The sequence below is a fragment of the Arachis hypogaea genome, chromosome 15, assembly GCF_003086295.3.
Source record: "Arachis hypogaea cultivar Tifrunner chromosome 15, arahy.Tifrunner.gnm2.J5K5, whole genome shotgun sequence".
Lineage (NCBI taxonomy): Eukaryota > Viridiplantae > Streptophyta > Magnoliopsida > Fabales > Fabaceae > Arachis > Arachis hypogaea.
Genome location: NC_092050.1, coordinates 44,279,451 through 44,351,539, shown reverse-complemented (window position 1 = coordinate 44,351,539; position 72,089 = coordinate 44,279,451). Strand labels below are relative to the sequence as shown.

The 72,089-nt window shown below is 37.8% G+C and overlaps 1 long non-coding RNA gene and 1 other non-coding gene across 5 annotated transcripts; one reads left to right on the top strand and one right to left on the bottom strand.

Annotated features, from left to right (window-relative positions):
* The first annotated feature begins 45,162 nt into the window (after positions 1 to 45,162).
* LOC112747009 (uncharacterized) lies at positions 45,163 to 52,312 on the top strand. 4 transcript variants are annotated; one of them, XR_003814534.2, is made up of 11 exons: positions 45,163 to 45,300; positions 45,826 to 45,876; positions 46,282 to 46,332; positions 46,646 to 46,724; positions 46,808 to 46,912; positions 47,698 to 49,176; positions 49,330 to 49,399; positions 49,943 to 50,032; positions 51,173 to 51,262; positions 51,791 to 51,906; positions 52,047 to 52,312. It is a non-coding gene; the product is annotated as an uncharacterized lncRNA (long non-coding RNA). The 4 variants fall into 4 exon arrangements; XR_011871958.1 differs by having other exon boundaries at positions 46,808 to 48,863; positions 49,079 to 49,176; XR_011871957.1 differs by having other exon boundaries at positions 46,808 to 49,176.
* Positions 52,313 to 65,445: 13,133 nt separating this feature from the next.
* LOC112753050 (small nucleolar RNA R71) lies at positions 65,446 to 65,553 on the bottom strand. Its single transcript, XR_003177452.1, has one exon. It is a non-coding gene; the product is annotated as a small nucleolar RNA R71 (small nucleolar RNA).
* Between the last annotated feature and the right edge of the window lie 6,536 nt (positions 65,554 to 72,089).

Below are 72,089 nucleotides of genomic sequence, written 5' to 3'. Positions count from 1 at the left end.
ACAGCTTCTTTATGAGTCTTGGCCGTGGCCCTAAGCACTTTGTTTTCCAGTATTACTACCGGATACATAAATGCCACAGACACATAACTGGGTGAACCTTTTCAGATTGTGACTCAGCTTTGCTAAAGTCCCCAATTAGAGGTGTCCAGAGTTCTTAAGCACACTCTTCTTTTTGCTTTGGACCTTGACTTTAACCGCTCAGTCTCAAGTTTTCACTTGACACCTTCACGCCACAAGCACATGGTTAGGGACAGCTTGGTTTAGCCGCTTAGACCAGGATTTCTGTCCTTTAGGCCCTCCTATCCACTGATGCTCAAAGCCTTGGGATCCTTTTTAATTGCCCTTGCCTTTTGGTTTTAAGGGTTATTGGCTTTTCCTGCTTGCTTTTTTTTTTTTTTCTGCAAGCTTTGTTCTTTGCTGCTTTTTCTTGCTTCAAGAATCATTTTTATGATTTTTCAGATTATCAATAACATGTCTCATGTTCATTATTCTTTCAAGAGCCAACATATTTAACAGTCTTAAACAACAAATTCAAAAGACATATGCACTGTTCAAGCATTCATTCAGAAGACAGAAAGCATTGCCACCACATTTAACCAATTAGAATTTGTTTTATTTAAACTCGAGATTTTATTGCTTCTTATTCAAAAGATCTACTATTTTATTCATGTTTACTGATGATGAGAAAAATAGACTATAACTTAATTGGGGATAAAATCAAACTAGACACTAATTACTACTAATGATCATGTAATGAAGACACAGACATAGATAAGCACTTATCATAGAGAAAACGAAAAACAGAGAAAGCAAGAACAAGGAATGAGTCCACCTTAGTGATGATGGCATTTCCTTCTTGAGGCACCAATGATGTTCTTGAGCTCTTTTATGTCTCTTCCTTGCCTTTGTGGCTTGATTCCTAGTGATTTTTGGTATTTCTATCCTCAGTTGCCTCCAATAATTATGTGGAGGGAAGTGCATCCCCTGAGGTATCTCTTGATTTGCAGCCACATGTTCTACCACTGAGCTATAGATCCTTTACATAATTGTTTTACCACACCAAAATTAGAATGTTGCTCGCCCTCGAGCAAAAGAAGAGGGAATTGCACACAACTCTGGGCGTTCAGCGCCAGGTTGGTGCCCATTTTGGGCGTTCAACGCCCATTTACTAGCCATTTCTGGCGTTGAACGCCAGAACCATGCTCTGTTCTGGCGTTGAACGCCAGACAGGTGCTTCCTCCAGGGTGTGATTTTTCTTCTGCTGTTTTTGATTCCGTTTTCAATTTTTAATATTTATTTTGTGACTCCACATGATCATGAACCTAATAAAACATGAAAAATCATGAGAATAAATAAAAATTGGGTTGCCTCCCAACAAGCGCTTCTTTACTGTCCTTAGCTGGACTTTGCTGAGCTTTTAATCTAGCTTCAGCCTTGAGCATTCTTGCTCAGTGTTGCCTTCAAGATAATGCTTGATTCTCTGTCCATTGACAATGAACTTCTTATCAGAATCAATATCTTGAAGCTCCACATAACCATATGGTGATACACTTGTAATCATGTATGGTCCCCTCCACCGGGATTTCAGTTTCCCAGGGAATAGCCTGAGTCTAGAGTTAAACAACAGGACCTTCTGTCCTGGTTCAAAGATTCTAGATGACAGCTTTTTGTCATGCCATTTTTTTTATTTTTCTTTATAAAGTTTGGCATTTTCGAAAGCTCTGAATCTGAATTCCTCTAGCTCATTTAGCTGGAGCAATCGTTTTTCTCCTGCTAATTTGGCATCTAAATTTAGGAATCTGGTTGCCCAATAAGCTTTATGTTCCAGTTCCACGGGCAGGTGACATGCCTTACCATACACAAGTTGGTATGGGGAGGTCCCTATAGGGGTCTTGAATGCTGTTCTGTAAGCCCACAGAGCATCATCCAAGCTCCTTGCCCAATCCTTTCTACGGGTATTTACTGTCCGTTCCAGGATTCTCTTTAATTCTCTGTTGGAGACTTCAGCTTGCCCGTTGGTTTGTGGATGATATGGAGTGGCCACTTTGTGGCGAATTCCATACCGAACCATGGCAGAGTAAAGCTGTTTATTGCAGAAGTGAGTGCCCCCATCACTGATTAACACTCTAGGGACACCAAACCTGCTAAAGATATGTTTCTGGAGGAACTTCAGCACTGTTTTAGTATCATTGGTGGGTGTGGCAATAGCCTCAACCCATTTTGATACATAGTCAACTGCCACCAGAATATAAGTGTTTGAGTATGATGGTGGGAAAGGTCCCATGAAGTCAATTCCCCATACATCAAACAACTCTATTTCCAAGATTCCTTGTTGAGGCATGGCGTAACCATGAGGCAGATTACCAGCTCTTTGGCAACTGTCACAATTACGTACAAACTCTCGGGAATCTTTATAGAGTGTGGGCCAATAGAAGCCACATTGGAGGACCTTGGTGGCTGTTCGCTCACCTCCGAAATGGCCTCCATATTGAGATCCATGGCAATGCCATAGGATTCTCTGTGCTTCCTCTCTGGGGACACACCTACGGATAATTCCGTCTGCACATCTCTTAAAGAGATAGGGCTCATCCCACAAGTAGTACTTTGCATCAGTAATTAGTTTCTTTTTTTGTATTCTATTGTACTCCTTGGGTATGAACCTTGCAGCTTTATAGTTTGCAATATCGGCAAACCATGGTGCTTCCTGAATGGCAAATAGATGCTCATCAGGGAACGTCTCAGAGATCTCAAGAAAGGGGAGGGACGTCCCTTCCACTGGCTCTATCCGGGACAGATGATCAGCCACTTGGTTCTCTGTCCCTTTTCTGTCTCTTATTTCTATATCAAACTCTTGCAGAAGCAATACCCATCTGATGAGCCTGGGTTTTGAATCCTGCTTTGTGAGTAGATACTTAAGAGCAGCATGGTCAGTATACACAATCACTTTTGATCCTACTAAGTATGATCTGAACTTGTCAATGGTGTAAACCACTGCAAGTAGTTCTTTTTCTGTGGTTGTGTAATTTTTCTGGGCATCATTTAGAACGCGACTGGCATAATAAATGACATGCAGAAGCTTGTCATGCCTCTGTCCCAATACTGCACCAATGACATGATCACTGGCATCACACATTAACTCAAATGGCAATGTCCAGTCTGGTGCAGAAATGACTGGTGCTGTGACCAGCTTAGCTTTCAGCGTTTCAAACGCCTGCAGGCATGCTGTGTCAAACACAAATGGCGTGTCAGCAGCTAGCAGATTGCTTAGGGGTTTTGCGATTTTTGAAAAATCCTTTATAAACCTCCTATAGAATCCTGCATGCCCCAGAAAGCTTCTGATTGCCTTAACATTGGCAGGTGGTGGTAATTTTTCAATTACCTCTATTTTTGCTTGATCCACCTCTATTCCCTTGTTTGAGATTTTATGCCCAAGAACAATTCCTTCAGTCACCATGAAGTGACACTTTTCCCAGTTTAAGACTAGGTTGGTTTCTTGGCATCTTTTCAGAACAAGTTTCAGGTGATCAAGACAGGAGCTGAATGAGTCTCCATATACTGAGAAGTCATCCATGAAGACTTCCAGAAATTTTTCCACCATATCAGAGAAAATAGAGAGCATGCATCTCTGGAAGGTTGCAGGTGCATTGCATAGCCCAAAGGGCATCCTTCTATAAGCAAACACTCCGGATGGACATGTGAATGCTGTTTTCTCTTGATCCTGGGGATCTACTGCAATCTGGTTATAGCCTGAGTAGCCATCCAAAAAGCAGTAGTAATCATGACCTGCTAGTCTCTCTAGCATCTGGTCTATGAATGGTAAAGGAAAATGATCCTTTCTGGTGGCTGTATTGAGTCTTCTGTAGTCAATACACATGCGCCACCCTGTAACTGTTCTTGTAGGAACCAGTTCATTTTTTTCATTATGAATCACTGTCATGCCTCCCTTTTTTGGGACGACTTGAACAGGGCTCACCCAGGGGCTATCAGAAATGGGATAAATAATCCCAGCCTCTAGTAATTTGGTGACCTCTTTCTGCACCACTTCCTTCATGGCTGGATTTAGCCGCCTCTGTGGTTGAACCACTGGTTTGGCATTATCCTCCAATAGGATTTTGTGCATGCATCTAGCTGGGCTTATGCCCTTAAGGTCACCTATGGACCACCCAAGAGCTGTCTTGTGTGTCCTTAGCACTTGAATAAGTGCTTCCTCTTCCTGTGAATTTAAAGCAGAGCTTATGATCACTGGAAAAGTGTCACCTTCTCCTAGAAATGCATATTTCAAGGATGGTGGCAGTGGCTTGAGCTCTGGTTTAGGAGGTTTTTCCTCTTTCAGAAGAAAGTTCAGAGGCTCTTTCATCTCCTCTGAATCCTCCAAATCAGGCTGAACATCTTTAAAGATGTTTTCCAACTCTGATTCGAGACTCTCAGCCATGTTGATCTCTTCTACCAAAGAGTCAATAAGGTCAACTTTCATGCAGTCTGTTGATGTGTCTGGATGCTGCATGGCTTTGACAGCGTTCAACTTGAACTCGTCATCGTTGACTCTCAGGGTTATTTCTCCCTGCTGGACGTCAATGAGGGATCGTCCAGTTGCTAGGAAGGGTCTTCCTAGAATGAGAGTAGCACTCTTGTGCTCCTCCATTTCCAGCACAACAAAGTCAGTGGGAAAGGCGAATGGCCCAACTCTGACAATCATGTCCTCAATCACGCCTGATGGGTATTTAGTGGAACCATCAGCAAGTTGGAGACATATCCGGGTTGGTTTAACTTCTTCAGTTAAGCCAAGCTTCCTGATAGTGGATGCAGGTATCAGGTTGATGCTTGCCCCAAGATCGCATAAAGCTGTCTTGGTGCAATCACCTTCTAATATGCATGGTATCAGAAAGCTCCCAGGGTCTTTAAGCTTTTCAGGAAAGCTTTTCAGAATGACTGCACTGCATTCTTCAGTGAGGAGAACTCTTTCTGTTTCTCTCCACTCCTTTTTATGACTCAAGATCTCTTTCATGAACTTGGCATAAGAAGGTATTTGCTCAAGTGCCTCTGCAAATGGAATCTTTATTTCAAGAGTCCTCAGATAATCTGCAAAGCGAGCAAATTGCTTATCCTGCTCCTCTTTCCAGAGTTTTTGAGGATAAGGTATCTTGGCTTTATATTCCTCAACCTTAGTGGTTAAAGAAGCCTTTTTAGAGGGGTTGTTATCAGCACTTGTGTGTGTCTGATCCCTCACTGGCAATTGAATACCAGAGTCAGAAGCTGGAGTGACGTTAGACGCCAACTCACTGTCTGTTCCTGGCGCCTGAACGCCAGAAATGTGCCCCTGTTGGGCGTTCAACGCTGGATTCTGCCCCATTTGTGGCGTTGAACGCCAATCCTGCCTTGTTTCTGGCGCTGAACGCCAGTTTTGGGCATGGTCTGGGCGTTCAGCGCCAGCCTTCCACCCCTTTTCTGGCATTTTAGTGCCAGAATTATTTTTCCCTGGGCTCTTACTGTCCTCATGGGAATCTTTGGTGGGGTGCTCATTTCTTGAATTTTTGATGCCTTGAGGTGGGGTATTTAATGTTTTCCCACTTCTTAATTGAACTGCTTGGCATTCTTCTGCTATTTGCTTTGATAGCTGCTGCTTTGTTTGCTTAAACTGTTCTTCTATATGTATATTAGCTATCCTTGTCTCCTGTAACCTGTCTTTGAATTCAGCTAGCTATTTTGTTAGAAAATCTAATTGCTGATTGAATTCAGCAGCTTGTTTTACAGTACTGAATTCAGCAGTTACTGTTTTAACCTCTTCATTCATGGAAGGGTTGCTGCTTAGATACAGATGCTGATTCCTGGCAACTGTATCAATGAGCTCTTGAGCTTCTTCAATTGTCTTTCTCATATGGATAGATCCACCAGCTGAGTAATCTAAAGACATCTGAGCTCCTTCTGCAAGCCCATAGTAGAAGATGTCTAACTGAACCCACTCTGAAAACATTTCAGAGGGGCATTTTCGTAGCATCTCTCTGTATCTCTCCCAGGCATCATAAAGAGATTCATTATCTCCTTGTTTAAAGCCTTGGATGTCCAACCTTAGCTGTGTCATCCTTTTTGGAGGGAAATATTGATTCAGGAATTTTTCTGTCAGCTGTTTCCATGTTCTTATGCTGGCCTTAGGTTGGTTATTTAACCACCTCTTAGCTTGATCTTTTACAGCAAATGGAAACAGTAATAGTCTGTAGACATCCTGATCTATTTCCTTATCATGTACTGTGTCAGCAATTTGTAAAAATTGTGCCAGAAACTCTGTAGGTTCTTCCTGTGGAAGACCGGAATACTGGCAACTTTGCTGCACCATGATAATGAGCTGAGGATTCAACTCAAAGCTACTAACTCCAATGGAGGGTATGCAGATGCTACTCCCATATGAAGCAGTAGAGGGGTTAGAATATGACCCCAAAGTCCTCCTGGACTATCCATCTCCACTTATGTCCATGATGGATATGTGGATATAACTTGGACTGATTTATCTTTTTATTTATTTTATTTTATAAGAAGTAAATACTTAAATAAAATAAAATAACTAAAAAGAATTTGAATTTTGAAAATTTTTTTTTTGTAAAAAAAATAAAAATTAATTAGTTAAAAAAAAAAAAGAAATTTTTGGAAAAGAAGGAAGCTATTTTCGAAAATTAGGGAGAGAGAGAGTTAGTTCGGTAGTTTTGAAAAAGTTAAGAAACAAACAAAAAGTTAGTTAGTTAGTTGAAACAAATTTTGAAAAGATAAGAAGTTAGGAAGTTAGAAAAGATATTTTAAAAAGATATTTTTGAATTTAGTGAGGAGAGAGAAAAACAATAAGATAGTACTAGATTTAAAATTTTTAGATCTAATGCTCCTTGTTTTTCGAAAATTTTGGAGGGAAAACACCAAGGAACACCAAACTTAAAAATTTTAAGATCAAGACACAAGGAAAACTCAAGAACACTTTGAAGACTCACAAGAACACAAGAACATGAAGGAAGAACACCAAACTTAAAATTTTTTTTTTTGAAAACCAAACAAAATTTTCGAAAATCAAAGGGAAATCAACAAGAAAACACCAAACTTAAAGTTTGGCACAAGATTTAATAGAAAAAAATATTTTTGAAAAAGAATGTTTTGAAAAGAGTATAAAAGATTCTAACCCAATCAAATTAATGTTCTAGCCAAATGAGTTATGGGACCTTATTTTAAGAAAGATTATTTTTGAAAACACCAAACTTAAAGTTTGGCACAGGATTTAATAGAAAAATTATTTTTGAAAAAGGTTTTAAAAAATATGATAGCCAATTATCATGAACATAAACACCACGCTCTAACTAACTGAGTTATAAATTTAAAGTGTTTTAACAAGGGATAAATAATAAAAGACTCTAAACCAAAAAGAAAGATTTTTTTTTTCTAATCTAAGCAACAAAATAATCCGTCAGTTGTTCAAACACGAACAATCCCCAGCAACGGCGCCAAAAACTTGGTAGCACAAATTGCGAATCACACTTTTCACAACGCGTACCACTAACCAGCAAGTGCACTGGGTCGTCCAAGTAATACCTTACGTGAGTAAGGGTCGAATCCCACGGAGATTGTTGGTTTGAAGCAATCTATGGTTATCTTGTAAATCTTAGTCAGGAAGTCAATTATGTTTATCAATTGAATTGTGAGTAACCAGTAGAGCATAAATTAAAAGTTACTTGTTGTGCAGTAATGGAGAATATGTTGGAGTTTTGGAGATGCTTTGTCTTCTGAATCTCTGCTTTCCTCTGTCTTCTTGTTCACGCACGCACGTCCTCCTATGGCAAGCTGTGTGTTGGTGGATCACCGTTGTCAATGGCTACCTTCCATCCTTCCAGTGAAAACTACGCTCACGCGCTCTGTCACAGCACGGCTAATCACCGGTTGGTTCTCGATCCGGTTGGAATAGGATTTACTATCCTTTTGCGTCTGTCACTAACGCCCAGCCTTCAGGAGTTTGAAGCTCGTCACAGTCATTCGATCCTTGAATCCTACTCGGAATACCACAGACAAGGTTTAGACTTTCCGGATTCTCATGAATGCCGCCATCAGTTCTAGCTTATACCACGGAGATTCTGATTAAGAGATCTCAGAGATACTCATTCAATCGGATATAGAACGGAGGTGGTTGTCAGGCACACGTTCATGGTTTGAGGAAGGTGATGAATGTCACGGATCATCACCTTCATCACAGTTAAGCGCGAATGAACATCTTAGATAGGAACAAGCGTGTTTGAATGGAAAACAGAAATACTTGCATTAATTCATCGAGACACAGCAGAGCTCCTCACCCCCAACAATGGGGTTTAGAGACTCATGCCGTCAGAGAATACAAAGTTTAGATCTGAAATGTCATGAGATACAAAATAAGTCTCTAAAAGTTGTTTAAATACTAAACTAGTAGCCTAGGGTTACAAAATATGAGTGGACTATGATGGATGATGCAGAGGTCCACTTCTGGGGCCCACTTGGTGTGTGCTGGGGCTGAGATTTGAGTGAGTCACGTGCAGAGGCCATTTGTGGAGTTGAACGCCAGTTTTTATGCCAGTTTGGGCGTTCAACTCCAGTTTTTGATCCTTTTCTGGCGCTGGACGCCAGAATTGGGCAGAGAACTGGCGTTGAACGCCAGTTTACGTCGTCTATCCTTGTGCAAAGTATGGACTATTATATATTGCTGGAAAGCCCTGGATGTCTACTTTCCAATGCAATTGGAAGCATGCCATTTCGAGTTCTGTAGCTCCAGAAAATCCACTTTGAGTGCAGGGAGGTCAGAATCCGACAACATCAGCAGTCCTTTTTCAGCTTGAATCAGATTTTTGCTCAGCTCCTTCAATTTCAGCCAGAAAAATACCTGAAATTACAGAAAAAACACACAACTCATAGTAAAGTCCAGAAATATGAATTTTTCCTAAGAACTACTAGAAATAGACTAAAAACTAACTAAAACATACTCTAAACTATATGAAATTATCCCCAAAAAGCGTATAAAATATCCGCTCATCACACCCGTCTTTGTGATGATCATCATTGTTCCAATCGGGTGGTAAGCAATCCGAATTCTCACTGAGGAATCCAAACAGCTTCCTAGACCCATACAATTTAGTATTCTTCCAACCATGATAATTCAGCCGTGAGCTTCCTACCACAATGAAACTAGGATTGTGTTGCCAACCACTAACCATCTCCCTCTTACTCTTATAGCCACAAAGAGCTCTAAGTTGCCCATCCGTCTCAAGCAAAGCATATTCAAGTGAGCTAATTAAGCTTAGAGATGAGAGATTTACCCACTTGAAGGGATGGATGGTGATGGCTTTGGGGGAGAGGTCTCCAACAACCTTGGCAAGGTGATCTCCAGCTCCATTCCCTTGGGCTCTTCTTTGACAACTTCCACCTTTTTGCAAGCTTCTTCAATATCAACCTCTTCCTCTTGGTAGCTTTCTTCCAATTCGATTTCTTCTTCATTGTTCACCAAGGGAATGGGAGGTTGTGCATCTTCTTCTTTAATCTCCATGTCAAGTCCAATGGGAGAGGATTCAAATGTAGATAAGAATTCATCAATGATTGAATCCATCTCTTGATCATCCCCTTCAAAGTCTTCAACCATGATATGCCTTGGAGGTTGTACACCCTCATCAACATCAAATTCAAACTCCTTAGAAGGGGGCTCTATGACTGGGCTTTCCCATGGACGTTCCGCATCTCCTAAGTCTTCAACCAATTCTTCTTCTTCGATAATTCCGGCTTCCTCCACTTGTTCCAATATAAAGTCATGCTCCTTACTGTCCACCGGAGCTTCTAGTGTCTCCTTCATGCTACGTTCTTCATTAGATTCTCCACATGAAGCCATGGAGTTCCTTGAGTGTCCGAATGTCGGGAAGCTAATTGATTTATCGCTTGCTCCAGTTGATGAAGGGTTGCATGAAATTGATCTACTGTTTCCTTGAGGCGAGCCTATGATTCTTGGGTCGATGGATATGGACATGGTGCATATGGAAGTGGTGGTTCTTGGGGGTAATTGGATTGAAATTGGGGTGGATAAGAGTTAGGGTCATATAGAGGTGAATGGTTGTAGGTGGCTTGTGAGTATGGTGGTTCATTGGCATATGATGGAGCTTGTTGGTAACTACAATGGGGTCCACCACATCTATCATCTTGGTACGCACCTCGGAATGGCTCTTGACCATAGTAAACTGGTGAAGGTGGTTTGTCACAAAAGGGTCCACCATAACTATTGTCTTGGCATGCATTGTAAGATGGTCGTTGTCCATGGTACCTTGGAAGGTGTTGTTGCCGAAAGGGTTGATCAGATCCTCATGGCTCCTTCCATCTTTGATTGTTTTGACCTTGATGCATGTTCCTGTTATAGCTTCCATTCATTACAACAACATTGGAACCAAACTTAAAGCCAGAGGGGTGAGAATTTATAGTAGCTAAAAAAAATAAAAACTAATAAAAATTAATGAAAATAAACTCCTAAAACTAAAAACACTAACAAATAAACGAAAAAGCAAATATTTACAATAACCAATAATAAGGCACACGTTTGCAATTTCCCGGCAACGGCGCCATTTTGACGAACGGATTTTTTGCTAGTAAAGAATTTTGCAAATAAAGTCTCGTTGCTAGTATAGCTTCTAAACCAACAGAAAATCCTTTCGTACAAAATTTTGGTTGTCACAAGTAACAAAACCCAATAAAATTTATAACCAAAGTATTTAAACCTCGGGTTGTCTCTCAAGGAATTGCAGGGAGGTGTGATTTATTATTGGTTATGGAAGGGTATATTTTGGGGTTCTTTTTTCTAGATAAAAAGCAAGAATAGTAAATGGCAAGAAAGTAAATTAATAATTAAGAAAAGCTCTTGGCAAGGTATGAGAACTGGAAATTCCATCCTAGTTATCCTTATTAGTTGTGATGAGAATTGGCTTTTGCTCCCACTTAGTTAACCCTTACTAAATAAAAGAAAGTCAAGTGGACTAATAAATTTGATTCCTCAAGTCCTAGTCAACTCATATGGAAAGACTAGCTTTAGAGAGATCCAAACCAATCAGCAAATTCCAATTTTCAATCAACAAGGAGTTTGATAACTCAAGTGTCACCAATTACTCAACCAAAGCCAAGAGGAGAAAATCTATTCAAATAAAAATGCCTTGACCAGGAGAAGATTAATTGGAAGCATCAATAACATAAATGAAAGAAAGTAATCATAAATCTGAAATACCTCAAATTGTATTAAATAAAGAAAACCAATTTTAAACATGAGAATTCATAAATCAATTTTAAACATGAAATACCTCAATATTAAACTCTTTGTTTGTCTCGAGATGTGTGCCAAAATAACATACGACGCGTGGGCATCATTGACGCATATGCGTGATTGGTCAGAATCTAAAAATGACGCGCACGCATCAGGGACGCGTACGCGTGAGTGACTTTGTGCCATGGGCATAATTCCCGCGTCAGGCCAGCACAACTTTCTACCTGACACCTCTTTACGTCGATTTTTCTAGGCACGCGTGCGCGTCATTGACGTGACGCGTGAAATGCCAAATATTCAAAATGACGCGCACGCGTGAGGGACGCGTGCGCGTGGTGATGCTTGTGCGATTGGCATACTTTTTGCATTGCTCCCACGCAACTTTCTACCACTTTTTTTTATGCAGAATGCATATGCAAATGCAGACTATATGTATGAACATTAAGAAAAATAGAATGAAATAAAACTAAGAATAAAACAAAATGAAATAAAATCGAGATTGAAAAAGAACGATCATACCATGGTGGGTTGTCTCCCACCTAGCACTTTTAGTTATAGTCCTTAAGTTGGACATTCGGTGAGCTTCTTGTCATAGAAGCTTGTGCTTGAACTCATCCAGGAATCCCCACCAGTGTTTGTAATTCCAATAGCCTTCGGTATCCCATACTAGTTGCATAAAGCCTTCAAGAAAGTTAAAGCAAGTGACAAGGCCCCAATAGTGTTGATTGCTAGAATGAATTCCGGGGTCCCAAACCTTGCCTTTGCACCTGTCTTCTTGTTAATCATCATGATTCCATCCGGGTGGTAAGCAATCTGAATTCTCACTAAGGCATCCAAACAGCTTTCTAGACCCATTCATTCGAGCTTTACACCAACCCTTGCATTTAGATTTTGAGCTCCCAACCACAATGAGCCTAGGATTGTGTTGCCAACCACTAACCATATCCCTCTTGCTCTTAAAGCCACAAACAGCTCTAAGCTGGATATCTGTCTCAAGTAACCCATATTCAAGCAGGAAGGTAAAGGTTAAGGATAAGTATCTTACCCAATTGAATGTTGTATTGGATGGTAATGGCTTTGGGGGAGAGGTCTCCAACAACTTTGGCAAGGTGATTTCAAGCTCCATTCCCTTGTGCTCTTCCTTGATAACTTCCACCTCTTTGCAAGCTTCTTCAGTTTCAACCTCTTCCTCTTGGTAGCTTTCTTCTAATTCAATCTCTTCTTCATTACTCACCAAGGGCATGGGAGGTTGTGCTTCTTCTTCTTTAATCTCCATCTCTTGATCAACCTCTTCAAAGTCTTTAGCCATGATATGCCTTGAAGGTTGTACACCCTCTTCAACATCAAATCCAAACGTCTTGGAAGGAGGTTTTATGGCTGGACTTTCCCATAGAGGTTTTGCATCTCCCAAGTCTTCAACCACTTCTTCCTCTTCAATAATTCCATCTTCTTCCACTTGTTTCAATACAAAGTCATGCTCCTTACTATCCACCAGAGCTTCTAGTGTCTCCTTCGTGCTAGGGGCTAATCGATTTATCGCTTGCTCCAATTGATGAAGGGTTGCATGAAATTTATCTACTGTTTTCTTGAGGCGAGCCTGTGATTCTTGGGTCGATAGATATGGACATGGTGCATATGGAAGTGGTGGTTCTTGGGGGTAATTGGATTGAAATTAGGGTGGATAAGGGTTAGGGTCATATGGAGGTGAATATTTGTAGGTGGCTTGTGAGTATGGTGCTTCAAAGGTATGTTGGGGAGGTGGTTCATAAGCATATAGTGGGGCTTGTTGGTAACTACAAGGGGGTCCACCATATTCATCATCTTGGTACGCTCCCTGGAATGGCTCTTGACCATAGTAATTTGGTGGAGGTGGTTTGTCACGAAAGGATCCACCATAACTATTGTCTTGGTATGCATCACAGAATGGTTGTTGGTTATAGCGCATTGGAGGGGGTTATTGCCAAGAGGGTTGATCAAATCCTTGTGGCTCCTCCCATCTTTGATTCTTCCAACCTTGATGCCTATTTTCATTTTAGTTTCCATTCCTTACAACAACATTGGAACCAAACTTAAAGCCAGAGGGGTGAGAATTCATAGTAGCTAATAAAAAAATTAAAAATAAAAACTAATAAAAATTAATGAAAATATACTCCTAAAACTAAAAATACTAACAAAGAAACGAAAAAGCAAAATTATTTACATTAACCAATAATAAGGCACACGTTTGCAATTCCTCGGCAACGGCGCCATTTTGACGAACGGATTTTTGCTAGTAAAGAAATTCACAAATATATTCTCGTTGTAAGTATAGTTTCTAAACTAACAATAATCTTTTCGTACAAAAACTTGTTTGTCACTAAAGCAAACCCAATAAAAATAATAAACCGAAGTATTTAAACCTCGGGTCGTCTCTCAAGGAATTGCAGGGAGGTGTACTTATTATTGATTATGGAAGATTATTTTTTTTTGGGTTTTTGAATAATTAACAAGAAAAGTAAATTGCAAGAATTAAAATAATAACTAATAAAGTTCTTAGCAAGGTATGAAAACTGGAAATCCCATCCTAGTTACCCTTATCAGTTGTGATGAGAATTGTTCATTACTCCCACTTAGTTAACCCTTACTAAGAAAAGGAAAGTCAAGTGGACTAATTAATTTGATTCCTCAAGTCCTAGTCAACTCCTAAGAAAAGACTAGCTTAAGAGGAATCCAAATTAACCAGCAAATTCCAATTATCAATTAACAAAGAGTTTGATAACTCAAGTGTCGCCAATTAACCAATTCAAGCTAAGAATGTAAAAAGCTAAATTAAAATCATAAATCTGAAATACCTCAAATTGCATTAAATAGAAATTCAAATCTAACATGAAGAGTTCATAAGCCAATTTGGCAACATAAGTAATTAGCAAGTGAAATAGAGAAACCAAAGTATTAGAACAAATAAAAGTAGAAGAGAAATTAAATTAAAGGAATATTGATCCTGGAATAGAGAAGAAGTAATCCTTAAAATAAGAGGTATCCTAAATCCTAAAACCTAAGAGAGAGGAGAGAGCCTCTTTCTCTAAAAACTACATCTATAACCTAAAATTATGAATATGAAAGTTGTATGAATGAATGAATGGATTCCCCCACTTTATAGCCTCTAATCTGTGTTTTCTGGACAGAAAACTGGGTCAGAAACAGCCCAAAAATCGCCCCCCAGTGATTTCTGATACGTCCAGCACGCGGCAAAGTCACGCGTACGCGTCGTCCACGCGTACGCGTGGATTGAATTTTCTTCAGGTCACGCATGCACGTGATCCACGCATGTGCATCACCTATCTTCAAAGAAGATATATGAAATTATATATCGTTGTGAAGCTTCGGATGTTAGCTTTCAAACACAACTAGAACCGCCTCATTTGGACTTCTGTAGCTCAAGTTATAGTCGATTTAGTACTAAGAGGTTAGGCTGGACAACTTTAGCAGTTCCTTTAACTTCTTGTATTCCTTCCACTTTTGCATGCTTCCTTTCCATCCTCTAAGCCATTCCTGCCCTATTGACCCTGAAATCACTTAACACACATATCAAGGCATCGAATGGTAATAAGAGCGGATTAAACATAGCAATTTAAAGGCCCAGGAAACATGTTTTCAATCATAGCACAAAATCAGGAAGGAAATTGTAAAACCATGCATTTTGTATGAATAAGTGTGCAAAGCCTTGATAAAAACCACTCTATTGAGTACAAGATAAACCATAAAATAGTGGTTTATCACCCAACATTCGTGAGTTTGAAGCTTGTCACAGTCATCCCATTCCAGATCCTACTCGGAATACCACAGACAAGGTTTAGACTTTTCGGATCTCAGAAATGCCGCCAATTGGTTCTAGCCTCTACCACGAAGGTTCTAATCCCACGGACTCGGTCCGTGGATTAGAGAGCCAAGAGATACGCACTCAAGCTGTCGCCCAATGACTACGTTGAGCTCAGGTAAAACGGGAGTGGTTGTCAAGCACGCGTTCATAAGTTTGAAAATGATGATGAGTGTCACGGATCATCATATTCTCTATATTGAAGTACGAGTGAGTATCATATAACAAAATCAGGCGTGATTGAATAAAAAACAATAGTAATTGCATTAATCCATTGAGACACAGCAGAGGTCCTCACCCCCACCTATGGGGTTTAAAGACTCATGCCGTAGAAAATACAATATGAGATGTAAAATGTCATGAGCTACAAAATGAATCTCTAAAAGTAGTTTTTATACTAAATTAGTAACTTAGGTTTACAGAAAATGAGTAACTAAGTGCAGATAGTGCAGAAATCCACTTCTGGGGCCTACTAGGTGTGTGCTAGGGCTGAGCATTGAAGCTTTCATGTGCATAGGCCATTCTTGGAGTTAAACGCTAGCTTGGGTGCCAGTTTGGGCATTTAACTCCAGTTCTGGTGCCAGTTCTGGCGTTTTACGCCAGAAAAGGGTCTCTGGCTGGCGTTTAATGCCAGAAAAGGGTCTTTGGCTGGCGTTTAACGCCAGTTTGGGCCATCAAATCTCGGGCAAAGTATGGACTATTATATATTGCTAGAAAGCCCAAGATGTCTACTTTCCAACGAAATTGAGAGCGTGCCAATGGGGCTTCTTTAGCTCCAGAAAATCCACTTCGAGTGCAGGAGTGTCAGAATCCAACAGTATCCGCAGTCCTTTCTCAACCTCTGAATCAGATTTTTGCTCAGGTCCCTCAATTTTAGCCAGAAAATACTTGAAATTACAAAAAAACACACAAACTCATAGTAAAGTCCAAAAATGTGATTTTTGCCTAAAAACTAATAAAATTATAATAAAAAGTAACTAAAACATACTAAAAACTACCTAAAAATAATGCCAAAAAGGGTATAAATTATCCGCTCATCAGTTGCTTTGATGGAAGGTTGATCTTTGTGGATAGGAATTAGCTACTGCTAATGTATTATCCTCTTGGAGTTGTGGACATTCATAGTGTAATGACTACTATAACCACAAATGCTACATGGTCGAGAGGGTCCTTTAATTCGAGGCAGCTGTGGCTGAGCTAGGAGCATTGGAGGAACTTGTTGACTTTGATGGATTTGTATCAACAAAATAGTCATTTCACCAAGTGTCTTAGTTAAAATGGCATCACCAGAAGGAGAAATATCCTCAATAGACCTTAGTTGGGAATTCCTTGTCCTCAAGTATTGCATTGAATCTGCTAAATCCGAAATAACTTCCCATGTTTCTTCTGCAGTTTTATGCTTAGTAAGAGATCCTCCACTCGAGGCATCAATAAGGAGCTTGTCTTGTGGAACTAAGCCTTGACAAAAGTAACTTATAAGCACCAAGTCATCAATGCGGTGGTGAGGGCAAGACTCAAGCAACTTCTTAAAATGTTTCCAATATTTGTAGAGTGTCTTTCCATCTCTTTGCATGATAGAAGAAATTTCCTTCCTCAAACGATCAGTCTTTTGAGGTGGAAAGAACTTCTCTAGGAATTCTTTTCTCATTAAGTCCCAATTGGTAGGTTGAGTATAAAATCACTCATTTGCCTTTTCCTCTAAAGAGAAAGAGAAAGCAAAAACCATCACAGCTATCTCATTTGATCCATGACTCATTGCGGTTGAGCACACTACTTGAAAGTCCTTCAAGTGTTTAAATAGATCTTCACCCAGCAACCCATGATACTTAAGAAGCAAGTTGATTAACCCACACGACAAGAAAATACCGGAATAGCGACCGATTTTAGCGACCGAAAAAATTGGTTGCTAATAGCGACCGATTTAGCGACCAATACAGAATTTCCAAGACCAAATTAATATTGGTCGCTAAAACGGTCGCTAAATTACATTCATCGACCGATAAGTTTTTAACACAAACAAAATAAAATTGGTCACTAAAATCGGTTGCTATTTTTTTATTTAGCGACCGATTTAGCAACCAAAACCGAAATAATGTCTTTGGAACTGTTGATCACAAAAGCGGTCACTATTTTTTATTTTAGCGACCAATTTTGCAACTGATAGTGAAATAGGGTAAACAACTATTTGGTCGCTATTCAGTCGCTAAATTACTGGTCACTAAATCGGTTGCTAATGGTTAATTTAGCGACTGATTTTAGTGACTAACATAATCAGTCACTAATAGCCACTGAATTAGCGACCGACTAGTTTTGTACTACTAGAGCATAAATGGTCGCTAAAATCGGTTTCTATTTTTTAATTTAGCGACCGAATTAACAACAAAAACAAAGGAAGGAATGTCCTTGGGGCGCTTGGTCACAAAATTGGTCGCTATTTTTAAATTTAACGACCGATTTTGCAACCGATCTATAGGTAAATAGAATTACGTAGTTGGTTGCTAACTTGGTGTTGCTAATTTTTTAAATTAGCAACCGATTTTATAAACAATCAATTGCAAAAACGGTCACTAAGTTAAAAAAAATTATCTAAATTACCCTCACTAAATCTAACTCACCCACACCATTCACATCTTTTCTAATCAGATACCATAGACGTCTCCGAGCACCGTTGTCGTCTTCTTCGCCGCCGTCACCTGAGGATCCATCGACGTCATCTTCTTCGGTCTCGGCGCCATCTCCTGAGGTCTCCTCACCATCTTCTTCTGTAGTCTCGGTGTCGTCGCCCACGTTGTTTAGATCTCAACGTCGTCTTCATTGTCTTTAAGCAGGCAACTTCCAAATCGCCGATTCCGATCCATGTTGTTAGGTTTGGTTCTTCCCCCTCTTATTAGGGGTTTTAGCGATGTGCTCCCACCAATGTTAGTTTCGTCTTTGATAGATCAAACAACCATGGCTGTGCCAATTCTGAACAGGATGATCATCGCTTGGAGATATTCTCACTACCAGTGATCACTCTGAGCTCAGCATTCCTCCCTCTGAATCGCCATGGTTGATAGTTTCAATGATGTTCTAATAATGACTTTGATATTAAATAGTTAAAATGTAATTCATGATTCCTAACAGAGGTCTTTGTCTTTGCTTAAGGTAGTTATGGATTAGACAGATATATTTGGGCTCTAAAGAATGCATATAGGAATTGTTTTAGTGTCAGTTTTTCTTTAACCATTCAATAGCTTTCAGGTTTATTTCATGTCAGTTTTATATCCCATTTCAGTTTATTTACTAGATAAATCCAATGAGGATATGTGTCTAGAAACAATAGGAACTTTCTTTGTAGTTTCACATGATCTTTAAATCTCTTAAAACTTAAATGTGTGAGAAAACAATCTAATCATGAGTATTATATTTCCTAACTTAGTTGAATAAATTTCTCAAGCAATTCAGAATCTATTAGAGTCAGCAAATTTTCATTTTTTAAGTGCTAGAATCTTTTTGGTGCTCTCTTAATGGTTTGTTCTGTCAAAAATACAATTAACAAAAAATCTCAGTTGCAGATATTTAATTTCAAGCTTCTTAACTATTTCATTGTTTTGTCAATTTTCTTTGCCCGACATTCTTTCTGGCAAGCTGTAATATTTACTTACACACACACACACACACACACACATATATATAAAGTGAGTGTGTTTGGAGGAATAAAAATTTAAAAGAGAGAAAGGACAAGAGAAGAAAATTGAAAATGCTTCGTCCCTGTCATTTTTTGACCTTGTAGCTCCATTTATCTCTTTTAGTTGGACCACATTGGTGAGCCTAACAAGTGAGCCAAAAGCTGCTACCTTAAGCAAAGACAAGGACCTCTGTTAAAAATAAGGTTATGACATGATTTACATGCATTACATTTTTCCAATTTGATTTGCCATGCTTGTTTTTAAGAATCATGTTATTTGACCAAACAAAGATGGTTTCCATGTTAACTAATTAATTCAATTTTTGTGTTTAAATTTCCTCTTTTTATATAGATGTTGTTGATAAACCACTATTTTATGGTTTATCTTGTGCTGATTTGAGTGGCTTTTATCAAGTCTTCACACACTTAATCATACTATTTGCATGATTTTACAATACCTTCCTAGTTTTGTTCTATGATTGAAAACTTGCTTCCTAAGCCTTTAATTTGTGTATTTTAATTCCCTTTATACCATTCGATGCCGTGTTCCATGTGTTAAGTGTTTCAAGCTTTATAGGGCAAGAATGGCTTAGAGGATGGAGAGAAAGCTTTCAAAAATGGAAGGAACACAAGAAACTAAAGAGATAACCAGCGAGCATCGACGCGCACGCATGGCTCACGCGTGCGCGCGATTTGGAGAAATTTACAGCGACGCGTGAGCGTACCGGACGCGTACGCATTGATTGGAGTTTGCACGGAGACGCATGCGCGTGCCTGACGTGTACGCGTGACACACGAAGATGACCAGCGACGCGTGCGCATGACTGACACGTACGTGTGACATGCGCGATCTGCAGAAGTTGCAGAAAATGCTGGGGGCAATTTTGGGCCGAGTTTGGACCCAGTTTCCAGCCCAGAAACACAGACTAGAGCCATGGGACAGCAGAGACTCAACACACATACACATTACGCATAGTTTTAGTTTTAGTTGGGGAATCTGAGAGAGAGAATACTACTCCTTCCTCTAGGGTTCTTCACATTCATAGTTTTAGAATTTATTGCTTTTGCTTTGGATATTGAGAAGAGTCATTACCTCCATTGAAGTTTCACTATTCTAGTTTGTTTTCTTATTCCTTTACTCTCTTATTGCCCATTAACCCTGTTCGGATAAGTATGTTTATGATTTTGGGATTTATTAATGCAAATAACCATTTTTACGTTTAATTAACTTTCAGTTATTGTTTATCATGTCTTCCTTTTATTTCCTTTTTAATTTTGTGAAAGTTATATTCATGTCAATGGAGTAGACTCCCAACTTAACTTGGGGGTTGATTAAGAGGAGACCCTAGAGTTGGAATGCTCAAGTGATTAGTTAAATTGGAAGTTGTTGGCTAACTTCCTGGTCTCTAACTCTAATCCTTCCTTAGGAGAGGATTAGGACCTGGGATTCAGAGTTGGTTAGTTAGTTGCTTGACTTTCCTTTATTCAGCAAAGGATAACTAAGTAGAACAATAACCTTTTACTATTACACTTGGGAAAATCCAACAAGGACAGAACTTCCAATTAATCTTCTCTCGGTCAAGGCTTTTATTTAATTGAATAAATTCTCTCATTAATTTTTATTGCTTCAAATTACAATCATTTAATTTTCTGTTCTCCAACTCTTAAAAACTCTCGGACAATTCCTGACTAATAAAATAGCACTCTTTTGTCAACTCGTTGGGAGACGACCTGGGATTCCTACTCCCAGTATTTTTATTCTAATTTTGTGACAACCCTTCTAAATTGATAAGCGGATTTTTGCTGGTTAAGAACTGTACTCGCAACGTATTTCTTATATTAATTTCTTAATCAGCTAATTTCCACCACGTCAATTTTTGGCCCCGTTGCCGGGGGAGTTACAATAGTGTGCTAAATTATTAGTTAGTGTGAATATTTTTTTATTTATTTTATTCGTTTGCATATTTTATTTTATTTTACTACCATGAGCTGTAGGTTTCTTTCGTTGAATGACGCGTTCACTGCCTTATCCGACCTTAGACGCATTCGATACTAAAATTGAAAGAACTATTTCACATATTAGGCGAGCTCGGCGTAGGCTAGCCTCTGAGGGTGGTGAAGTGGTTACTACCAATTCACCAGTCTTATCTGAAGGCAAATCTGAAGCGCCATCTAAGGAAGAAACAAGCTCCTTTTCTACTGACTCGGTTGATTTACGTACAGGTAACATGGCGAAGCCCAGGAGGATTACTCTCCAGGAAGCAGGAGATCCAGACTTTACACTGCAACCGTATCAAGCGCGTCACCTAAATCTGGCTGCAAATTTTGAACTGAAGACTGCGCTAATCAACTTAATGCCCAAGTTTCATGGCTTACATGCTCAGGAGCCTATCAAGCACCTCAGGGATTTTTAGACAGCCTGTTCTACTGTTAGGCGTCATGGTGCAGATGAAACTTCTATTCTGCTAACCGCCTTCCCATTTTCTCTTGAGGGAAAGGTGAGGGAGTAGTACTACACTCAACCTGAAGCAACTGTTACTAGCTGGAATATGCTCAGGAGAGAATTCTTAGAAAAATACTTTCTAGCTGAAGTTACAGATAGACTGAGGAAAGAGATCTCCTGTATTATTCAAGGCAAATCAGAGACTCTTTATGAGTATTGGGAATGCTTCAAGAATCTTCTGGACGCATGCCCCCATCACATGATTGACAAGTTGGTGTTGATCAGCTACTTTACTCAAGGCATGAAGCCTTGGGATAAGACTACATTGGATGGTGCAAGTAATGGTTCTCTGAAAAAGTACAAGACCGCAGATGAAGCGTGGCAACTGATCAGCGACCTAGCTGAGTCCACTCAGAATCACAGGCACAGGAACAACCATCCCAAGGCCATTGTAGAGGTTTCATCCAGTAGTGAGACAACTGCCTTCACACAGGCTATATGTGAGATGACCAACCTACTGAAGCAGATACAGCTAAATCAACAACAACCTCAGCCTCCTTCACCACAACAAAGTCAACAGTTGGTTCCTCAAAGAGTATGCAAAATATGTGCTGATTACACTCATTACACTGATGAGTGTCCACAGCTCCAACAAGAAGACAACACCTTGGCAGCTACACATAATTTCTATGACCTCCCGAATCAAGGATACAATCAACAAGGCGGCAATTACAACCAAGGTGGAACCCACAATCAAGGTTGCACTACAACAAATATGGCCTTTAGCAACGCTAAATTTTGTAACGCCTTAAAACTGTTCTCTTAGATAGGTTTAGGCAACGGTTTTTTTATAGTGTTACTGTTGAATTCAATTTTTTATTATTTTATGGCAACAAATTAAAACCGTTCTCTTTGACTATTTTAAAGAACGGTTTTATAACCGTTACCATGATTTGTATTTAAGCAACGGTTTTTTATTGTTGTTTAAATAATTGTACAAAAGAAACGCATAAAAACCATTGCCAAAATGCTACACTTTAAAACCGTTCTATTAGATGGTCTTAGACAACAGTTTTACAGTGTTGCTGTTGAAGTTCAATTTTTCATTATGCTATAGTAACAAAATAAAATCGTTGTCTTTGACTATTTTAAAGAACGGTTTTACAACCATTACAACAATTGTTTATGAAACAATAATTTTCTAATATTATTTAAATAATTATACAAATTAAATAATACCAATAAAAATAATTTAAAATAATTATATAAATAAATTGTGACTTATTTTATTTTGAACTCCTTATTTTTATAAACTAATCTTTTAAGAGTAATTAAATTAGTTTTATTAATATATGGAGTTAAGTTAATTAATAATCTTATATAATTTTTATAATTGGTTATTTCATGTAATTTCAAATTAAAATTCAGTAATGGAAGTGTTAGGTAATTTAATTTAAGAAAGTTGTATTATGAATAAATTATGATTTATTTTATTAAATTAAACTCTTAGAGATTAATTTGTTAGAAATGATTATATTAATTTTTATAAATATTTAAATTTAAGACAATTAATAGTTATGCACAATTTTTATTATAATTAATTATTTTATACAAATTAAAATTAAAATTTTGGAAAAAGAAAAATAATGAAAAATTATATCGTATAATCTAAATAATTGAAATTTCAGGTTAAAACTGTATTTTATAAAATATGATTAATGAGTTTATTTTATAATTTAAATTAAAAAAAATATTTAAAGTAAATGATATATTAGTAAATAAAATTTTATATGCTCCGAAAATAATCTTTACAATATTATATTCAAATCCTAAATTGTTATTTGATTTTAAATATTTTATAAAAATTATTATATTACTTGTATATATTTTTCTTTAATTCTAAAAATTCTTAATTTAAACCTAATATCCCAAATTTTTTCATTTGTGCCCTAAATCAAACACAATGCACACACACAGAAGGAAAGAAAAGGGAAGAAACGAGAAACAGGGGGAACTCGAGGGGGAAATGGAGAAGAAGAGGAAGGAGAAGCGAGGGAGGGGATGGCACCGGGAAGGGTTCTGCGGTCGTCGTTGTCATCGTCAGGTGAAGGTAGAGGGGTGACCGAGAGAGAGTCGGATGTGAGGAAGAGAACGACATGCGTGAGAGGGAGACAGAGGCTGCGACGGAGCTGTCTCGCCGCCAACGCCTCGTCGCCGTCGTGCTTCAAGGTCACTGCTGCCGTCTGAGCCGCCGTCAGTTCTGCATCGCTGAGGGAAGCCCCAGATGGAGATGAGGGAGACGCGAGCCAAGGACCGTGACGAGGAGTAGAAGAAGCCGTCACCTTCACTGGAGCCACGATCGCTGTCACCGTTCTGCCTTCCCCTGAGCCGCCAATACCACCATATTCTTCCAATCCACCACACTCACCACCAGAGAAGCTTCTGTTGCCGTCCCGCAGAAAGGGGGATGCTACTGCTGTCATGGCCGTCTTCCTTGCTGCTGTAACTTCATTCAATCCTCAACTATTGGAACTCACCGCTGGTACCAATCGAGGCCTCTGCTACTAATGGTTTACTGCGATACAAAACAGTGATGGAGAAAGGGACAAAACTCGCCAGAAGAGGTTGCTGGAGCCGTTGGTCCGAACTGCCCTGCCTTTTCCCTGCTCCGGTGCCACTGCTACTGCTGAAAAGTGATCGAAAATGTTGCTGTTGTTGCCAAGTATTAAGAAAGAGGGGTTTAACGCAATTAATTCCTACTAGTTTGACACTCTGAGGTAGGGGATTTATTTTTAAAGTTTAATAGTTTTAATTTTAGAATGCCTACAAAGTTAATTGGATAATTACAAATGGTTAATAGTGGTTAAAAATCAATTAATTGATATGAATGACTTGAAATGTGTTTAAGAAGGGTTAGCTATTGCCTTTATTCTGAGTTATGATTGGAATTAGATGCGGTTGTGAAGGGTGATTACTCTGAGTTATGATCGGAATTAGTTTTGATTTTGGTTTGAGGCTGTGACTGTTACCGATTTTTCTGATTGTTTGGAATTGCAAAGAATCTTAATTGTATTTGATTATGCTGAATTGGTTGTTATACGTTGGTTTGCTTGATGGATTATATTGAAGTTTGATTACTGAATTGTTATCTTGAAATCTGAGTTTTAAAATAGATTTTATGCTTGCCTTGCATAATGTGTGGTGGATTTTTGTTGTTGTTCTTATCTTCACAGAAAATGGGATAGATAAGAGAATTGTTTGTGTGACTATGGTGGCACCACCGCTCCATTGGAGCAGCGGTGCTTTCGCTATGTTGACAACTTTAGTTCAGGTCATAGGAGAGCCACATCCACTGAGTATTTGTTCTTGCACTTGCTCTTGTTCTTGTTCTTGTCAATGAAACTTTTTCGTGGATATTTGTTTGGTGATCTCTTGGAAGGGAATGAATACTATGTTGCTGGTTATGTTGAGTGTAGGTCTTTTCTGAAGGCGCGATATGCTGTGATCTTCTTGTATCGGAGGTGAATTTTTCTGTGTATCCTTCTTTTATGTTTGTTTTTTGTGTGTTGTTGCTTACTACTTGTAACTCTTGTTTAGAGGAATTTTTCAGTCATTCTATGGATCCCTGATGATCCCTTACTTGATTGCTTTGAGGCCACCGAAGGATTAAATATTCAAGGTCTTTGGTTTGTGCTTCATCCTCTTCTTGTACCATTAAAAAAGGGAAGGAAAAGAATATAAATAAAATGATACCAATAACTCTACTAGCAATGCTTCACATTAGAATTTGCACTAAAAAATGTGATAAACTTAAATAAAAGACTTGATCATGTAGGTCGTTAGTTGTATGAAACAATGATGTTAACTGCCTTGTAAGATTTTTTTTTCCTCTTCTTCCTCTAGAAGATTCTTAATTTTTATCTTGATCACTAAAAGCTGACGAAATTCCATCATATATATAATTTCATTATATAATGCAATTTTCTTTGCTTTTTAACCTTGTCTTTAGATGAAGACCACTCAAAATGATAATTGGATATTTTGTAATGATGTAATTTTGCATGGCCACTTCATTTCTTCTTATTTCTGTATTTTGTTGAATGCTATTATATACTTCAGTCCGTGAGGTTTATTCTAAAGCAGTGAAGACTGCTATCGTGGATCATCATGCTGTATGATCTATAGCTAAGATTTTGTCATTTCATTATTTTTTTTTCCATCTAATTCCATTTTTTCTTTGTTAGTAAGTGTAGCCTTAATACAATATCATACTATTGCAGGCAGTGGATAGTGGTCTCCTGTTAAAGCTTTCTTTCAACACTATATTTGAGTACCTTCAGGTTAGCTTCACTCCACTGTAATTTCTTTGTATTAATTTCATGTAAAAATGCAGCGCAATCTGTTATGTGGTGTATATAGTTTCTTCCTGTCTTGGTGTTTGCCAGCAATAATTTGTTTATTTGTTTATTTTTCATTTCCATGGGTTCATCAGATTGCTAGAGCCACTTGTTATTTTGTAGCTTAACTATAAGTGCTTAATAATTATATATATATATCTTGGCACAAATTGATCATTGATAAATATGTTTTTTATTTTGTAGATGCTGCAAATAATTTCAAAGCCAATGAAGGATATTGGCCCACGTGCAATGTTCTATCTTATCTGACTTTTATGTTCCTCAGAAGGAGATGGTATAAAATTGTAATGTTGGTTCTTCTTTCCATGAAAGTTTCATCCCTTATTAACTTCAATTTTAGCTTGAATGATTTTGTAATATGTTAAGATACAAGAATATTAACCATGTCGATTTCAACATCTGTGCTAGAGTTAGTTATTATTTAGAGAATTAGCATACAGATAACACTGCATAACTTAATTAGTCCTGCTTAGATTGTGAAAACTGAAAAGTATAAGCAGGAAGACATTTATTATATTTTGAAAAATGATGATATAATGTGATTGTGGATCTTACGATAATTTTTATAAGTCAAATTTGATGAGAAATGTTCAATTATTTTTTCTATAGTAATTCGATTCAAATAGTTTAGATTATTTTGACACTAAATTAAAAAAAAAGTTGGAACTAATTTCATTCATGAGAAAACTATTGTAAATAAAGAATTATATATTATAAAAAACCGTTGTCAGAAGTCACATAAGGCAATGGTGTTAAAATCGTTGTCAAAGTCGATTACAAAATGGCCAAAAAATGACATCAACGGTAACGCTTTAAAACCGTTGTCTTAGACGACTACAAAATGGCAATGGTATTAAAACCGTTGCCAAAAAATGACACGAACAGTAACGCTTTAAAACCGTTGGCTTTATGAATAATAAAGCTACAACAGTTTAAAACCGTTGCCTATCTAGTTATGGTTTTAAACCGTTAAATCATGAAAGAGAATGGTTTAAAACCGTTTCTTATTGAGTAACGGTTCAAAACCGTTGTTTAAAATTTTCTTTCAAAACCGTTGTCTATGTCAGTAACTAAGGCAACAGTTTTCTTGTTACCGTTGCCTTAGGTAAAAAACCGTTGCCTTTGAGCATTGGCAACGGCCGCATATACCACAAGTCAAAAACCGTTGCCAAACCGTTGTCTAAAGTTTTAGGAACGGTTTTTCAATCTACGGCAACGGTTTTTGACCATTGCGAAAACCATTATTTGTTGTAGTGTTGGCAAGACAACTCCAACCAGGGATGGAGAGATAATTCCAACCAGGGATGGAGAGATAATTCCAACCAAGGATGGAGGGACAACTACAATAGGGGAGGCAGAGACAACAATAGAAACCAGAGGTGGAACAACAACAACAGACAGCAGAACCAAAACCAGCCTTACAAAGCACCTCACCAAAGGTAGTCCCAAGCGCCTCAGAATAATTAATAGCAGGTCCCCCAAATCACTCACCCATCTTCCTCCCCCAATGACGAGTTGCTTCACTCTCTTGCACAAAGACAAACGACCATGGAAAACACACTTACTGGTCTGACCTCTGCCATACAAGCTCTCGTTTCTCAGATGGGATCATCGAGTACCTCTAACACTCAACCTTCAAGCTCCAGTGCAATTCCTTCTCAACCTATACCCAACCCCAAGGGTGGCATCAATGCCATCACTTTGAGGTCCGGAACCACACTATAAGAGAGGATTTATGAGGAGCCAAGCTTGCAAAGAAACGCCCCAATTGAGGACATGGTTGAAGTAGAGGATGTTGAAGAGGAAAATGAGGTACAAGACATGGTGGAAGAAAAAGCAGATCAACCAAGGAATGAAGCACCAAGGGACGCAGAAGTTGCAAGTGGCGCCATTCCTATTCCATTTCCACACCTTTCTAGGAAGCCCAGAAAGCAAATGGATCTAGACCCTAAAATGGTAGACATATTCAAAAAGGTTGAGGTAACCATTCCACTTTTTAATGCCATTCAGTAGGTACCTAGATATGCTAAATTTCTAAAGGATTTGTGCATGCATAAAGATAAATTACAGAATTTAGAAACTATTCCTCTAGGTAGTTTCATTTCTGCTTTAGTGGGTGATATACCTGAAAAATATAGTGACCCAGGTCCATGCATGGTTACTATTACTATAGATGGTGTGAAATTTTCTGACTGTATGTGCAATTTAGGAGCATGTGTTAGTATAAATCCATTGTCTATATATGATGCTTTGAGGCTCCCTCCCTTAAAAAGGTCGGCAGCTCGTTTTGTTTTAGCAGATAAAAGCATTATTTTTGTGGTTGGAATTGTTGAGGACGTGCTGGTGAGCATTAAGGGGCTTACATTTCCTATTGACTTCTATATTCTGGAGATGCCCCCTAATGACTCAGGAAGACCATCACCCATCCTACTTGGAAGGCCATTCCTGAAGACTTCAAAGTTTAAGCTGGATGCCTTCTCAGGAACTTACTCTTTTGAGATAGATGGCAGGGTAGTGAGCTTCAATTTGGATGAAGCTATGAAGCATCCCCCTGAAGATCATTCCATTTTCCAGTGCGATATCATTGATGAGACTGTTGCTGCAGTTCACCAAGAAGAAGTAGAAGAAATGCACATGGAGCAAGATACAAGTGTGGGGAAACCCCCTGAACACAATGAGGACACTTTGCCATTATCACTAGCTCCAGATGATCAAGTGCCTAACCATGAGTAGAAAATGGAGTTAAAACCCCTTCTATCCCACCTCAAGAATGCTTACTTTAAGGACAATCAGAAGCTCCCAGTTATTATTGCAAGGGAACTTACATCCCAATAGGAGGAGCAATTGCTTAGTGTGTTGAGAAGACACAAGAAAGCAATTGGATGGAGCTTGGCAGATATAGTAGGCATCAGCCCTCAAGTTTGCGAGCACAGAATATTTTTAGAAGAGGGAGCAAGGCCTGTCTGTCAACCTCAGAGGCGACTGAATCCCACCATATTAGAAGTTGTCAAGAAAGAAGTGACCAGACTGCTCGAAGCTGATATTATCTACCTCATCTCAGATAGTGAATGGGTCAGTCCAGTATAAGTAGTGCCCAAGAAGTCTGGAGTCACAACAATGAAGAATGAGCATGGAGAGCTCCTGACAACTAGAGTGCAGAACGCCTGGAGGGTTTGCATTGATTACAGGTGCCTCAACCAAGCTACTCGCAAGGATCATTACCCCTTGCCATTTATTGATCAGATGCTTGATCGCCAATCAGGTAAATCACATTACTGCTTTTTAGATGGTTATACAGGCTATTTTCAGATTCATATAGCTCCTGAAGATCAGGAGAAGACTACTTTTACATGTCCCTTTGGAACGTATGCATATAAGAGGATGCCTTTTGGCTTATGTAATGCACCGGCTACTTTCCAAAGGTGCATGATGAGTATTTTCTCAGACCTTATTGAGAGCTGTATGGAAGTTTTCATGGATGATTTTAGCGTTTATGGTGATTCATTTAGTCTTTGCTTGGATAGTTTAGCTAGAGTATTAGATAGGTGTGTTCGTTCAAATCTTGTATTGAATTTTGAAAAATGTCATTTTATGGTAAAACAAGGTATTGTACTAGGACATGTTGTCTCTAATATTGGTATCTCTGTAGATCCAGCAAAGGTAGATGTCATTTCTAGTTTACCTTACCCCTCCTCCTTGAGGGAAGTCCGTTCGTTCCTTGGTCATGCAGGTTTCTACCGGAGATTCATCAAGGACTTCAGTAAGGTGGCATTACCTTTATCCAGACTCCTGCAAAAAGATGTTGAGTTCGAGCTGAGTAAGGACTGCATGAATGCATTTGATCAGCTGAAGATCGCTTTAACTCAAGCTCCGATTGTGAGAGGACCAGATTGGAGCCAGCCCTTTGAGATTGTGTGTGATGCTTCCAACCATGCTGTAGGAGCGGCGCTGGCTCAGCGCGAAGGTAAGGATCATTTTGTAATTGCTTATGCTTCTAAGACCTTAGACGTTGCTCAGTTTAATTACACTACCACTGAAAAAGAGCTTTTGGCTATTGTTTTTGCTCTGGATAAATTTCAAGCCTATTTACTTAGTACTAAGGTGGTAGTGTACTCAGACCATGAAGCTTTAAAAAATCTATTAGCTAAAAAAGAGTCCAAACCAAGGCTAATACGTTGGATACTTAACGAACGAAACTCTCGCGCGATCTAGAATTTTCATAAATAAATTCTTGTTTTAAGTATAGCTTCTAGATTGACAAGAATTTCTTTCGTACAAAAGTTTTGGTTGTCACAAGTAACAAAACCCAATAAAATTTATAACCGAAGTATTTAAACCTCGGGTCGTCTTCTCAAGGAATTGTAGGGAAGTATGATTTATTATTGGTTATAGAAAAAGGGTATGTTTTTGGGTTTTTGAAATAGAGAACAAGTAATTTAAACAGCAAGAAAAATAAATTAATAATTATAAAGAATCTCTTGGCAAGGTATGAGAACTGGAAATCCTATCCTAGTTATCCTTATCAGGTGTGATGAGAATTGTTTGTTGCTCCCACTTAGTTAACCCTTAGTAAATAAAGGAAAGTCAAGTGGACTAATTAATTTGATCCTCAAGTCCTAGTCAACTCCTGTGGAAAGACTAGCTTTAGAGCAATCCAAATCAATCAGCAATTCCCAAATCTTAATCAACTACTGAGTTTGACAACTCAAGTGTTACCAATTACTTAACCAAAGCCAAAAAGGGAAAAATAAATCTAAATTAAATTGAAAGCATCATAAATAGAATAAAACAATCATAAGTCTAAAATAGCTCAAATTGCATTAAATAGAATATTCAAATCTTATCATGAAAAGTTCATAAGCCAATTTAGGAACATTAACAAGTGAAAGCATTGGAATAAATAAAAGCAGAAAATAAATTAAAGAAACTTTGAACCTGTGATTGTAGAAGTAATCCTAAAATAAGAAAAATTCTAATCCTAAATCCTAAGAGAGAGGAGAGAACATTCTCTCTTTAAAAGCTACATCTAAATCTAAAAATTATGTATTATGAATGTTGTATGTATCGTTGTTTTATGAATGGATGAATTTCTCCACTTTATAGCCTCTAATCTGTGCTTTCTGGGCCGAAAACTGGGTCAAAAATAGCCCAGAAATTACCCCCATCAATTTCTGGTATGTACAGGTCGCTGCAAAGTCACGCGGAAGCGTCGTCCACGCGTTAGCGTGGATTGGGTTTTTGCCAGGTCACATATCCGTGTGATCCATGCGTTTGTGTCGCCTGGATTTGAGGCAGCTATGGAAAATTATATATCGTTACGAAGCCCCAAACGTTAGCTTTCCAATGCAACTAGAACCGCGTTATTTGGACTTCTGTAGCTCAAGTTATGGTCGATTTAGTACCAGGAGGTCAGGCTGGACAGCATTAGCAGTTCTTTCAGTTTCTTGTATTCCTTCCACTTTTGCATGCTTCTTTTCCATCCTCTAAGCCATTCCTGCCCTGTAATCTCTGAAAACACTTAACACACATATCAAGGCATCGAATGGTATAAAGGGGAATTAATTTTTGGTAATTTAAAGGCTTAGGAAGCAAGTTTCCAATCATAGCACAAAATCAGGAAGGAAAATATAAAACCATGCAATTAGTATGAATAAGTGTATGAAAGATTGATAAAATCCACTCAATTGAGCACAAGATAAATCATAAATAGTGGTTTATCAATACTGCTGCTGCAAGAATTTGATTTAGAAATTAAGGATAAGATTGGATCTCAGAATTTAGTGGCGGACCACTTGAGTCGTGTTGAGCACATCAAGGATGACTCCACTCCTATCAATGATGCTTTCCCATTTAATAGCTTGCAAGCAGTATCTGAAGTAGTTTCTTGGTATGCATCTGTAGCTAATTATCTAGTTAGTCATACCTTCCCTCCCAATTTTACTAAGCATCAGAAGGACAAGCTGAAAAGCGAGTCCAAATATTATATATGGGATGACCCATATTTATGGAGGTATGGTGCTGACCAGATAATTAGAAGGTGTGTGCCTCAATCAGAATTCCAGTCCATTTTAGAGGCCTGCCACTCTTCTGAGAGTGGTGGACATTTTGGCCCTCAAAGAACAGCTAGAAAAAATTTAGACTGTGAATTCTGGTGGCCCACTCTTTTTAAAGTTGCTACTGCCATCTGTAAATCTTGTTCCTCATGCCAGAGGTTTGGTAATATATCCAAGAGGGATGAGATACCCCAACAAATTATGTTGTTTTGTGAGATTTTTGATGTTTGGGGCATTGACTTCATGGGTCCGTTTCCAAACTCTATCGGTTTCTTATATATATTGTTAGCTGTAGATTATGTTTCTAATTGGGTGAAAGCAATTTCTACCCGTACTGATGATGCTAGAAACCATATTATCTGTCACTTTGGGTCACCACGAGCAATCGTGAGTGATCAAGGCACCCATTTTTGTAACAGGAGATTGACCGCTCTATTGAAGAAGCATGGCGTTATGCACAAGGTAGCAATAGCTTACCATCCCCAGACTAATGGGCAAACAGAGATGTCTACTAAAGAGATAAAGCGTATCCTGGAGAAGATAGTCAAACCTCATAGGAAGGACTGGGGCACCAAGCTACAAGATAAGCTTTGGGCGTATCGGACAGCGTACAAGATACCCATTGGGATGAGTCCCTTCCGCTTAGTGTACGGAAAGGCTTGCCACCTCCCAGTGGAGGTGGAACACAAGGCTTTCTGGGCGGTAAGAGAAATCAACATGGGATTTGAGAAAGTTAGCGCTGAAAGGAAGCTGCAACTAGCAGAACTGGAGACCCTTCGACTCGAAGCTTATGATAACTCCATATTATACAAAGAGAAGATGAAGGCTGTGCATGACAAGCACATCAAGAGAAGAGAGTTCAGACCTAAAGATCTGGTTCTCCTTTACAACTCTAGGTTGAGACTCATGCCAGGCAAGCTGAGATCCAGATGGGAAGGTCCCTACAGAGTAGAGAAGGTAGAGCCATATGGAGTCTTTTACCTGAGTCACCCTTCAAACTCCAAATTCATCAAGGTCAATGGACATCGCTTAAAGCTATATCATGGTGTGAAGATAAAGAAAAACAAGGAGCTGGAGATCTTCCTATTGGAAGATCCACCAACAGAAGCAGATTGAGCTTGTAGACCATCCAACTTAAGGACGGTAAAGCAAAGTGCTAGGTGGGAGACAACCCACCATGATATGATCGTTCTTTTCTCTCTTCTTAGTTTCATCTAATGACTCTTCTCATGATGTCTGCATATAGTCTGCATTTGTATCTGCATATTGCATAATAAAAAAAGAGAGAAAGTGGCAAAAAGTTGTGTGGGAACAATGCAGAAAGTGTGCCAATCGCACAAGCATCACCATGCGCATGCGTCCCTCACGCGTGCGCGTCATTTGAATATTTGGCACCTCACGCGTATGCATCAATGACGCGCATGCGTGACCTAGGAAAATCGATGTAAAAAGCTGTCAGGCCGAAAGTTGTGATGGCCTGGGGTTGGTACTGTGCTAGAGGCACAAAATCACCCACGCGTACGCGTCCCTGACGCATGCACGTCCTTTCGCTTTCAGAGCATCCACGCGTACGCGTTGCATGGCTGATACAGTTTTCACGTGGACGCGTGCCCTGCGTGCGTGCGTCGCATCCCCTTTTTCATCCCTTTCTCTTTTCTTCTATCCTTTATCCTTCTTTCTTCCTCCTTTCTTACTTACTTCTTCTTCATCTCTTTAACTTCTCATCCTTCTTCACTTTCATTCTATTTTACTTTATTTGTTTGGATATTTTCATTCATTGTATTTTAATTTTGTGCATATTTTTATTTTCTTTTCTAAATTTATTATTTTTTCATTGGTGTTAAATTTTCTTATTCAATTGTTGTATCTTTTCTTGCATTATTCTGGTGCTTCATGACTTGTTTTATTCTGATTGGGTATTATTATTCATAAGTCAATGCTATTCTTTTATGATACTTGCATTCCATTTGCATTGATATACACTTATACTATCTTGCATTACCCACTCCCTCTCCCCCATTTGTTGCAATTTTTGCACTATTGATATGCCATTTGCTTCTACTGTTTTCTTACTTGCATGTTGTAGCTACCATGTAATTGAGACCCCATTATTTGGCATTAACCCACCCATACTTAATTTATTTTCTTATCTCTATTTTTGGGTTACTTTTCTTCTTTTTCCTCTTCTTTATTAGTTGGAGCAACCCGTCCACTTGCACATCTTAGCATGCACCGAGGACGGTGCAATCTTTAAGTGTGGGGAGGTCAACACCGACTTCCTGGGGTTAGTTACCTTCTTTTCAACACCATTGTTTAATTTTCTTTGTAGTTAGTTGTTGCATTTGCATGTTTGATTGCATGTTTTCTTGATTTTGTGCAAATTTTACAACTGTTTGGTTAAGGTAATGAGTTTCTTTTCAAGACCCTTTTTATAGTATTTCACTAATTTAAATTGAAAATTTGTGTTAAACTTGTTTGAAGATTGTAAATTGGAACATAGGTTATAGCTAAAGAACACACAACCTGTGAGATTTGAACTTAATTACATGGTTACATTATTTAACCATAATATTTTATTCTTGTGTGTTTTCTTCTCTATAATTGTAATCTATAGTTTGTTCCACTCTATATGTCTAATGTTTAATGTATTTATATGCATGCATATGATTGAGGCCATCATTTGTTATTAACTCACTTATCCAAAATAGCCAACACTTTCAATCACCTTTGTTAGCTACCTTGAGCCTTTTAATCCCCATTTGTTCTATATTTTACCACATCACTAGCCTTAAGTGAAAAAATAATTGATTACCCCAATTGAATCTTTGGTTAGCTTAAGATAGAGATTGTGTATCAACTAAGTGTGGGGAAACTGTGGGAACATGGGTTAATAAGGAAATGTGTTATGTTTCTACTAATGATAAAATATTAGGAATTTGGGTACCTACTCATGTGAGACCAGAAAAATAAAAAAAAAATCCATGTGCATTGATATGTAATGTTTACTTTTATATCTTTAATTAAAAAAAATATGCAAATAAATAAATAAATAAGTAATTAAATAAGGGGACAAAATTACCCCAATGTTAAGCTAAATCAATGCATATGTGATACAATTAAAGAAGAGTTGTGATAAACCCTATTTTATGATTCATCTTGTGCTCAATTGAGTATTTTTATCAATTCTTCATCCACTTATTCATATAATTTGCATGGTTTTACAATTCCTTGCTTATTCTATGAGAAATGTGAAAACATGTTTACTATGCCTTAAAAATATTAATTTTAATTATCCTTTATTACCATTCGATGCTGTGATCTGTATGTTAAGTATTTTCAGGCTTCATAGGACAGGAACGGCTTAGAGAACAGAAAAGAAACATGCAAAAATGGAAGGAACGCACAAAATGGAGTTTTGAAGCAAATGGCAACGACGCGCACGCATGGATGACGCGAATGCGTGCCTAGCGCAAAATGCAAGCGATGCACACGCATGGACGACACGGATGCGTGGCAAAAAAAATATCCAAATGACGCGCACGCGTGACCCACGCGCATGCGTGACGGACGCCACGTGCAAAAAATTGCAGAAGTTGCCCCCAGCGATTTCTGGGCCCTTTTTCAGCCCAAATCCAAGCCCAGAAAAACAGAATAGTGGCCGGAGAATGAGGGAATAAAAAAAAACAATTTTCATAATTCACAATTTTAGGTTTTAGATGTAGTTTCTAAAGAGAGAGGCTCTCTCCTCTCTCTTAGGATTTAGTATTAGGATTTCTCTTAAAGGTTAGGTTTACTTCTTCTTCATTACAGGTTCAATGTTCTTTTAATTTAGTTTCTCTTCTACTTTTATTTGTTCTAGTACTTTGGTTTATTTATTTTTCTTGTTGATTCTCTTCTTTTCTAATTTGGCTTATGAACTTTCCAATGTCAGACTTGATTTTCTTTATTTAATATAATTTGAGGTATTTCAGATTTACGATTGCTTTCTTCCATTTATGATATAAATAATTTAGATTTTTCCCCTTTTGGCTTTGGTTGAGTAATTGGTGACACTTGAGTTATCAAACTCAACTGTTGATTGAAAATTAGAATTTGCTGATTGATTTGGATCCCTCTAAAGCTAGTCTTTCCATAGGAGTTGACTAGGACTTGAGGAATCAAATTGATTAGTCCACTTGACTTTCCTTTATTTAGTAAGGGTTAACTAAGTGGGAGCAATAAACAATTCTCGTCACACCTGATAAGGATAACTAGGATGGGATTTCCAGCTCTCATACCTTGCCAAGAGTTTTTATAGTTAGTTTGTTTCCATTGCCATTTACTATTGTTGCTTCTTATCTTAAAAAATCCAAAAAGATACTTTTTCCATAACCAATAATAAACTACACCTCCCTGCAATTCCTTGAGAGATTACCCGAGGTTTAAATACTTCGGTTATTATTTTTATTGGGTTTGCTTTAGTGACAAACAAGTTTTTGTGCAAAAGGATTCCCTGTTTGTTTAGAAACTATACTTGCAACGAGAATTTATTTGTGAAATTCTTTACTAGCAGAAAATCCTCTCGTCAAAATGGCGCCGTTGCCGGGGAATTGCAAACGTGTGCCTTATTATTGGTTATTGTAAATATTTGCTTTCTCGTATTTTGTTAGTGTTTCTAGTTTTAGGAGTTTATTTTCATTAATTTTTATTTAATTTTATTTTCTTTTGCTACTATGAATTCTCACCCCTCTGGCTTTAAGTTTGGTTCCAATGTTGTTGTAAGGAATGGAAACTATAATAAAAATAAGCATCAAGGTTAGAAGAATCAAAGATGGGAGGAGCAACAAGGATTTGATCAACCCTCTTGGCAACAACCCCCTCCAATGCGCTATAACCAACAACCATTCTGTGATGCATACCAAGACAATATTTATGGTGGACCCTTTTGTGACAAACAACCTCCACCAAACTACTATGGTCAAGAGCCATTCCAGGGAGCATACCAAGATGATGAATATGGTGGACCCCCTTGTAGTTACCAGCAAGCCCCATCATATGCCTATGAACCACCTCCTCAACACAACTTTGGACCAAACACCATCACATGATCCTAACCTTTATCCACCATATCAACCACCCTATGAGCCATATGAGCCATACATAGATCCACCCCAATTCCAACCCAATTACTCCCAAGAACCACCACCTCCATATACACCACATCCATATCCATCAATCCAAGAGCCTTATGGTCCTACTTATGATATCCAAGCAAAACAAGAGTCAAGGGATTGTCTCAAGGAAACAGTAGATCAATTTCAAGCAACCCTGCGTCAATTGGACCAAGCGGTAAACCGAATAGCACCTGAAGCTTTCATGGCTAAAGAATCTCAACTTGAGAACAAGGAATTGAAGTGTGTTGTGCAACAAGTGGAAAAGATGGAGAGTGATGAACCACCATATTCTTATTATGATGAACCACCCTCTTATCATGAACCTTTCCTCCCAAGTAATTATCCACCTCAACCTTCAATGCATGACACTCTTGGTGTTCTTCTTCAAGGGCAAACAGAGATGGAACGGGGAGTATTAGAATTCGCGACTTCCTTAACCGAGGTAGTAAATCAATTAGCTTTCCAACATTTGAGTACTCAAAGTACTCCCGTGGCTACATGGGGAGAATCAAAAGTAGAGCGTAGCATGACGGAGACACTAGAAACTCCGGTGGACAATGAAGAACATGGCTTTGTATTGGAACAAGTGGAAGAAGCTATAATAGTTGCAGAGGAAGAAGTGGTTGAAGATTTAGGAGATGCTGAACCTCCATGGGAATCTAGAATTGTAGAGTACTCCTCTAATAAGATTGAAATTGATGTCAAAAAGGCCAGTGCACAACCTCCATGGCATATTCCTTATGAAGACTTGGATGGGATAGATCAAGAAGTAAGTTCCCTTGGTGATGAGGATCATGCATCAAGTTCTCCTAGTGATAAATCTACATCCGCAAATGAACTCCTTGAATATGAAGACTCTTCTCTGATCGAGTCTGAGAATGATGTGGAAGCGAAAATTCTTAGAAAAGGATGGACGGGAGTTGAGTACGCTTTGTCAAGAACGTTGAGACTTCTCCACTTAGGTTGCCATCTACTCCTTCATTTGAGTGGATAAGGCTTGTCTCTATTCGCCTTACCATTCCACTTGAATATGGTATTCTTGAAACAGATGGCCAACTTAGGAGACTTTGTGGCATTAAGCGTAAGAGAAAGATGTTTAGTGGTTGGAGTTGCAAATCAAGGCTCATCAAGGTTGATACTTCAAGAGATAGATGTAAGGGCTCAACTGGTGATAATTTGGTTAGATCTAAAAGAAGAGTTTGATACTCCGTAGAGAATTCAGAGTGCTCGCCACCCGGATGGAACCGTGATGATCAACTTGAAGACGGGTGTAGAATCAAGATTTGGGATCCCGGCATACAAGAAGATCAACTTTGGGAGCTCAAAGCTTGTGAAGAACTCCATCAAGGCTTGGGAAATTTACATGGAATAGACAGAGCTTATTGGAAGTCCAAGCATTGATGGCAGTTTCAGGAAGAGTTCAAGCACAAGCCTCCATGACAAGGATCTCACCAAATTTCCAACTTAAGGACTTTAACTAAAAGTGCTAGGTGGGAGACAACCCACCATGGTATATTCTTTCCTTTTTGTTCTTAGTTTTATTTTATTTTCATTCGTGTTCATTCATAATTTCTGCATAGTCATCTGCATTCTGCATTTTGCATTCTGCATATTGCATAAAAAAAAGCCATTCACACGTGCGCGTCACTCACGCGCACACGTCACCCTGAATTTTGGCAATGAGCGTATGAAACAGAGAGTTGTGCGTATGCGAGGCTACACTCGCGCCAATGGTACAAGCCCGATCACACGAATGCGTGCCCCATGCGTCCGCGTCACCTGAAAATAGCGACAACCACGCGAACGCGTGTCCCATGCGTCCACGTCGCATGCGACGCATAGTTTATCCAGATCAGCGCCAAAATTCCTATCTTTTCTTCTCCAATCCTACTTATCTTTCTATTATCATTCTTTCTTCTTTCTTCTATCTTTTCTTATTCTTTCTTCCTCCTTTCTTACTTTCTTTTTCTTCATCTCTTCAACTTCTCATCCTAGTTTTCTTTCATTCTATTTTACTCAATTTATTTGAATACTTTCATTCATTGCATTTTAATTTTTTGCATATTTTTATCTCCTTTTCTAAATCTATTATTTTTCCATTGGTGTTAAATTTTCTTATTCAACTGTTATATCTTTTCTTGAATTATTTGGGCGCTTCATGAATTGTTTTATTTTGATTGGGTATTATTATTCATAAGTCAATGCTATTCTTTTATGATACTTGCATCTCATTTGCATTGATATACACTTATACTATCTTGCATTACCCACACTCTCTTCCCCCATTGTTGCAAATTTTTGCACTCTTGATTTGCCATGTGCTTCTACTATTTTCTCACTTGCATGTTGTAGCTACCATGTAATTGAGACTCTCATCATTTGGAATTAACCCAACCATATTTTAAAAGGTTTCCTATCTTTGTTTTTGGGTTACTTTTCTTCTTTTTCCTCTTCTTTCAGGATGGCCACCGAGGAAGGGAAACAGAAAACGCTTACATGGGGCGACAGACAAGTCTATCTGCACAATCTTTGAAGAAAAACATCAGTTGTAGCAGCCCGTCCACTTGTACTTCTTTGCATGCACCGAGGACAGTGCAATCTTTAAGTGTGGGGAGGTCGATACCGATCTCCATGGGTTAGTTATTTTCTTCTCAATACTAATATTTTACTTTATTTGTTAGTTCATTGTTGTATTTGCATGTTTGATTGCATGTTTGTTTGATTTTATGCATTTAGCTACTACTTGGTTAAAGTAAAGAGTTTCTTTTTCAAAACCTTTTTATAGTATTTCACTAATTTAAATTGAAAAATTTTTTGTGTTAAAACTTGTTTGAAGATTGTAAATTGGAACATGAATTATAGATAAAGAACACACAACGTGTGAGATTTGAGCTTAATTACATAGTTACATTATTTAACCATAATATTTTATTCTTGTGTGTTTCCTTCTCTATAATTGCAGACTTTACTTTGTTCCATTCTATATGTCCACTATTTAGTATATTTACATGCTTGCATATGATTGAGGCCATTACTTGTTTTTGCTCACTTATCCCAAATAGCCTACCCTTTTATGTCACCCTTGTTAGCCACCTTGAGCCTTTTTATCCCCTTGTTCTATATTTTACCACATCACTAGCCTTAAGCAGAAAAATAAATTAAATACCCCAATTGAATCTTTGGTTAGCTTAAGATAGTGTGTTAACTAAGTGTAGGGAAACTGTGGGTACTTAGGTTAATGAAAGTGTACAGTGTTTAAATGATGAAATATTGGAAATTTGGGTACCTACTCATGTGAAACCAGAAAAATCAAATATTCATGTGCATTGATATGTTATGGTTTGCTTTTATATAAAAAAATAAAAAGAAAAAAATAAAAAATAAAAAAATAAAAAAATAAAAATATATATTTCCATCATAAATAAATAAATAAGTAATTAAATAAGGGGACAAAATTACCCCAATGTTAAGTTAATGAAAAATCAATACATATGTGATAAACTTAAAGAAAAGTTGATACATGAGTATGTAATGCAAAAGTGGGAATTTTGGGTAGCTAGGCATGATTTTAGAAGTACATAGAGTGTGTGTATAGGTGAAGAGCTTAGGTTAATTAAAGATTCATATTATAGCTCACTTGGCCATACATATATCCTCACCCTTACCTTAGCCCCATTACAACCCTGAAAAGACCTCATGATGTTTGCATTGGTACATTAAATTTTTGTTGATTGGTTATATGAAGAACAAAGTTTAGAAAGCATGATTAGAGAAGAGTAGAGTGAATTAACCCTAGACACTTGAGAGATTAGAGTGCATATACACTACCAGTGAGGGTTCAATGCTCGATTCTATATTCCCTGCTTTCATGAGCTGTCTTCTTACAAGTTTACTTGTCTTTTATTGTATGATTTGAATTAGTGGAATCTGATTTATGTTTGTCTTGGAAAATTTGTTTACTTTTAACCAAGTAGGAAAAAGCATTCTGCATGTAGTTGCATTCATATAGATAGGTTGCATTTCATACTTTCTACAATTCCTCTTCACTCTTTTAGTTCTCTTGAGCTTAGCATGAGGACATGCTAATGTTTAAGTGTGGGGAGGTTGATAAACCCCTATTTTATGATTCATCTTGTGCTCAATTGAGTGTTTTTATCAATTCTTCATCCACTTATTCATATAATTTGCATGGTTTTACAATTCCTTCCTGATTCTATGAGAAATGTGAAAACATGTTTCCTATGCCTTAAGAATATTAATTTTAATTATCCTTTTATTACCATTCGATGCCGTGATATGTGTGTTAAGTATTTTCAGGCTTCATAGGGCAGGAATGGCTTGGAGGACAGAAAGGAAACATGAAAAAATGGAAGGAACGCACAAAATGGAGTTTTGAAGAAAATGGCAGCGACGCGCACGCATGGACGACACGGATGCGTGCCTGGCGCAGAGCACAAAAGACACGTACGTTGACTGACGCGTACGCGTGGCAAAGAAAATCTCCAAATGACGCGCACGCGTGACCCACGCGCACGCGTGACGGACGCCACGTGCAGAAAATTGCAGAAGTCGCCCCCAGCGATTTCTGGGCCCTTTTTCGGCCCAAATCTAAGCCCAGAAACACAGAATAGAGGCTGGAGAATGAGGGAATAAAAAAAACAATTTTCATAATTCACAATTTTAGGTTTTAGATGTAGTTTCTAGAGAGAGAGGCTCTCTCCTCTCTCTTAGGATTTAGGATTAGGATTTCTCTTAAAGGGTAGGTTTACTTCTTCTTCATTCCAGGTTCAATGTTCTTTTAATTTAGTTTCTCTTCTACTTTTATTTGTTCTAGTACTTTAGTTTATTTATTTTTCTTGTTGATTCTCTTCTTTTCCAATTTGGCTTATGAACTTTCCAATGTCAGACTTGATTTTCTTTATTTAATATAATTTGAGGTATTTCAGATTTATGATTGCTTTTTTCCATTTATGATATAAATAATTTAGATTCTTCCCCTTTTGGCTTTGGTTAAGTAATTGGTGAGACTTGAGTTATCAAACTCAGCTGTTGATTGAAAATTGGAATTTGCTGATTGATTTGGATCCCTCTAAAGCTAGTCTTTCCGTTGGAGTTGACTAGGACTTGAGAAATCAAATTGATTAGTCCTCTTGACTTTCCTTTATTTAGTAAGGGTTAACTAAGTGGGAGGAATAAACAATTCTCATCACACCTGATAAGGATAACTAGGATGGGATTTCCAGTTCTCATACCTTGCCAAGAGTTTTTATAGTTAGTTTGTTTCCATTGTCATTTACTATTGTTGCTTCTTATCTTAAAAAACCCAAAAAGATACTTTTTCCATAACCAATAATAAACTACACCTCCCTGCAATTCCTTGAGAGACGACCCGAGGTTTAAATACTTCAGTTATTATTTTTATTGGGTTTGCTTTAGTGACAAACAAGTTTTTGTACGAAAGGATTCTCTGTTGGTTTAGAAACTATACTTGCAACGAGAATTTATTTGTGAAATTCTTTACTAGCAGAAAATCCTCTCGTCAAGTTGATACATGAGTATGTAATACAAAAGTGGGAATTTTGGGTAGCTAAGCATGATTTTAGGAATATATAGAGTGTGTGTATAGGTGAGAGCTTAGGTTAGTCAAGGATTCAATTTATAGCTCACTTAGCCATACATATATTCTCACCTTTACCTTAGCCCCATTACAACCTTGAAAAGACCTCATGATGTTTGTATTGGTACATTAAATATTTGTTAATTGGTTAGGTGAAGAACAAGGTTTAGAAAGCATGACTAGAGGAGACTAGAGTGAATTACCCCATACACTTGAGTGATTAGAGTGCACATACACTACCAGTGAGGGTTCAGTGCTTAATTCTATGTTCCCTGCTTTCATGAGCTGTCTTCTTACAAGTCTACTTGTATTTACTATATGATTTGAATTAGTGATATCTGATTTAAGTTTGTCTTAAAGAACTTATTTACTTTTAACCAAGTATGCAGAACCATCTTAGCATATAGTTTGCATCTCATGAGTCTTACTTTCCCCATTCATTTATTTTATCTCCTTGAGCTTAGCATGAGGACATGCTAATGTTTAAGTATGGGGAGTTTGATAAACCACTATTTTATGGTTTATCTTGTGCTGATTTGAGTGGCTTTTATCAAGTCTTCACACACTTAATCATACTATTTGCATGATTTTACAATTCCTTTCTAGTTTTGTTCTATGATTGAAAACTTGCTTCCTAAGCCTTTAATTTGTGTATTTTAATTCCCCTTTATACCATTCGATGCCGTGATCCGTGTGTTAAGTGTTTCAAGCTTTATAGGGCAAGAATGGCTTAGAGGATGGAGAGGAAGCTTTCAAAAATGGAAGGAACACTAGAAACTAAGGAGATAACCAGCGAGCATCGACGCGCACGCATGGCTCACGCGTGCGCACGATTTGGAATTTGCACGAAGACGCGTACGCGTGAGCGTACCTGACGCGTACGCCTGGATTGGAGTTTGCACGGAGACGCGTGCGCGTGCTTGACGCGTACGCGTGACACGCGAAGATGACCAGTGACGCGTGCGCGTGACTGACGCGTACGCGTGACATGCGCGATCTGCAGAAGTTGCAGAAAACGCTGGGGGCAATTTTGGGCCGAGTTTGGACCCAGTTTTCAGCCCAGAAACACATACTAGAGCCAGGGGATAGCAGAGACTCAGCACACATACACATTACGCATAGTTTTAGTTTTAGTTGGGGAATCCGAGAGAGAATACTACTCCTTCCTCTAGGGTTCTTCACATTCATAGTTTTAGAATTTATTGCTTTTGCTTTGGATATTGAGAAGAGTCATTACCTTCGTTGAAGTTTCACTATTCTAGTTTGTTTTCCTATTCCTTTACTCTTTTATTGCCCATTAACCCTGTTTGGATAAGTATGTTTATGATTTTGGGATTTATTAATGCAAAGAACCATTTTTACGTTTAATTAATTTTTAGTTATTATTTATCATGTCTTCCTTTTATTCCCTTTTTAATTCTATGAAAGTTATATTCATGTCAATGGAGTAGACTCCCAACTTGACTTGGGGGTTGATTAAGAGGAGACCCTAGAGTTAGAATGCTCAAGTGATTAGTTAAATTGAAAGTTGTTGGCTAACTTCCTGGTCTCTAACTCTAATCCTTCCTCAGGAGAGGATTAGGACCTGAGATTTACAGTTGGTTAGTTAGTTGCTTGACTTTCCTTTATTCAGCAAAGGATAACTAAGTAGAATAATAACCTTTTACTATTACACTTGGGAAATTCCAACAAGGACAAAACTTCCAATTAATTTTCCCCCGGTCAAGGCTTTTATTTAATTGAATAAATTCTCTCATTAATTTTTATTGCTTCAAATTACAATCATTTAATTTTCTGTTCTCCAACTCTTAAAAACTCTCGGACAATTTCTGACTAATAAAATAGCACTCTTTTGTCAACTCGTTGGGAGACGACTTGGAATTCCTACTCCCAGTATTTTTATTCTAATTTTGTGACAACCCTTCTAAATTGATAAGCAGATTTTTGCTGGTTAAAAACTGTACTCGCAACGTATTTCTTATATTAATTTCTTAATCAGCTAATTTCTGCTATGTCAGTTGTCATAAATGAATATTTTGGTTTGTTTAAGAGGATAACTTTTGACAGTGCATTTGATTTTGGGGGCATTATAAGAAACGGATGAACTTTGTAATGGGCGAATGTGTGTGCTTCTTGTGTTCATTTTGTATCTCTCAGCAAATCATTGGTACTATCTTGAGCTAAAGAGTTCAGTTTTGTAAATATTGAACCTTGATTAGTTACCTCGGCTGATCTATTTATACTGTCTTGACAAGAACTATATTAGATAATAGTAGCCCTCTACTATACGTATCCTTCAAAAAAGAGAGGTTAGTGCCTAGAAGAAAACAAGGCTAATAAGAGCAATTTAAGGAGACATGCAACTACTAAATTCTAAAGTTTCTTTTTGCCTTGTAAAGCTACACATATATAGCTCTAATACTTGGATTAATTAAATAACACATATATCATATATATCATCAATTCATGCATTATTGTATGTGTTAGTAGCTACTCAGTGTATTGATAATCTATAAACTACTAATTCTTTTATATACCATTCCTTATCCATTTTATCTTTCCCTACTCTACCTAACCCGGATACATCCTTGCAATATAATATAAAAGTTTAATGCCAATAGTACTACTTATTTATAGGGAGAAAATCTGATATTGATAAGAAGTGTGGAGAAGAGAAGAGTATAAAAAGTAAAACAGGGAATGGTGTCAATGCATGTGATAAAACATTTGGCCACTAGCTAGTGAAGGGGAGAATGGACTTACGCATGTGACTTTTTCAACTATAGACGGAGCTCTGGAGGTAACACCTGTGGTAAGAATAGTATTTGTTTTATACAAAGCCTTATTATCAACCATAAAATGGACTGTGCTGCGTTATAACTTAACCATTTTTCATACTCATTCGGGTTTGTGATGTCTCAGTTGTTGGTATATATTATATCTTCATTCTGCATCTTAATACATGGTTGAGGTGAAGTAATTAATTGCTTGGCCATATGATAGTTCCTAAGTAAATTTCATCAGCAGATTCATATGCTCTACCTTGGATTTTCTCAGATAGGTTGTTTTTTCTAATGTCTCTTTCTTGTTTGTTTGCTGAGTATAGTGTAGTTTCTTAGATAATTTTTTATTTGTATATTTTTCCCTCACGTGTTCCTTCTCTGCGGAATTTGAGGATCTACACTGTTTCAATGAGTAAGGCTTCAAGTTACATTTAATTAAGTGCTGTAAGAAAAATATTAGACATTTAAATGTCATTCAATAAACTTAATTAAATGTAATATAAGAAACTTAATTAAGTGTTGTAAATATATTCTTGAATGACATTCTTTTACAGGTTCTGAAGTGTGAGTATGCTATTCGAGGAGATGTTGTAACACTTGCTCAGGTACTTTGATGATTTTTGGCTTTACTTATTAGAAATTAAGTCATTCGTTGGCTAATGTTCCAATATATGTTAAGAAAATTTACACCATAATTTGACTTAGTAACGGTCATATAAGTTGAAGCATAATGATATATCTTCCTAAATTATCATTCTAAACATTCTTCTAAGTTTTGAACTTGGAAAACTTTGATTACATTTTTATAGTTTTAAGATTGACATAATACATGCATTTCATTACCTTGCTTAGGAATTAAGAGTTAATTAAGAGGATGATTAGGGGAAGTATATATGATATTTAAACAATAGTAACGTTTTCAGTGGAATACATCTTGAGGAATAAATTTTCATTTACTGTTAATGGTTTGAGTAATAATTATTTCTCCTGACAATGTTTTAATGCTGCAGCAATTGCAAGAAGATTTGAAGGCTAAGCATGGTACTCACCCATTTGATGAGGTATTTTTCTTTTCATCTTCTTAACTTATGGTATGGTACTCTTTCAAATTTCATTCTTAGGGTGATTTCTCTTTTCTCTTTTATTTGAAACAGAGAATTTATTCAGGTACCACAGATAAAATTAAATTAGTAGCACTGAGATAGCTTGGTTATATTATAACAGCCAATCGTCTTAATGTTAAATATATGGGAACAAATATATTAGAGCTCGGATAATCTATACACAATACTTAGCAGTTTCCTTGCCATAACTATTAAAGCTCTATGAGCTTTGTATATGTGACTTTCCTCAAGCTCTGTTGACATATTGCAGTTCTGACGCAATAGAGCGAGCTTGGAATATTATTGATATGATTCCTGGGTAAGCAACTGGTGCCTATAGTCATAGTCAGGTACTACCCGATTTATCAAAGTTGTATCGATTGTTTCATTATTTTAGTGTGGGAGATGAAGTTTTTGTTATTTTCCATATCAGCGTATTAAAGGCCCGCGAGATACAATAGCCAAAGGAATTGAAGAACGTGATGGTTTTCCTGACAATCCCAATGACATTTTCTTGACAGATGGGGCAAGCCCAGCGGTAACAATTTTTGAATGCTGAGAGTGTAGTTTTTGTTTCACTTGAAATTCTAGCTTTAAAGATTTACATGCTAAACTTAATTAATGGAATGTGGAAGTCTACTAATTTATATGATTACTTTCTGTAGATATAAAGCCATGTTATTTTTTCTATGATCATCATGATTTTCTCTTCCTTCATGAAACCACTTCATAATTTTGAAGGTCATAAAAATAATATAGATGAAGGAAATATTGTTTTATTTACTAGTTTCCTACTATATAGTTTCCTTAATGATTAAAATCATAGTTTCGACACAGTATAGTTATAAAGCAATAATTTGTTTTCAGGAAGCTATTTTGTATCACTTTTAAGACATTTAAATTGAAACTAAATTTGATTTCACAAACATTAGAAACATTCAGTAGTGTTAGTGTTATCACAAAGTGCCCTGTTAAGAAAAATCAAAATTGAATATATGGAAAAAAATAAAATAAAAAAGAAGAGCAGCAGAAAAAATAGAAACCTTTCAGCTCTGAGGCAAGCTATGACACCAGAATTCTCAATCTAAAATATTGTTTTGTCAGGTGAAGATTGATAAACTCTGATTTTGTGGTTTATCTTGTGCTTAATTTGGGGGATTTTATCAACTTTTCTCACATTTATTCAATGAAATAGCATGATTTTGCAATTCTCCCTTGATTTGTGCTTAAAAGTGAAAACATACTTTTTAGGCCCTAAAATTAGTGATTTTAATTCACTTTAATTCCATTCAATACCATGATATATTTGTTGAGTAATTTCAGGTTCATAAGGCAAGTATTGGATGGAAGAAGTGAGGAGAAAAGCATGCAAAGTGGGAGAACTCATGAAGAAATGAAGGAACCGTAAAGCTGTCAAGCCTGACCTCTTCGCACTCAAACGACCATAACTTGAGCTATAGAGGTCCAAATGAGGCGGTTCTAGTTGCGTTGGAAAGCTAACATTCAGGGCTTCGAAATGATATAAAATTTGCCATATGTTGCCTAACGCATAGGGGCGCGCACGTGTCATGTACGCGCGCGCGCCAATGGAGCACATGGGTCCACTACAAGAAAAATACCCATTCAGCCACACTTTTTTTAAGCTACATTTAAAAAGCGTAGCCTATTCATAGAATAGGCTTTTAAAGATACACAATTGTGGCATCATTTAAAAAGTGTAACCGTAGGTATTATAGAAATCACTTATAAAGCGTAGCTGTATGTTGATATCTATAGGTTCATTTTTTTATTTCTAAGGGAACGCTTTTAAAGGGTAGCCTATTTATTAAGTTTTGGGTGCATTTCAAAAGTGATGCCTAATGTATGCATGGCCAAATCTTAACAACACTTAGTAAATTTTTTATTCCACTTTCAATTCCCTCCAAAAGCACACACGAACCCTTTCTCCCACAACAACTAAACCTCACACCTTCAATTCGAAAAGTGAGACCCTCACCTTCGCTAACCTTTCACGCTAACCTTTCGTGCACAACAACCCTTACCTTCACCATTCTCACCTTTCAACACTCATCACCTTCCCCTTCTCACCGTCGCCGTTGGCTGTAAAGGGAAATTTTTTTCACCTTTTCACTAAATCAGAAATGGTGTCATATCCCCCAATCCCTAATCTAATAAACCCCCTTCGTCTCTCTTCTCTATTCTCTCTCGTCACTCTCTTCTCTGTTCTCTCGTCGCTCTCACCTCTCATCTCCGGTCTCTAGCTCACTTCTCTCTCGGTCTCGTGCGCGCACTCACTGTCTCAGACTCAAGCTCATCGTTGCGGTTTGTGTCGTCACCATGTCGCACTCAGTCGCCGCCTTCCCTGCGCTCACTTCGCCGGTGGTAGAAGAAGACGGAACCAGCATCTTGTCCCTCGGGTGGTGGTGGTCTTCGTCTTCTTGTTTCAGCCATTAATTCAATTGGTCAGTTTTCTTCACCGTCAATCCCAGGTGAGTTTCCTTCGGCCCTGTTCTTTCAATGTTAATTTCGATGTATCTTAGGGTTTCATGGTGAAATTAGAATTTTATGGTGGTGGTGGTTGTTGTTGTATGTGGCTTCTTTTATTAATTGTTGAAGCTGAATACTAGGGATTTGGAAATTGGAATTATACTTTTTCACAGTTTTATTGTTGCTCTCTGTGTTTGTGAAAATGCATGTGTTGTAGCACCAGTGTTGCTGTAAAGGGAGTAACTGCTGCTCATTTTCTAAGTCAAGTTGCTGTAAATGGAGAAGCATCTTCCGGGTATAATTTTGCTTCCAGTGGTATGTATCAATTTTCAGTTAGTTCTATGAAATTTGAGAGGTTTGGGGTTCTAATTTAGGTTTTTTATTTGGGGGTTTTAGCTACTGGATATGCCACTAGGAATTGGGGATTTTAGTTTCAGAACGATCCACTTGAATCACATTTTCCTGCAGGATCAATGGCAAGCAATAGGCTTTCATTTTCTCTCGGTGTCATTTAATCGGAAAAGAGGATAAACTATTAGTAAGTGTAGCTTTTGCTAAATGCATCCATTCATTCATTCATCTTCATCTTTTTCATTCCTATTACTAAATGCATAGTGACTGAACCAAAAAGGAAAAATGAATGTTGCTCTGTGTGTGTCCGTGCTTTAAATGTAATTCCTGCACCTAAGCCAACTTGCAACCTGTTTTGATTACATTTTTGTTAATATGCTTTGTTGTAAGATCATAAAGCTAAGGGTGTTTTGAAACTGATTCTAATGGAGACAAAAATATTATCAGCTTATACCAATACAGGCTAACTGTGACTCCTCTGCAACATTGCAACTAATTTTACTCTTTTCATTTTATTTAACAAAAGTCTAAACATAATAAAAACTGTTTCTTCTTAATCTTAAAAAATTTATTGCTTTGCTATTGTAAAAAATTTAATGGGGACGTTTTCAAGGTATTATTATTGTCTTGATTTGGTTCCAGTTATCATTGCTTTTGCAATGAAATTTTATTTCACATGTTTTTTAGCATGTCTGAAAATTTGATGGTACAATTTGTTTATTTTATAAAGGATATTGCTTCGAGATTTAAAGCTACTATTAAGTATACAAAGACTTTGGTTGACCTGTATTACTCAATAGGAAGTTTGGTACTTATAAAGGTAACTATCTGGACTCAACTTAACTATGCTTGGTGAGCTATGTTACCTGAGTTTCTATTACATTTCTCTTGGGATAATGGTGTATTGCTATAAATTTTTTCTTCTCTAAACTTGTGAATTAGGGCTTTATTTCTTCTGAACCTTCAAATGTTATCCAAATATGCCCAAAGTTTCTTCTGTTATTTCTAAATATTGGATGCATGTCTCAATGGGTCAGAATCATAAACAAATAAATAACAAAATAAAAAGTGTTATCTATCTCCCCTCCTTGCTACTTTGCTAGTAATTATACACCAATCAGAATTTTTTTCCTTGTTAAATTAATTTTTGCCCAATAATTTTGGATCATTATAAATATATATTGGTCTCATGCTTATTTTCAATTGTGTTTTCTACTCTCTTCAGATTGCATGACTATAGTATTATTCAGAAACCTCCTCTCAATATGGTATTTGTACCCAAAGTAAAAAGAAAAAAACATTCTTCATATTCTTCAGTAGGACTCACTGCATTTAACTATTTGTTTTTTATTTATGAATAGACTTATGATAAGGCTAGAAATGTTGTGGCTCTTGCACTGAGTCCAGTTGTCAAAGCTCTTATTAATTCATAAATCATAAGCCTTATCCAGAAAATGATGAAATGCTTTCTAAGTGCTTGCTAGATCATTTGGGACTTTCTAACTCTAATGACTTAATGAGCACATAAAAGAAACATGTAGTCTTGTTTGATTATTCAATTAACTTTTGAAGCTGTTCTAGGCATATGTGTTAGGCTGTTAGCATTTAACAATTTCTGTACTAATAACAACAATAAATTTTACAAAATTAGCCTAATAACCCTCACTAATTGTTATTAAAAAACATTGGCGTCTATTGCTTCTTGAAGTGTTTATCTTAGTGATGTTCAGCTTCTTTTAGACAGCTAGAACTTACTCGAAAGTTGACGTGAATGAACACCTATTAAGAGTGAAGCAAAAGGAACATATTTGTTCTTTATCTTACCTTCTGATAAAGAATAGAATAGTGTCCTTATGTTTATCAATTTGCCTGGTTTTTATTTTTGACATTAACTCCACCTTAAACAATTTTGATACTCACTTATTCACTTACAAAATCCTCCAATATCATGGTTTTGCAGATTGACGAAGAGCTTCTTCAGGAAGTGGTTAATATGGGATTTGACAGAAATCAATTGGTTGAATCTTTATGCAACAGGATCCAAAATGAGGTCTGTGCCCTTCATTCTCTCCTTTCATGTCTTCTTGATTGTCTCTTATTATTATCTATATATTTCTGGTACTATGGCAAACTACTTGTTATTGGATAACTGGTTCCATGTTTCTAGTGGCTATCTTGGAGCTGAGTTTCAAGAGACTATGGTTGACTCTTTACCTTAGATAGTTGACTCTTTTAAGTCTTAATGGATCTAATAATATCTCTTCCTCTGCTCAATATCTCCCACTTATTTATTTATTTTCATGTGATTTTGTTGTTACCATGTTTGGTTAATGTGAGTGTTGAGCTGAAAAAGAGTAATGTCTGTGTTCTTTTAGCAATTGACTAATGTTGTTGGGACCCTTCATTTTTAATGTTTTTCTTTAATTTTTCAATATGAAGTGAATGACCCTTTTGCCTTGTGAACATGGAGGTTACTAAGGAAGAGCTTAATACAAAAACGAGAGAAAAAAGTTTCCAACTTTGGTCTGAAAAAAACCATGCAAAGTTTCCAACATGTTTGTGTTTTGTTTTGTGGCAGATGGGACTGGTGATGATTTGTTTAAAGAGCTATGGAGGCTGTGTGCAGGGCCATTAATGGATGTTCCTTGTGTTCAAGACAGAGTTTTCTATTTCCCTCAAGGCCACATTGAATTGGTATGATATACACTTCTTTACCTTGTTTCTAATTTTGTTTGTGAATTTCATTTTTTTCCATTTTTGTGCTATGTATGCTTTCAAATTTAAGCCTTAAGGGATTTAGTAAGTGATATAATTTTGATTTTTTTCTTTTGTAGTTGCCAGAACCTACAGAACAAGATTTGAGGCAGATGAAGAACCAGAAATCTCCCAAATACGATCTTCCGTCGAACAAGATATTTAAAGAACAAGATTTTTTTCTCTTCTATCAGAAGGTTAATAATTTTTATTAGAAGATACTTATGTAGGATACAATATTTTGGTTTTTTATAGTTTATTAGTAGTAAATTCTAAGTGGTCTAATGTATATTTTGATATGGGTATATTTAATTTAGTGTGACATGTATGAATACTCATTTATGATCATCCCAATATTTTTAGTTCATTATAAATATATTTTGTTAAATGATAATTTTTATTATTTAAAGAATATTGTATGGTATTATTATGTATTTATTTTTATTTTATAATTTTTGACTAATTTAATTAAAAAAAATAGGATTATATATATAATCATATTACTAAATATTAGGTTTTAGAAAAAGAAATTATTAGAATATATATATATATATAAAACAATAAGGGACCTAAGGCTACACTTATATATAGTAGCTATAGTATACAAAAAAAAAAGAGGGATCTAAGGCTACGCTTATAAAAAGTAGCTATGGTATACAATGTGGCTACGCTTTACAAGTGATGCAGTAGCGTTGAAAAGCGTAGCCTATTCTGGAAAAATGAAAGCTGAAAAGCGTAGCCTTTGGTCCTGGACAGCATCACTTGAAAAGCGTAGCCTATTCCCAAACGCCAAAAGCGTAGCCCTTGGTGCAGAAAAGCATAGCCTTTGAGAATAGGCAACGGCCGAATAGGCATCAATTTTTTTCACTTTTGGCTACACTTTTCAAGTGTGCCTGAATGGGTGTTTTTCTTGTAGTGGTCCACTAAGGAGAAATTGTGGCCAGCGATTTCTAGCTCATTTTGGGCCCAATCCAACTCATTTCTAATGCTATTGAACCCAAGGATTGAAGGAGGAATGAACCAAGTAGTCATAGTTTAGTTTCCATCATGTTTTAGGCTAGAATTCTAGAGAGAGAAGCTCTCCCTTCTCTCTAGAATTTAGGGTAGTTTAGGTCTAATTTTCTTAGATCCAACTTTCAATTCTTGTTTTGATTTAGTTTTCCTTCTTAGTTTCTTGTATTACATCTTTGTTCTTTTAGTTTTACTTGTTCATTTCCTTCATTTTGTTACTTTTATGCTTATGAACTCTTGTTGGATCTTAATTTTCTTTAATGCAAAATTATGTTTCCATGTCTCTTTTATGTTGATTTTAATTGTTATTATTGATTTCTTGTTCATGATAGTTATGGATTCTTTTAATTCTTGCATTTTATGATGTTTAATTTTCTTGCACACTAGGTATTTGTTAAAATGTTTCTTCTAGTTTTTGAGTAGTTTTCTTGAATCTTGGCCTAGGCTAAGGGAATTAAGTGACCTTGAGTCATTGGGTCTCATTGAATTGGTGATTTGAGAACCCTTGGTGATCAATTTGATACTCATTGACGCCAACCCACTACTAATCTAATTAGTAGGTAGGTTGGGACTTATGGGTTGATGTGATCAAGCCTATTTGACGTACTTCAAGCCTAGGAGTAGATATTACGTACTTAAGGCTTTGGGAAGTAGACTTAATAGGTTGGCCTCTCATAATTATCAATATATGGTTTGTAGACAAGGATGGTGATCTCAATTACCTATGTCTAGCCAAAAGTTCTTTTCCTTTATTTTACTAGTTCTTATTATTTTCTTTAATTGCTTTTATATTTTCTTGTCAATCATCAAAATCAAACCCCCCAGCTTTTTGCACCTTCATAGCCAATAATTGAGCACTTCATTGCAATTCCTTGTGAGACGACCCGGAGTTCAAATACTTTGGTTAATTCTTATTTGGGATTTGTTATTCGTGACAAAACCATATTTTAATTTAATGTGAGAGTTGTTTGTTGGTTTGGAGTTATGCTTACAATGAAGTAAATCCCTTTCTTTAGGAAGAAAATCTAGACCGACGACAGTTTTTGTATCAAATTAATGGCGCCGTTGCCGGGGAGTTGCAATGGTGTTATGTTATTGGCTATTGTATATATGTTAATATGATTTTTTGCTAGTTTTTGCTTGTTTTAGGAGTTAGTTTTTATTAGCTCTTATTAGTCTTTATTTTCATTTTCTCTTGCTATTATGAATTCTCACCCCTTTGGCTATGAGTTTGGCTCAAATTATGTTGTAGAGAATCAAAGCTACAATGAAGATGTGCATCAAGGATGGAACAATCAAAGGTGGGAGGAGCCTCAAGGGATTGATCAACCTTCTTGGCAACAACAACCTCCGGTTTCTTATGGGTATAATTCTAATCCTAATGCATGTCAATCTAATGGATGTGGTGACCCTTATTGTAATTGTCAACAACCACCACCACATGCCTATGAACCACCCCCTCAACATGACTTTGAACCACCTTACTCACAAGCCAAACACCTCCATATGATCCTAACCCAAATCCACCATACCAACCACCTTGTGAACCATATGAACCATACATAGAACCACCACCATTCCAACATAATTACTCTCAAGAACCACCTCACTATACACCATCTCCATACCCTTACCAAGATGAACCAACTTCCAATTATGAAACTTCCTTCCCAAATAATGAACCTTCTTTTTCCACACCACCTCCAATGGATGATCCTCTCCAAGAATTTGTTAGTTCCTACATTCGAAAGCAAGAAGAGGACCAAAAGAAGTTCAAGGAGTTAGAAGCCAAGATGGCTACCCTAGCAGAAGCCGTTCACAATATGGTCTCCTCCCGACTAAGCCTAAGCAACCAATGCACTCCCATTGATGAATGTGGAGAGGCAATTAAGGAGCATAGTGAGGGAGTGAGTTTAGAGCTTCAAGATGAAGAAGAGGAGTTGAAGCAAGAATTGTCACAAGGGGAAGAAGTTAAGACAATTGAAAAGGAAGGAGTGGTTGAAAACATAGGAGATGTTTGAAGTCCATGGGAATGTAGAATTAGAGAGTCCTCTTCCAAGAAGCTTGATATTGATGTTGAGGAGAGTGTACAACCTCCAAAGCGTATCTTGATTGAAGACTTTGAAGAGATTGATCAAGAGATGGATTCAATCATTGAGGGGTTCTTATCTACAATTGAATCCTCTCCCATTGGGCTTGACGTAGAGGGTAAGGAAGAAGATACCTCACCTCCCATACCCTTGGTAAGCAATGAAAAATATATAGAATTAGAAGGAAGCTACCAAGAAGAGAAGGTTGAGCAAGAAGCAAGCTCCACCATTGAAGATGATTCCACACCAACTAATGAGTCTTTTGGAATTGATGAATCTCCCTCATTGTGTTATGAAATTGATGACAAGGAGGATCATGCACAACCTCCAACACATGGTTTGAGCAATGAAGGGTGCATAGAAGAAGTTGGTAAGCAAGGAATTGAAATTGAAAAAGCTTGCAAAGAGGTAGAAGATGCAAAGAAAGAGCACAAGGGAATGGATCTCACATTGGCTAAGTGTGGGGAGATCCCCCTTCCTAAGTCACCATCCTACACAACATTCAAGTGGGTAAAATTCTTATCTCTAATCTTTACTTTCCCACTTGAATATGGTTTGATTGAAAATGATGGTCAACTTAGAGCTCTTTGTAGAGTTAAGAGTAGGAGAGAGTTGTGTAGTGGTTGGAAACATCATTCTAGGTTCATTATGGTTGCATGTTCAAAGTTTGATTGCAAGGTTTGGTGTGGAGCTAAATTGTATGGGTCTAGGAAGTTGTTTGGAGGCTTCTTTGAGAATTCCAAGGCTAAACCACCCAATTGGAATCATGATGATCAATTTGAAGACGGGTGTCAAAACAAAGTGTGGAATCCCAGATCGCACAAGGAGAATCAAATTTGGGAGCTCATGGTTTGTGAAGAACTCCATCAAAGCTTGAAGATATTAAAATTGAAGAATGGAGCTTATTGGAGACTCAAGCATTGGTGGATGTTCAAGGATAGCTTCAAGCACAAGCCACCTTGAGAGGAGCTCCCCATAAGTCCAACTTAAGGACAATAAACAAAAGTGCTAGGTGGGAGATACCCCACCATGGTAATATCTTTTCATTTTCTCTTTTGTAAATATTGATAGAATTAGTCTAATTTCATGTTTTGTTGAGTTTTTTGAGTATATTTGGTATTTTAGTATGTCAAATAAGGTCTCATGGTGTTTTGGTAGTTGTTTGGAGGTTTGGAATGCTTGGTTTGGTGTAAGAACTTGGAAAAATTTTGAGAAATAGAGCACCAACCCGCGCGTGCGCGCACCTGGCGCGTACGCGCGCCTCAAGTATTTTCGACCATCCACGTGGACGCGCCATGTACGCGCACGCGTGGATGCAAAAATTCCACTCCCAGCCAAAAACCAGAGAGTTATGCCCAGTTTGTGCCTATTTTGTGCCTGCAACCCACGCGTGCGCGCACCTGGCGCATTGATGCCAGGGCATTTCAGCCAGTTTCACTGACCTTTTCTTTACTGTTTTAGGGTAGTTTCATGCATTCTCTTAGGAAATAAGCATGTTTTGGGTAGAATTTCACTTACATCTTGATTCAAGCAAACATTGTGAATTTTTTAGGATTTCATGAGAATTATGCATGAATTTAATGACAAATTGGATGATGCATGACTCATAACTTGGATTAGAGCTTTGATGCACTTTATTTGCTTGATTTCAGGACAAAGAAAGTAAGGAAAAGCCACGTTAGTAGCCACGTTAGTCTAACTAACGTGACCACTAACGTGGAATGGGAGCTAGCTTGCAACGTTAATGAGAAAAGTGATCGCCAATAACGTCTTCGAAGCCATCATAGCCCACGTTAATTACCACGTTAACTACAATAACGTGGTAGTTAACGTGGAGGAAAAGGAAGCTCCAAGCGTTAGTGGTAAAAGTGAGTGCCACTAACGCTCCAAAAGGGCAATTGGCCACGTTAAGAGCCACGTTAACTCAGTTAACGTGAACTCTAACATGGAAGAGGAAGATAATGCCAACGTTAGTGACACTCACCTTTGTCACTAACGTTGGACTAAGCCTATATTGGCTATGTTAAGAGCCACGTTAACTTTGTTAACGTGAACTCTAACGTGGAAGGAGCAAGGAATCGCCAACGTTAGTGACACTCACCTTTGTCCCAAATGTTGGACTAAGCCACTATGAGCCACGTTAGTTACCACGTTAATTACATTAACGTGGAAGCTAACGTGGAGAAAAGGGATGATGAGCCAACGTTAGTGACACTCACCTTTGTCACTAACGTTGGAGATGGCAATCAACACCACGTTAGTGGTTAGGTTAATGTAATTAAAGTGAGGCACTAACGTGGGAAAGGGGCATTTTGGAGCGTTAGTGAAAAACGTAGGTATCACTAACGCTCTCGAAGATTTGGCAAGCCTACGTTAAAGGTCACGTTAACTATACTAACGTGAACTCTAACGTAGGGAGAAAGGGGTACTCTCAACGTTATTGGGAAAGGTAAACCCCAGTAACGTTTGTGAAGGGCCAAGAGGCAACGTTAGTGGTCACGTTAGTGCCACTAACGTTGAAGTTAACGTGGACCTTTTTGGGTTAGGAACGTTAGCGAAAAAGGTGATTGTCACTAACGTTCTCGACCCCACATTTTCACTTAATGTTAACACCACTAACGCCCTAAGCTAAAGTCCATGCCTACTGCACACTTTCTCTGCAAGTGAAGCTGAGCCTACTAAAGATGATAACTGCTTCAACTCAAGATCCAAAGGCCCATATCCAAGACTTGAAGAGCCAACTAGAAGATTAGAAGAGTAGTATAAATAGGAGTAGTTTTGAACTAGTGAGGAGCTTTTGGGATTGGGAGAACTACTCTCTGTATAATTTTACTTTCTCTGCAACTTCTAGTTTTACTTTTTTTACAATGCATTCTCCATCTTTGTTTTCCATTCCTAGAGCCATGAACAACTAAACCCCTTTCATTGGGTTAGGGAGCTCTGTTGTAATTTGATGGATCAATAATAGTTTTCATTATTCTTCCTCTTTCTTTTCTCTTGATTTTACTAGAAAGCTTTCAATTTTTATCCAATTAGGTAGTTATCTTGGAAAAGAAGCTATTCATACTTGGATCTCTTCGGAACCTTGGAAGAGGAATGAAGAGATCATGCTAGAAATGCTTTCTCATGTTGGACCAAATTGGGCTTTGGATGGATATAGTGACATATAATCCTACCAATATTTTGATTCGGAAATACATGTGGTATAATCAGTGACCATACTTCATCTCTTCTCATGAGCAATTAGACCAAGGAATTGGCTATTGATCAAGATTTGAGAGATTGAATTACCAAGGAATTGGAATTCAATCACTTAAGATTGCCAAGGAGATCAATGAATGCATTGATTGAGGAAGAGATGAAAATGAAATTGATCCGGAAAATGCAACATCTCCTAAACCCAATGACTTCCCCATTTATGATCTTACCCATTCTCTTTAATTTCTACAATTTACTTTCATGCTAAATTCCCCATTCCCCATTTAAGATTCTGCAATTTACTTTCCGTCATTTATATTCAGCTCTTTATTCCCAGCATTTACATTTTCTGCTATTTACTTTCCGCCATTTAATTTCCTGCAACTCTCACATCAAATTCTGCTTAGCTCAACTAGAACATTCCTCTAATTAAAGTTGATTGACCAGTCAATCCCTGTGGGATTCGACCTCACTCTATTGTGAGCTTTTACTTGACGACAATTTGGTATACTTGCCGAGGGAGATTTGTTAAGAGACAAGTTTCCGTGCATCACGTGTACGCGTCCTTTGGCCAACTGCGCATCGGCGCGGAAGCGTGCATGACGCGTTCACGCCGGTAAAAAAAAACACACACATACACACACAAGTTTTCTTTTCTTCCATTTTCCTTTATTGCATTTCCTTATTTTCATTCCGTGCATTTTAATTTTGTTTTCATAACTTGTTCTTATTTTCTTTTCTAAGCTTCTTATTTTAATAATGGTGTTAAATGTTCTTACTCAATTGTTGAGAGTTTCTTGATTAATCTTGGTGCTTCTTGACTTGTTTGATATTGTTGGGTGATGAAACTTTTAAATCAATGCTTAATCTTGTATGACTCTTATATTCTTTGTGCATTGATATGAACTTGCATGTCTTTCATGACCCACTTTTTCTATTTGAACTTGATGCTTTTGAGTGCTCTTCATGCTTTCACTTTACTCTTGCATCAAGTGTTAGTTAATATGCCTTGGCTTATATTTCCTTCTCACTCAAAGTATTGGTAGGATTAAATGTCACAATATCCATCCAACCCCCAACCTAATCCAATGTGAGAGAGCATTTCTAGCATGATTTCCTCATTCCTCTTCCAAGGTTCAGAGGAAATCCAAGTATGAGCAATTTCTCTTCCGAGATAATTACCCAATTGGATGAAGATGAAGAATAAGAACTATAATTGATCCATTGAATCACAAAAGAGATCTCTAACCCAATGAAAAGAGTTAGTTGATCATTGCTCTACCAAAATAGAAAAGAAAGAAAGTGCAGAAAAGTAAAGATGAAGATTAAAATTAAAATTGAAACTTCAAAATTCATAAATGAAAAGTACAAAAAAAAAGAAAGAGAAAGAAAAGTGTGTGAGGGGAGGGAGTCCGAAGACCCCTCTTCAATCCCCCATTCCGGAATGTCTTGAATGTAAAAACTAAGGCCTTTATATAGGCTCTCCTAAATTACAAAATGAAATGAAATTAAAAGCAAATTACAATTAAATGAAAATTTCTATTCTAGATGCTTCTTGTGGCCTTGATTGGTTAACACTTGTGGGCTTGCTTCCTTGAGGTTGGGTGGTCCTTGTAAGTGAATCAAGTTGAGGTCCAGGTGCTAATGTCAGTGCTAACGTTAGCCATACTAACGCTACAATTGTGGCGTTAGTGCTGAAGTTAGTGTGGCTAACGTCACACTTGCTACCCAGTTAGTGTTTTTGGGGTTTAAAAGATACCTCTGGTTTGTGCTCCAATTACATACCCACTATAGAGTATTATATATCGTTGGAAAGCTCTAAATGTCAGCTTTCTAACGCAACTGGAAAAACCTTAAGGGGACCTCTGTAACTCAAGTTATGCTCCTTTGAAGTGGACAAGGTCACTGGCATAGTCGCTAGCGTTACTGGAAAAAGCGAGTCACAATAACGTTAGCGATCAAGGGCTAAATATTGCCAGATTCTGGAGCTCAAACTTAATGTCCACCCCATACTATTATATATTGTTGGAGAGCCCCGGATGTCTACTTTCCAACGTCTTTGAAAGCGCATCATTTGGAGCTCTACAACTCGAGTTACACTTCTTAAAAGGTGAAGAGGTCAGCTGGCCTTACTACAGGTTGATACCATGTTCATCTTTGGACTTTCGGGGCATGTTTTCTCCCTCAAATTCAGTGTCCACCATGTAGTGCCATATATGCTTGAAAAGATCTGGAATTCTACTTTCCAATGCCATTAGAATCACCTCATTTGGAGCTTTGTGGCTCAAGTTATTCTTGTTTGAAGAAGGCATGGTCAGGCTGCCAGGTGAGACTTTTACCCACGTTAATGTCCACGTTAGTGTAACTAACGTGGCCATTAACGTGGGTCTTCCTTTGCTTCGCAAATGTTAGTGGCACTCACTTTTTCCACTAACGTTGGCGCTTCCCTTTCCTTCCACGTTAGTTCCCACGTTAATGTAACTAACGTGGAAGCTAACGTGGGTCTTCTTTTGCTTCGTTAGCGTTATTGGCACTCACTTTTGCCAATAACGCTGCTCCTTCTTCAAAGTTAATGCCATTAACTTTCTCACTAACATTGGGGCTTCTCTTTTCTTCCACGTTAGCTCCCACGTTAATGTAACTAACGTGGAAACTAACGTGGGTCTTCTTGCCCTTCGCTAACGTTAGTGGCGTTAACGTTCTCACTAACTTTCCAAGCTTTCCTTCCTTCCACTTTAATGGCCACGTTAGTGGCACTAACGTAGCCACTAACGTGGCTCTTCTCTGTCTCTTATTACCTAAAATCAATCAAACAAAGTACATCGAAGTCTTGCTCTTAATCATGAGATCATGCATCATCCATTTTATCATTCAATTCATGCATAATTCTCATGAAATCATTCAGAATTCACAATGTTTGCTTGAATCATGGTATGAATGCATTTTCAACCAAATACTTGCTTATTTCTTAAGAAAATGCATGAAACCAACCTAAAGCACACAAAAAATGGCTAGTAAAACTAGCCAAGATGCCCTGGCATCACAAAACCAAACTTAAATCTTGCTTATCCCCAAGCAAGAAAAGAACTATGCACAAAGAATTCTCTTAATTGGAATGCATTGAAGAATTGCTTATGATGCCTTAGTGGGTGAAGTGAATAAGTGACAGTGGGGTTAAATCTAATTTGTATGCTTATTGATGAGCGGATAATTTATACGCTTTTTGGCATTGTTTTTAGTACATTTTTAGCAGAATCTAGTTACTTTTAGGGATGTTTTCATTAGTTTTTATGTTAAATTCACATTTCTGGACTTTACTATGAGTTTATGTGTTTTTCTATGATTTCAGATATTTTCTGGCTGAAATTGAGGGACTTGAGCAAAAATCAGATTCAGAGGTTGAAGAAGGACTGCTGATGCTGTTGGATTCTGACCTCCCTGCACTCAAAATGGATTGTCTGGAGCTACCGAACACAAAATGGCACGCTTTCAATTGCGTTGGAAAGTAGACATCCAGGGCTTTCCAGCAATATATAATAGTCCATACTTTGCCCAAGTTTAGACGACGCAAACTGGCGTTCAACGCCAGCTCTCTGCCCAATTCTGGCGTCCAGCGCCAGAAACAAGTTGCAAAGTGGAGTTCAACGCCCAAAATGGCACAAAAGCTGGCGTTCAACTCCAAGAATGACCTCTCCACGTGTAGACTTCAAGCTCAGCCCAAGCACACACCAAGTGGGCCCCGGAAGTAGATTTATGCATCACTTACTTACTTCTGTAAACCCTAGTAGCTAGTTTATTATAAATAGGACCTTTTACTATTGTATTAGACATCTTTGAATCTTTTGAATCCTGGATTGTATTCTGATACTGTGATCACGTTTGGGGGCTGGCCATTCGGCCATGCCTGGACCTTTCACTTATGTATTTTTAACGGTAGAGTTTCTACACTCCATAGATTAAGGTGTGGAGCTCTGCTGTTCCTCAAAGATTAATGCAAAGTACTACTGTTTTCTATTCAATTCATCTTATTTCGCTTCTAAGATATTCATTCGCACTTCAACCTGAATGTGATGAACGTGACAATCATCATCATTCCTTATGAACGCGTGCCTGACAACCACTTCCGTTCTACCTTAGATTGAATGAGTATCTCTTAGATCTCTTAATCGGAATCTTCGTGGTGTAAGCTAGAATGATGGCGGCATTCAAGAGAATCCGAAAAGTCTAAACCTTGTCTGTGGTATTCCGAGTAGGATTCAATGATTGAATGACTGTGACGAGCTTTAAACTCGCGAGTGCTGGGCGTAGTGACAGACGCAAAAGGAGGGTGAATCCTATTCCAGCATGATCGGGAACCTCAGATGATTAGCCGTGCCGTGACAGGGCATCTTGGACCATTTTCACAAGAGGATGGGATGTTAGCCACTGACAACGGTGATGCCCTTGCATAAAGCCAGCCATAGAAAGGAGTAAGACGGATTGGATGAAGACAGCAGGAAAGCAGAGGTTCAGAGGGACAAAAGCATCTCCATACGCTTATCTGAAATTCTCACCAATGATTTACATATGTATTTCTATCCTTCTTTTATTACTAAATTTCGAAAACTACATAACTATTTTATATCCGCATGACTGAGATTTACAAGGTGACCATAGCTTGCTTCATACCAACAATCTCCGTGGGATTCGACCCTTACTCACGTAAGGTATTACTTGGACGACCCAGTGCACTTGCTGGTTAGTTATGCGAAGTTGTGAAGATATGTTTAGACCATGGTTCTGTGCATCCGTTTTTGGTGCCATTGCCAGGGAATCAATTTCGAACAACAATTCACAACCCGAGTAACAATTTCGCATACCAAGTTTTTGGCACCGTTGCCGGGGATTGTTTGAGTTTGAACAACTGACGGTTCATCCTGTTGCTCAGATTAGGTAATTTTCTTCTTATTTTGTTTTCAAAAAGTTTTCAAAAATCTTTCAAAAATTTTTCTTTTGTTTTTGAAAAAAAAATAAAAAAATCTTAAAATAAAAATGTTTTCAAAACTATATTTTTCTTCAGAATTTTTAAGAATAAATTCTAGTGTTTCATAAAGCATATTGAAACCTGGTTGGCTGTAAAGCCACGACTGTAGGGCATGCCAGGTGTGTCATGTCTGAGTTACATACTAAAGCTTGGCTGGCTATTAAGCCATGCCTGACCCTTTGATTGGAGCTTTAGGCTAAAGAGCATAAGATTCCTGGAATTCATATTAAAAATTTTGGAATCCTTATTTTCCTTTTTCAAATAATAAAAAAATAAAAAAAATTAGAAAATCATAAAAATCAAAAATATTTTTTGTGTTTCTTGTTTGAGTCTTGAGTCATGTTATAAGTTTGGTGTCAATTGCATGTCCATCTTGCATTTTTCGAAAAAATTCATGCATTCATAGTGTTCTTCATGATCTTCAAGTTGTTCTTGGTAAGTCTTCTTGTTTGATCTTTGCATTTGCATGTTTTGTGTCTTTTCTTGTTTTTCAATTGCATTCCTGAATTCTTTATGTCTAAGCATTAAAGAATTCTAAGTTTGGTGTCTTGCATGTTTTCTTTGCATTAAAAATTTTTCAAAAATGTGTTCTTGATATTCATCATGATCTTCATAGTGTTCTTGGTGTTCATCTTGACATCCATAACTTTCATGCATTGCATCATTTTTCTTGTTTTTCTCTCTCATCATAAAAATTCAAAAATAAAAAAAAATATCTTTCCCTTTTTCTCTCTTAAAATTTCGAAAATTAGATTTGACTTTTTCAAAAATTTTTAAAATCTAGTTGTTTTTATGAGTCAAATCAAATTTTTAATTTAAAAAAATCTTATCTTTTTCAAAATCTTTTTCAAAAATCAAATCTTTTTTTCAATTTTTTTTAGTTATTTTCGAAAATTTCAAAAAATATTTTTCAAAAATATTTTTCTTAATTTCACATCATATTTTCGAAAATAACATCATCAATTAATGTTTTGATTCAAAAATTTCAAGTTTGTTACTTACTTGTTAAGAAAGATTCAAACTTTAAGTTCTAGAATCATATCTTGTGATTTCTTGTGAATCAAGTCATTAATTGTGATTTTAAAAATCAAATCTTTTTCAAAACTAATTTTAATCATATCTTTCTATCTTTTTCAAAAATTTGATTTCAAAATATCTTTTCTAACTTCATAACTTCTTATCTTTTCAAAATTTGTTTCAACTAACTAACTAACTTTTTGTTTGTTTCTTACCTTTTTCAAAACTACCTAACTAACTCTCTCTCTCTAATTTTCGAAAAAATCTTCCCTCTTTTTCAAAATCTCTTTTTAATTAGACTAATTATTTTAATTTTTTTTTATTTGAATTTTCGAAAAACTACTAACCTTTTTCAAAAACTATTTTCGAAAATCACTAACTCTTTTTCAAAAATAATTTTCAAAAATCCTTCTCCCTCATCTCCTTCTCATTATTTATTCATCTACTAACATCTCTTCCTCACATCACTCACCAAAAATCCGAACTCCCTCTCTCTCTCTGAGTTCAGATTTTCTTCTTCTTTTCTTCTACTCACACAAGGACCTCTATACTGTGATATAAAGGATCCCTATTATTATTATTTTTCTGTGCCCTCTTCTTTGTCATATGAGCAGGAGCAAGGACAAGAATATTCTTGTTGAAGCAGATCCAGAACCTGAAAGGACTCTGAAGAGGAAACTAAGAGAAGCTAAATTACAACAATCCAGAGATAACCTTTCAGAAATTTTCGAACAGGAAGAGGAGATGGTAGCCAAAAATAATAATAATGCAAGGAGGATGCTTGGTGACTTTACTGCACCTAATTCCAATTTACATGGAAGAAGCATCTCCATTCCTGCCATTGGAGCAAACAATTTTGAGCTGAAACCTCAATTAGTTTCTCTGATGCAGCAGAACTGCAAGTTTCATGGACTTCCATCTGAAGATCCTTTTCAGTTCTTAACTGAATTCTTGCAGATATGTGATACTGTTAAGACTAATGGAGTAGATCCTGAAGTCTACAGGCTTATGCTTTTCCCTTTTGCTGTAAGAGACAGAGCTAGAGTATGGTTGGACTCTCAACCTAAGGATAGCCTGAACTCTTGGGATAAGCTAGTCAAGGCTTTCTTAGCCAAGTTCTTTCCTCCTCAAAAGCTGAGTAAGCTTAGAGTGGATGTTCAAACTTTCAGACAGAAAGAAGGTGAATCCCTCTATGAAGCTTGGGAGAGATACAAAGGACTGACCAAAAAGTGTCCTTCTGACATGCTTTCAGAATGGACCATCCTGGATATATTCTATGATGGTCTGTCTGAATTAGCTAAGATATCATTGGATACTTCTGCAGGTAGATCCATTCACCTAAAGAAAATGCCTGCAGAAGCTCAAGAACTCATTGACATGGTTGCTAATAACCAGTTTATGTACACTTCTGAGAGGAATCCTGTGAGTAATGGGACGCCTATGACGAAGGGAGTTCTTGAAATTGATACTCTGAATGTCATATTGGCTCAGAATAAAATATTGACTCAGCAAGTCAATATGATTTCTCAGAGTCTGAATGGAATGCAAGCTGCATCCAACAGTACTCAAGAGGTATCTTCTGAGGAAGAAGCTTATGATCCTGAGAACCCTGCAATAGCAGAGTTAAAATACATGGGTGAACCATATGGAAACACCTACAATCCATCATGGAGAAATCACCCAAATCTCTCATGGAAGGATCAAAAGCCTCAACAAAGCTTTAATAATGGTGGAAGAAACAGGTTTAGCAATAGCAAGCCTTTTCCATCATCCACTCAGCAACAGACAGAGAATTCTGAGCAGATTCCATCTAGCTTAGCAAATTTAGTCTCTGATCTATCTAAGGCCACTGTGAGTTTCATGAATGAAACAAGATCTTCCATTAGAAATTTGGAAGCACAAGTGGGCCAGCTGAGTAAAAGGATCACTGAAATCCCTCCTAGTACTCTCCCAAGCAATACAGAAGAGAATCCAAAAGGAGAGTGCAAGGCCATTGAATTAATTACCATGGCTGAACCCACAAGAGAGGAGAAGGACGTGAATCCCAAGGAGGAAGACCTCCTGGGACGTCCAGTGATCAATAAGGAGCTCCCCTCTGAGGAACCAAAGGACTCTGAGGCTCATCTAGAGACCATAGAGATTCCATTGAACCTCCTTATGCCATTCATGAGCTCTGATGAGTATTCCTCTTCTGAAGAGAATGAGGATGTTACTGAAGAGCAAGCTGCAAAGTTCCTTGGTGCAATCATGAAGCTAAATGCCAAATTATTTGGTATTGAAACTTGGGAAGATGAACCTCTCTTGTTCACCAATGAACTAAGTGATCTGGATCAACTGACATTGCCTCAGAAGAGACAGGATCCTGGAAAGTTCATAATACCTTGTACCATAGGCACCATGATCTTTAAGGCTCTGTGTGACCTTGGTTCAAGAATAAACCTCATGCCCCTCTCTGTAATAGAGAAACTGGGAATCTATGGGGTGCAAGCTGCTAAAATCTCATTAGAGATGGCAGACAATTCAAGAAAATAGGCTTATGGACAAGTAGAGGACGTGTTAGTAAAGGTTGAAGGCCTTTACATCCCTGCTGATTTCATAGTCCTGGATACTGGAAAGGAAGAGGATGAATCCATCATCCTAGGAAGACCTTTCCTAGCCACAGCAAGAGCTGTGATTGATGTGGACAGAGGAGAACTGATCCTTCAATTAAATAAGGACAACCTTGTGTTTACAACTCAAGGATCTCTCTCTGCATCCATGGAGAGGAAGCAGAAAAAGCTTCTCTCAAAGCAGAGTCAACCAAAGCCCCCACAGTCAAACTCTAAGTTTGGTGTTGGGAGGTCTCAACAAAGCTCTACACATCTGTGAGGCTCCATGAGAGCCCACTGTCAAGCTATTGACATTAAAAAAAGTGCTTGTTGGGAGGCAACCCAATGTTTATTTATCTAATTTTATTTTTCATTTTTCATGTTTTCTTAGGTTCATGATCATGTGGAGTCACAAAATAAACGAAAAATTTAGAAACAGAATCAAAAACAGCGGAAGAAAAATCACACCCTGGAGGAAGCACCTGTCTGGCATTCAACGCCAGAACAGAGCATGGTTCTGGCGCTGAACGCCCAAAATGGGTAGTATCTGGGCGCTGAACGCCCAAAATGGGCAGCATCTGGGTGCTGAACGCCAGAATTGCACCCTAGAGAAGAGCTGGCGCTGAACGCCCAGAACAAGCATGGTTCTGGCGTTCAACGCCAGAAATGGGCAACAAATGGGCGTTGAATGCCCAAAATGGGCACCAACCTGGCGCTGAACGCCCAGAGTTGTGTACAAGGGCATTTTACATGCCTAATTTGGTGCAAGGTTGTAAATCCTTGAACACCTCAGGATCTGTGGACCCCACAGGATCATCTCAGGATCTGTAGACCCCACAGGATCCCCACCTACCTCCACTCACTCTCTTCTCTCTTCTCAATCATCCTCTATTCCCAATAAACACTCTTCCCCAAAACCCTTCACCTATCACCTCCATCTCTCTTCCCTATTAACCCTTCACCACTCACATCCACCCACTCTTCCCCATAAACCTACCCAATAAACTCCACCTACCTTCAAAATTCAAATCAATTTCCCACCCAAACCCACCCATATGGCCGAACCTTAACCCCCTCCCTTCCCTATATAAAGCCTACCATTCTTCCTCATTTTCACACAACACAACCCTCTCTTCTCTTCTTGGCCGAAACACACCTCCCCCCTCTTCTCCATCTTTTCTTCTTCTTCTTCATCTAATTCTTTATTTTCTTGCTCGAGGGCGAGCAATATTCTAAGTTTGGTGTGGTAAAAGCATAAGCTTTTTGTTTTTCCATTACCATTGATGGCACCTAAGACCGGAGAATCCTCTAGAAAAGGGAAAGGGAAGACAAAGACTTCCACCTCCGAGTCATGGGAGATGGAAAGATTCATCTCCAAAGCTCATCAAGACCACTTCTATGATGTTGTGGCCAAGAAGAAGGTGATCCCCGAGGTCCCTTTCAAACTCAAAAGAAATGAGTATCTGGAGATCCGACATGAAATTCAAAGAAGAGTTTGGGAAGTTCTAACAAATCCCATCCAACAAATGCATGGATCACCAAGAACCATGATCAAAGTAAGAACCCGGATCCAAAGAACTATGTTACAATGGTTCGGGGGAAATACTTGGATTTTAGTCCGAAAAATGTGAGGTTGGCGTTTAACTTGCCTATGATGCAAGGAGATGAACGCCCCTACACTAGAAGGGTCAACTTTAATCAAAGGTTGGACTAAGTCCTCATGGATATATGTGTGGAAGGAGCTCAATGGAAGATTGACTCCAAAGGCAAGCCGGTTCAACTAAGAAGATTGGACCTCAAGCCTGTGGCTAGAGGATGGTTGGAGTTCATCCAACGCTCTATCATCCCCACTAGCAACCGATCTGAAGTTACTGTGGATCGGGCCATCATGATCCATAGCATCATGATTGGAGAAGAAGTAGAGGTTCATGAAGTCATCTCCCTTGAACTCTACAAAATAGCCGAAAAGCCCTCTCCTGGGGCAAGGCTAGCTTTTCCTCATCTTATTTGCCATCTATGTTACTCAGCTGGAGCTTCCATAGAAGGAGACATTCACATTGAGGAAGAGAAGCCCATCACTAAGAAAAAGATGGAGCAAGCAAGAGAGCCCATTCATGGAGCTCAAGAGGCGCAGGAAGCTCATCACCATGAGATCCCGGAGATGCCTCATATGCATTTTTCTCCACAAAACTATTGGGAGCAAATCAACACCTCCCTAGAAGAATTAAGTTCCAAAATGGGACAATTAAGGGTGGAACATCAAGAGCACTCCATCATCCTTCATGAAATTAGAGAAGATCAAAAAGCAATAAGGGAGGAGCAACAAAGACAAGGAAGAGACATAGAAGAGCTCAAGAACATCATTGGTTCCTCAAGAAGGAAACGCCATCATCTCTAAGGTGGACTCATTCCTTGTTCTTACTTTCTCTGTTTTTCGTTTTCTATGTTAAGTGCTTATCCATGTTTGTGTCTTCATTACATGATCATTAGTAGTTAGTAACCATGTCTTGAAAGTTATGAATGTCCTATGAATCCATCACCTCTCTTAAATGAAAAATGTTTTAATTCAAAAGAACAAGAAGTACATGAGTTTTGAATTTATCCTTGAACTTAGTTTAATTATATTGATGTGGTGACAATGCTTCTTGTTTTCTGAATGTATGCTTAAACAGTGCATATGTCTTTTGAAGTTGTTGTTTAAAAATGTTAAATATGTTGGCTCTTGAAAGAATGATGACAAGGAGACATGTTATTTGATAATCTGAAAAATCATAAAAATGATTCTTGAAGCAAGAAAAAGCAGCAAAGAACAAAGCTTGCAGAAAAAAAAATAGGCGAAAAAAATAGAAAGAAAAAGAAAAAGCAAGCAGAAAAAGCCAAAAGCTCTTAAAACCAAAAGGCAAGGACAAATAAAAAGGATCCCAAGGCTTTGAGCATCAGTGGATAGGAGGGCCTAAAGGAATAAAATCCTGGTCTAAGCGGCTAAACCAAGCTGTCCCTAACCATGTGCTTGTGGCGTGTAGGTGTCAAGTGAAAACTTGAGACTGAGCGGTTAAAGTCAAGGTCCAAAGCAAAAAAAGAGTGTGCTTAAGAACCCTGGACACCTCTAATTGGGGACTTTAGCAAAGCTGAGTCACAATCTAAAAAGGTTCACCCAATTATGTGTCTGTGGCATTTATGTATCCGGTGGTAATATTGGAAAACAAAGTGCTTAGGGCCACGGCCAAGACTCATAAAGAAGCTGTGTTCAAGAATCATCATACTGAACTAGGAGAATCAATAACACTATCTGAACTCTGAGTTCCTATAGATGCCAATCATTCTAAACCTCAATGGATAAAGTGAGATGCCAAAACTATTCAAGAGGCAAAAAGCTATAAGTCCCGCTCATATGATTGGAGCTATGTTTCATTGATAGTTTGGAATTTATAGTATATTCTCTTCTTTTTATCCTATTTGATTTTCAATTGCTTGGGGACAAGCAACAATTTAAGTTTGGTGTTGTGATGAGCGGATAATTTATACGCTTTTTGGCATTGTTTTTAGTACGTTTTTAGTAGAATCTAGTTACTTTTAGGGATGTTTTCATTAGTTTTTATGTTAAATTCACATTTCTGGACTTTACTATGAGTTTGTGTGTTTTTCTGTGATTTCAGGTATTTTCTGGCTAAAATTGAGGGACTTGAGCAAAAATCAGATTCAGAGGTTGAAGAAGGACTGCTGATGCTGTTGGATTCTGACCTCCTTGCACTCAAAATGGATTTTCTGGAGCTACAGAACTCAAAATGGCACTCTTTCAATTGCGTTGGAAAGTAGACATCCAGGGATTTCCAGCAATATATAATAGTCCATACTTTGTCCAAGTTTAGATGACGCAAACTGGCGTTCAACGCCAGCTCTCTGCCCAATTCTGGCGTCCAGCGCCAGAAACAAGTTGCAAAGTGGAGTTCAACGCCCAAAATGGCATAAAAGCTGGCGTTCAACTCCAAGAATGACCTCTCCACGTGTAGACTTCAAGCTCAGCCCAAGCACACACCAAGTGGGCCCCGGAAGTGGATTTATGCATCAATTACTTACTTCTGTAAACTCTAGTAGCTAGTTTATTATAAATAGGACCTTTTACTATTGTATTAGACATCTTTGAATCTTTTGAATCCTGGATTGTATTCTGATCCTGTGATCACGTTTGGGGGCTGGCCATTCGGCCATGCCTGGACCTTTCACTTATGTATTTTTAACGGTAGAGTTTCTACACTCCATAGATTAAGGTGTGGAGCTCTGCTGTTCCTCAAAGATTAATGCAAAGTACTACTGTTTTCTATTCAATTCATCTTATTTCGCTTCTAAGATATTCATTCGCACTTCAACCTGAATGTGATGAACGTGACAATCATCATCATTCCTTATGAACGCGTGCCTGACAACCACTTCCGTTCTACCTTAGATTGAATGAGTATCTCTTAGATCTCTTAATCGGAATCTTCGTGGTGTAAGCTAGAATGATGGCGGCATTCAAGAGAATCCGAAAAGTCTAAACCTTGTCTGTGGTATTCCGAGTAGGATTCAATGATTGAATGACTGTGACGAGCTTTAAACTCGCGAGTGCTGGGCGTAGTGACAGACGCAAAAGGAGGGTGAATCCTATTCCAGCATGATCGGGAACCTCAGATGATTATCCGTGCCGTGACAGGGCATCTTGGACCATTTTCACAAGAGGAGGGGATGTAGCCACTGACAACGGTGATGCCCTTGCATAAAGCCATCCATAGAAAGGAGTAAGACGGATTGGATGAAGACAGCAGGAAAGCAGATGTTCAGAGGGACGAAAGCATCTCCATACGCTTATCTGAAATTCTCACCAATGATTTACATAAGTATTTCTATCCTTCTTTTATTACTAAATTTCGAAAACTACATAAATATTTTATATCCGCCTGACTGAGATTTACAAGGTGACCATAGCTTGCTTCATACCAACAATCTCCGTGGGATTCGACCCTTACTCACGTAAGGTATTACTTGGACGACCCAGTGCACTTGCTGGTTAGTTATGCGAAGTTGTGAAGATATGTTTAGACCATGGTTCTGTGCATCCATTTTTGGTGCCATTGCCAGGGAATCAATTTCGAACAATAATTCACAACCCGAGTAACAATTTCGCATACCACTTATGCTAGGATTCCAGTGCTCATTAGT